This window comes from Neltuma alba, unplaced genomic scaffold (genome assembly GCF_004799145.2).
Source record: "Neltuma alba isolate B1F8T4 unplaced genomic scaffold, ASM479914v2 tig00002494_pilon, whole genome shotgun sequence".
In the NCBI taxonomy this organism is placed as follows: domain Eukaryota; kingdom Viridiplantae; phylum Streptophyta; class Magnoliopsida; order Fabales; family Fabaceae; genus Neltuma; species Neltuma alba.
Window position 1 is genome coordinate 1 of NW_021632880.1, and position 67,329 is coordinate 67,329.

The 67,329-nt window shown below is 36.5% G+C and overlaps 8 protein-coding genes and 2 long non-coding RNA genes across 12 annotated transcripts; 6 read left to right on the forward strand and 4 right to left on the reverse strand.

The window, feature by feature from the left end:
* Positions 1-4,754: 4,754 nt before the first annotated feature.
* On the reverse strand, positions 4,755-14,493 carry LOC114729941 (chromatin-remodeling ATPase INO80-like). Its single transcript, XM_028916969.1, has 20 exons — positions 14,138-14,493; positions 13,580-14,012; positions 13,291-13,491; positions 13,037-13,147; positions 12,199-12,623; positions 11,832-12,021; positions 11,593-11,765; positions 10,584-10,709; positions 9,908-10,069; positions 9,770-9,827; positions 9,320-9,550; positions 9,024-9,170; positions 7,650-8,210; positions 7,296-7,556; positions 7,073-7,180; positions 6,658-6,752; positions 6,244-6,400; positions 5,526-5,720; positions 5,227-5,382; positions 4,755-4,967 (listed from the first exon to the last, which is right to left on the reverse strand). The coding sequence occupies exons 1-20, from the start codon at positions 14,491-14,493 to the stop codon at positions 4,755-4,757; spliced, it is 4,359 nt and encodes a 1,452-aa protein (XP_028772802.1).
* Positions 14,494-17,622: 3,129 nt separating this feature from the next.
* Positions 17,623-20,127, forward strand: LOC114729889 (uncharacterized). Of its 3 annotated transcripts, none has more exons than XM_028916916.1 (3): positions 17,623-18,059; positions 18,399-18,523; positions 19,865-20,127. In XM_028916916.1, exons 1-3 carry the CDS (start codon positions 17,681-17,683, stop codon positions 20,069-20,071), a joined length of 711 nt encoding a protein of 236 aa, XP_028772749.1. In that variant the 5' UTR covers positions 17,623-17,680; the 3' UTR covers positions 20,072-20,127. The 3 variants fall into 3 exon arrangements, with proteins under 3 accessions (XP_028772749.1, XP_028772756.1, XP_028772762.1); XM_028916923.1 differs by lacking the exon at positions 19,865-20,127 and adding an exon at positions 18,975-19,328; XM_028916929.1 differs by lacking the exon at positions 19,865-20,127 and adding an exon at positions 18,961-19,110.
* Positions 20,128-21,509: 1,382 nt separating this feature from the next.
* On the forward strand, positions 21,510-22,695 carry LOC114729879 (metacaspase-9-like). The gene is made up of 2 exons (XM_028916909.1): positions 21,510-21,876; positions 21,957-22,695. Exons 1-2 carry the CDS (start codon positions 21,510-21,512, stop codon positions 22,556-22,558), a joined length of 969 nt encoding a protein of 322 aa, XP_028772742.1. The 3' UTR covers positions 22,559-22,695.
* Positions 22,696-26,441: 3,746 nt separating this feature from the next.
* On the forward strand, positions 26,442-29,654 carry LOC114729951 (uncharacterized). The gene is made up of 3 exons (XM_028916974.1): positions 26,442-26,641; positions 26,767-27,327; positions 29,314-29,654. Exons 1-3 carry the CDS (start codon positions 26,500-26,502, stop codon positions 29,652-29,654), a joined length of 1,044 nt encoding a protein of 347 aa, XP_028772807.1. The 5' UTR covers positions 26,442-26,499.
* Positions 29,655-30,995: 1,341 nt separating this feature from the next.
* Positions 30,996-33,315, forward strand: LOC114729913 (pentatricopeptide repeat-containing protein At3g02650, mitochondrial-like). The gene has a single exon (XM_028916939.1). It carries the CDS (start codon positions 31,319-31,321, stop codon positions 33,074-33,076), a length of 1,758 nt encoding a protein of 585 aa, XP_028772772.1. The 5' UTR covers positions 30,996-31,318; the 3' UTR covers positions 33,077-33,315.
* Positions 33,316-35,955: 2,640 nt separating this feature from the next.
* Positions 35,956-38,065, forward strand: LOC130494223 (calmodulin). The gene is made up of 2 exons (NM_001422328.1): positions 35,956-36,200; positions 37,452-38,065. The coding sequence occupies exons 1-2, from the start codon at positions 36,125-36,127 to the stop codon at positions 37,823-37,825; spliced, it is 450 nt and encodes a 149-aa protein (NP_001409257.1). The 5' UTR covers positions 35,956-36,124; the 3' UTR covers positions 37,826-38,065.
* Positions 38,066-38,661: 596 nt separating this feature from the next.
* LOC114729920 (ubiquitin-conjugating enzyme E2 22-like) lies at positions 38,662-41,032 on the reverse strand. The gene is made up of 6 exons (XM_028916949.1): positions 40,895-41,032; positions 40,334-40,478; positions 40,175-40,252; positions 39,709-39,821; positions 39,450-39,553; positions 38,662-39,202 (listed from the first exon to the last, which is right to left on the reverse strand). Exons 1-6 carry the CDS (start codon positions 40,895-40,897, stop codon positions 38,836-38,838), a joined length of 810 nt encoding a protein of 269 aa, XP_028772782.1. The 5' UTR covers positions 40,898-41,032; the 3' UTR covers positions 38,662-38,835.
* Positions 41,033-44,920: 3,888 nt separating this feature from the next.
* Positions 44,921-46,684, forward strand: LOC114729962 (dihydrofolate reductase). Its single transcript, NM_001422329.1, has 6 exons — positions 44,921-45,053; positions 45,168-45,260; positions 45,346-45,444; positions 45,817-45,858; positions 45,940-46,171; positions 46,263-46,684. Exons 1-6 carry the CDS (start codon positions 44,931-44,933, stop codon positions 46,418-46,420), a joined length of 747 nt encoding a protein of 248 aa, NP_001409258.1. The 5' UTR covers positions 44,921-44,930; the 3' UTR covers positions 46,421-46,684.
* Positions 46,685-47,457: 773 nt separating this feature from the next.
* Positions 47,458-49,174, reverse strand: LOC114729928 (uncharacterized). The gene is made up of 5 exons (XR_003738794.1): positions 48,897-49,174; positions 48,145-48,279; positions 47,761-47,829; positions 47,586-47,676; positions 47,458-47,493 (listed from the first exon to the last, which is right to left on the reverse strand). It is a non-coding gene; the product is annotated as an uncharacterized LOC114729928 (long non-coding RNA).
* A 1,760-nt stretch (positions 49,175-50,934) lies between these two features.
* LOC114729935 (uncharacterized) lies at positions 50,935-53,833 on the reverse strand. Its single transcript, XR_003738795.1, has 3 exons — positions 53,716-53,833; positions 53,163-53,268; positions 50,935-50,959 (listed from the first exon to the last, which is right to left on the reverse strand). It is a non-coding gene; the product is annotated as an uncharacterized LOC114729935 (long non-coding RNA).
* Between the last annotated feature and the right edge of the window lie 13,496 nt (positions 53,834-67,329).

Here is a 67,329-nt window from a genome sequence, read left to right on the forward strand (position 1 = left end):
TAATGTCTAACAGAATTTTAAATAAGATTGTTTTTTAATAAAAAAACACTTGTGGCTAGAAAAAGAAAATACTAGCAATGAGTGGGTTTTCAACAACCTATTGTGATATTGATCTCATGTGGCAGCTACGTCAGCGAAGCATGTGTGGAGTTATACATGTATGCGGTTTATGGAGTAAAAGCCTAGTTTTAATGTAATGCAGAAAATAAACTTGACTGTCGGCCAAAAAAAACCTTGAAAAAGTTTTAGCTGTTATAGTAATTACTTACAAAAGTGAAGAGGGTATTTTGTCAATAAAATAATTTAGGTTTTAATAACGAAAAAATTATTATTTTCTATTTTTATTTTTTGTAATGAGTAGTTTTTTATGAATTGTAATAAATGTATTAAGTTAAATCACTCGTGCTTTATGTGTTAATATTCATATTGTGAACATAATTGTTAGCATCCAATGATGATACCCAAGTCCTGTGATGCAAAGTAATTTTTCTTAGAAAAATAAGTAAAATACAGATTAAATATCGCTTATACTCAATAAGTATAAACAACATATATGTTACTAGCTTTAACACTAAGGTTGCTATTTTGTCAAAAAGGATGTTTTTCCTAAAGTATTGCTTTCAAATAACAACCAAATCAATGGGCAAAAATTCTGCATGAGCACGCAAAAGAAAGGGCTTTAAGGGAATATCATATGTATTTCCGACCAATATTTTTGTTGCAATAGAGAATAAGAGAAAGAATGATCAACTTTTTCAATTACACAGACATTTACAACACCCAATCAATCAGAAAGAAAATATTCTACAAGTCAAAGAAAAATGGCTTGAAAATAAAAGATCAAATTGTCCTCCCCGCACTAAGAAGGATCGTTAGGTGCGAATCAGCACTCCTCTTGGATTCATCAACCACAAGCAAATAACAAAAAAAGCGAATGATAGAAAATTAGATCAGTCTTCATATAAAGCCAGATGAACTATTTGATTGATTGGTTAAAAAAAAAAAAAAAAAAAACAACAACAGCAAGTATTATCTCATTAGGCGGGATCGTTATATGAATCACACGACACCATTATATTCTGTCAACAACTTAAACTTTAGATATATTGTTTACTAGGAGGTCTCATTCAATGACCTTATTAAACAATCTTCTCAATAATTAGAAAATAATATTTATTAAAAAATTAAATAATTAAATAATTGTTTAATATTTGATTATTGGTTAAATGAGAGAGTAATTTATTTTATTGATGAATGTGCAGAGTATAGATACTCTTCAACTTTTCCAAGTTTTTTTTAACTTTTTGGTTTGGAGTAAATCATTCAGGAGACATATATTCTTGAGTTCAGAACTTTTCTGCGTCCACGTGGTTCGGTATTGAACATAACCATACCTTGCACATAATCATCAACGTAGGATTGGATCTCTTGCCCGAGAACTTGGCCTACCTGTCCACATCAAGTCTCATTAGGATCCATATGAGAGCAATGGGCAATTCAGAGAAAGATATACATTCATATAATTGACGAATGACTCTGTTCATAGAGCACTGGTGTAGAAATTGGTTCATAACTAACATAACCCCCGCTAACTACTGACTGCCTTAACATGCTCCCTCAATCTGAATCTCTTTGCTACACATGTTCATCATTTTCTATTACACCCCTACTCAATCAGAGACTTCTCTTCAGAATCCTTAGCTTTTATCTGAAAGATAAGAACGTTGCATTAGTAATTGGCTTTGTGAACACATCTGCAACTAACTCGAGAAATGTGCCAAACCTCAATATGTTTACCGGTCACCTTTTTCTCATATAGATCAATATCAATATGTTCAGTGCGTGATTGAAGCATCAGATTCACAAACAATGCTATTGGACTGGAACTGTTAGGATATGACAGCCAAAAAAAGTGAGAAAAAGATATCCGTACTGTTGAATGATTATGTATGTAGAGTACAAGGGCATATGTATGTAGGATACATTGACTTCATAACTAACATAACTAACGCTAACTACTGACTACCTTAATTGTCAAATCATGCACGCTTCTGTTGAATCTGCAGTTTCAAAATGGAAAATGATACGACAGAAAAGAAAGGTTCAATACTCAGCTACACACCACAAAAACAATAGGCTCCTCAGGAGAAGGAGGTGCATTTTTAAGGTAGTCCTTGATTGGAGTTGCACCTACGGATTCATTTCCATCCAAGCAGCCTGAAATTCATATGGTCAACTATAGCAGTTAGTTAGTTAAGAACTAAATCTGGTGAAAATGTCAAGATCATCATACTTACCCACTATCCTTGAGGTTGCATGAAGTTGAGCCAATAAACTTGACGGGTCAGTAGTGATTTTATGACGGAGGACTATGTTGGTCTTACGACACATTATCAATTCATTTTGGAATAACTCATCTACAAGGATTCAACAGTGTATAATTAACATTTACGCAACATAATAAATAAAGTATCATCATGAACTCACAGTAGTGTCAAATAGCGGGCTATCATCATTGCCTCCAAACGTTAAGTATATTAAATATAGTGACGATTGAGAAAACAAAAATTAATCACCTAACATAGCCGTAAATTCTTCCTGGTCACCTACAAGCGTAAGCAACGTCTTGGGGTTGAACTTATAATAACCCTTGGGCCCAAAATTGATATAGATCGCCCGTATATATGCAACAGAGTTGAGTAGGGTTGTTAACAATATTTGCAGTGGCTGAAAAAGTAACACGCATGAATAAATTGGAAGAACACAAGCTTAATAAGGAAATAAAGCTTCATTAAGCCTTGCAATATAAATAAGAAAAAATTTTAATGATTAAAGATCGTCAAATTTTGAGTAGAGATAAAATATGGGTTTGAAATCACTAACCAACTTGTAAGTCGCAGCAAGATTTCCAACATCATTCGGGTCGGGCTGATACTGCATGAACACAATACAAAGATAAATATTGACTTCATTATGATAAGGAGGTTATAACGATATCAATACAAGATAATGTTCATCCATTATTCTTTCGATTTTCGTTTCCATTTTATTGCATTGGAACAGAGTGCATGCGCAAAACTGCATAATCTCTTCTTTGGACGTAGCGAATAGCGATGCTATTTAGCAATTATTGATTACCTGACAAGAAATTTAGCGAATACCATTCTTAAATGTATGACACTAAAAATCACAATTTTTACCTCGTCGTCAATTTTAGGTACGCTAAGTGGAAGATCGTTGATAAAGAAAGTGATGATCCCTGATTCTTGAAACGACGGCGGCAACTGTTGCTCGTCGTTGTTCGGAGGGGAACCCACTTCTTCCATTAGCTTGCCTTCGTTACAACTTTGCTACTCTTCTTGGGGGAGAAACGTTATATTTGAATTCCCTCGGCTCTTTCGATAAAAAAATAATGAATTCCCTCGCTGCGCACTTCTTTTGTAGCGCGGGAATTCTTCTTCTTGTTTTTTATTTTTTGGCCAAATATAGCGTGGGAGGGAATTCAAGAAAGTAGAATAGTAATTATTTCGGTGGCAAATTTAATTTTCGATTAATTTTTTAATGATAATCGTCATCACACACACACATGTATATATTATGAAAACAGGTCGCATTAAAACAATAGAACTCATTTCTTTAGTTTTTCTTCAAACGACATTTCTTTTCTTTTTTTAATCTCCATGCAATGTCGAAAAAGCAACACTCATTGTCATCATCATTCGCCCCCCATTTTAAGATGTCTAAACTTTGAAAAAGAGATGAAAAATTGAAAATAAAAGAAAAATAGGGAATTAAAAAGTGTTAATATTAATATTTAATAGATAAATATCAGTATATAGTATTGCGAAATTTATTTTAAAAAAAACTATTGCTTACATTGGACTGTACGTCTAATTAATATTAATATTAACATGAAAAATAAAATTTATAGCAAACGACGACACATCTTACAAATGCTAAATCTGAGGTTTTTTTTTCCTTTCATATTATAATGTATGAAGATGCCTTGAATGAGAAACATTGCGCTCAGGTTTTAAAAAATTCGATAACAAAGGCAGATGCTGATGAAATTGAAGAACTTGAAAAGGATCTCTCCTATCGCTGCAGAAATATGTTGTAATGCTTTGACTGAGAAAATCTGACGTCTCAATGAGGAGTTTGAAGAATGATCATATCCTGATAATGATAGAATTCGGCCACTATTTTGTTACGAGATATTAAAGGCTACACTAGGATAATACACAGGGAGTATTATAATATCTGCATATATCATTTAATAATCCTAAGATGTATTACGAAATCATTTTCTATCAGATAGCTTATCATTTTTAACCTTTACATTTTGGACCATCGGAGGAAGAATTTATTCTTTCTAAACATGTAACCAGGACAGTTGTGGGACTCAAATATCTTCGCAGCTTTTAAGATTCCTCTCTATAGTTTTTACCCTCAAATATAATATGATTGCAAATAAGAATATATTGAGGCGAGTGATAATCATCTAGAGCCGGCAGATAATCCCAAGTGAATGTAATTACTTAGGCAAAAAAATAATATAACTAACAAGGAGATATTCTAATCTGTACAAAGCCCCAACAATGTTTAAGCGGGGCAGATCTATAATCTTTCTCATAGGTCTAAGACTAAGACTGTCACTATTTACTATGCACAAAGTAAAGGATATGGAGCTTCTTAGCCTGCCTTGCCTCAATACAAAATGGAAGCGGGAAAAAGGGAACCTTCTGTTATTAAAATCACGTGAAAATGGTGCCTATTCGGTCTGCTCCAGCAGAAGGGTCGTCACACTTGTCATTCCCAACTTTCTTTGCCTTCTTTGGTCTCTTGGGTTTCTGGACCGCTAGATCATCATACAACTCATACTCCGTTGGCATTGTCCTATTAAGCTCATTAATCTTCTGAAAATTCCTTGCCCTTGATGCGGTTTGCTTGACAGAGGCAGCTTTTCTCTGCAAGCGGTCAATTGCACAAAATAAAAGTTTATGTACTCAGTTACTCAGTTTGCATCAGGCTAGATAATTCACTTGAAATGTGATGCGCGGGGAATAAATTACAATTTTAACCATTAATTCCTAATACCTCACGCATCAAATCCTTCTCCGGCGAATGAGAAACAACAAAACTTCCTATATAAATTTCTCATCACGCACCCACTTGAAATAAGATTTGAGCATCAGCAGCATCAATGCTCATTAATTATCGGGTTACCTTTTTATTACTGGGCTTTGGTCCCTCTGGATCAAGAAAAATATCATTATGTGGGCGCTGTGCTCCCGAGTCTGTTAGATCTTCCAGGGTCGCATCTCCTTCTTCATTCACCCGTATAACCTTCACCGTTTGTTTCTTCTTTTGCTTATCATTTACCTGGGAGTATAAAACGAGGTGAAATGTAGTCAGGATCTCTCAAAAATTGGTCTGAGTATTCTTCTTTTGCCTTCCCATATCGGTGGTCAACAATAACTAACATTTTGTGTCCGTGTTTTCTGGGGACGAGATTCACAACCAACCTGAAGAGGAACTCCGTTGAATTTCTGCTCCAACTGCGCATCATCCAGAAGCAAAGACACAATATCCTCAGCAACAAAAACATCACCAGCAGAACCACTAGTCATGACGAGGTTCTGTACAGTGCTTTTTTGACTTGCTCTAAGAAGAATATTCTCTTCAACTGTCTCTTTGCATATGAGTCTGTACACAGTGACCTTCAAGATTGAAAATGAAATAAAATTAGTTGAAACCAAAATAAACCGAGTATTATCGCACTCTAGAGAAACCAAATCTTTTGCGTTTGCAGAAATAGAGACAAGATCACAGGAAGTGAAGCAAGGTGAAAGAGCAACTGTGGCACGTATGCAAGCAAAAAATGTACAAATGGAGAGCATTTGATTGGTGTATTTATTTATTTATTTTGTAAAGGAGCGTGCATGTTTTTCTTTTTAATAATGGGTTGGATCTAACAAACTGCACCTTTTACTTTCTAAGTAATTAGGAAAGGTGCATGATCCGGCCAAGTAGTTCAATAATCCAGAACCACTGACATCGTTGAAACTAAGAAGTTAGCATAGTACTCTTTCTATATTAGCAATAAAGAAGGGGAAAAGGTTGAATTTTCCTTCTTCGACAGGGAGCACCCATATCGATTGATTTCAAAAGCTAGTACAACACCCATTTAATCATATTATCAAACGCATAAGCATGGTGGCGAATGAGGAAGAGAAAGCTAACATCTTTTGTTTGACCGATTCGATGAGCTCTGTCCATTGCCTGCTGATCCATCGTGGGATTCCAATCATTCTCATAAAAGATTACTGTGTCAGCAGCCGTCAAGTTGATACCCAATCCACCAGCTCTTGTACTAAGTAAGAACACAAAAACATCATTCCTGCAACCATGAAATTACAAATATCATGAGTGTTAAGAGTGGACATGATTTGATTTCATTCAGAAGTCGTCATGTTAGAATATGTAATCTCAGTCAACTTTCTGAAATATGTATTTTTATTTTGGAGCTGATTCTTCTTGAACCATCTGCCCTAGATTCGGCCTTCACGGCTGTCATGCTTCAATAAGCAACTGCGTAAAAGTGACCTTTAATAACCTCACTAGGACAGGGTATCCCCGCAAAGTGGCAGCCGTTACCTCTGCTGGAAGTCTCTAACCATGTCTCTGCGGTCCTGAATAGATGTCGATCCATCAAGCCTAAAATATCTATATTTTCTGTAGTTCATGTAGTCCTGCAAGTTGCATTGAATAGTAGCCAGCATGAAAACTCCAACAGAGTTAAACGGTAAGCACCAAGACAAGTACCATGCAACCATATAAGTCGTCCACAAACCTTGTGGGAAGATTTCCACTTTCAAAAACATTATATTCAACTCTTTTTGTTGCTTTTGTTGAAAAAAATTGCAACTCATATATATCATCCTATGTTGATTTTACCGTTACAATAAAGAACTCATACATCGAGCAGCCCATGTGACAAGAACATCAGACTAAAGACTTCTAGACATGATTAGAGTAAGAAGGTTTGACATAGTAACAAATGTAGCAATACCTCAAGAATATTCAGCATCCTAGTCATCTGAGCAAACAAGAGAACACGGTGATTTTCAGCCCGCAAGCGTTTTAATAATATGTCCAGCGTTTGAAGCTTCCCAGAGTCCTATGTGAAAACCATGCCTTAGAAAATCATTTCAACAAGAAAGCTGAAGGACAGGGAGGATGAAGGGGGGAAGGGGAAGGGGGTGGCTCAATGAAAAATAAAGTACAGCACTTACAGTGATCAGTTTCGCTGGGTCAAAATTTTGCATGGGGGGAGACGAACCTAGAATTTTGTAGGTTAACTGAAGAGCAGGCTGTGCAACTGTTAGTTCACAATCAATCTCTTGAATTAAATGATGGGGAGGACCATCTGGCTTTCTAGGTCCATTAAACTCAGATGTACGTGCAAATCCCACAAGCAACCTCATGACCCAAGGGTCATGCAACTCTTCCAGTGTTTTATAGGAGAAGCTTCGGTCTGAGCAGTGGGCAACAATCTAAAAAGAAGAAAAGAAGAAATGCAGACATCAAGTAATGATCATTTTGCAAAATCAAGCTTAAGAATTAGATAGTGAGGAAATATGACATACTGGTGGAGCTCTAGTCCGAGGGATATATGTGTATGCTGAGTGAATAAGCCTTGCATTGGATATAATTCTATCTTCATATGTGACAACCAATGCCTCAAAAGGGGCATGGCTGGGGCCAGTAGCAAATCTTCTTTGAAAAATCTTAGTCTCAGATTTTGTTGGCACCAATAACATTCGGGAAACAGCCCTCACTTTTCCTGCTTCAAGGTAACCGTATTCAGGATCATTATCTACAGTCTCCGTTACGAAGTCCACAACTTCATTGATAAATTTCTGTTCCCATCTTACGATAGAAAACAGTACTTGCTCCATAAAAGAACCAGTAGCTGAAAACATCACCTCCTGTGGGGACAAATCCATCAAATGGGTAAAACCAAAAGTTCCACTTTTCATAAATGACGCATTTGATTTATTCCCTTCAGAGAAGATGGATTGAAAAACATTCTCCGGCCTGTAAATATTAAAATGTCTTTGAAAAAATTCTCTGCTAACACCACGAGCAATTGTTGAATTAAGCAATTTAGAACCTTGCATGATTTCTTGATGGACAAGTTTTGGCATCTGAAAATCATAAGGAAAAAACTAGCATTAAAAATGATACATAAACGTGGCATCTTATTCACGTTTTACCAGTAACTTGAATATAGAATTAGAATCAACATAATGAGAGAAAGGCCCACCTATTTGGCCCGCAATTTAAAATTAGCTTACAGATCAAACTTATAAGTTAGATCAGACTCAAAATCTACTTAATCATTCAAAGAAAAGCATAGATCAAGAATAAATTCCAAAAAAGAGATTTCTATTAGAAATTAAAACTTAGTAACATAACATTTATCTACTCTCTATTACTTTTCTTCCTCCTACTTCAATTCCTCTTAACCTCAAGCCAACTGCAGTCAACTTTAAAAATAAAACGTTCTTAAGAAACTAAACTACATGTACTAGTATCCAAAAGGAAAAAATCGAGTAACACCACAAGAAGGACCTGAGTGAATTTGATTTTCTTTCCATGAAAAGTTTCCTAATTCACAGAATCAACTTGCTCCGCAGTAGACATGCAGTGCAAATTTCAGTTGTACACATAATGCTAAGTTATCTAAGGCATCGCATATTTTTTATTGGAACAATAATATTTCAATAAAAATGGAATTGATGTCACCGATTCTGAAGTAAAAAAGGCACGAAACTCATTAGGAACAGTTTACACAAGATAAGCTTGATGGCACCAAACATGCTATAATAGTATCTTGCCTGTGTTCTAAAATTTGAGAGAGCAGGGTCAGGCAGAAAAGGCAAAATGAAAGGGGGGAGGGGGATGAAAAAGAAAGAATGATGAGATTAAATTTCTCAGAACAATAGAAAGGTTTTTACCTTGTATGATATTGGATTGTGACCCCCAGCATAGTATACATCCTCCAACTCCCCAAATGGAGGAGGCGGAAAGGAACTTGGAATCTCTGCAAAATTATAGAATGTGGTTCCCTCGCTCCTCTCAAACGACTCCGGATGGTTGCAAACCTGTTTAAAGAACATTATTTATTATAGGAAATAGAGAACTTAAAAAGGAGGAACCTCTGATGCTAAAAACAAAGTATCTTGTCTTTATTTATATTCTGATCAATGCAAAATTTATGAGAGAGAGAACCTCCAATGAATGAATTGCCTACCTTTCGTAGTTGAATAACAATATTCATTAAATTATCAATTCTCTTATCGTTGAGCTGCCCACGATTACTATCAAACAAATCAGCAAGAGATATTTTATTCTTGATTGCTTGATAGAAAGCTTGCTGCCGAGAACTCAGCTTGCAGTGCACTGTAACCTCTATTTTTCTAGTCAGTTCGGATACTACATCTTTTTTAACTCGTCGCAGCATGAAAGGCTTTAGAATAGAATGCTGTCAGGATAAGCCAAAAGGTTCAGGGGAAAAAGAGTCAATGGGAGTCTAAACAAAAAACAGCTCAAACACGAAGAACAAGGCAGTAATTACGAATGAGACCAAATAATATAGGAAAAATCGAAGCTCAATTCCTACTTTTCCGCAACAGTGCAAGATACAATAATAAATTTCAAGCATCAGCTTCCTACAGATATTAAACAAGAAATACAAACTTACCAGTCTGTTAAGTTGATGTTCATTCAAAGTACCTCCATGTTCTGCATGGTTCTCAATTCTAGCATGTGATCATAAAGACTGTTAGACCACTGTCACACTGTCAAAAAAGTCCAACAAGCTAAAAGGAACGGAAAATACCCTTTTGAAAACCATTCATTAAATTGTTCGTGGTTATCAAATAAAGTTGGCATAATGAAGTGCAGAAGAGCCCATAATTCTGCCATATTATTTTGAATGGGTGTACCGGTCAGCAGCAGGCGATTCCGACAATTAAAACTGAGGAGTGTCTTCCATCTTATACTGCCAGATCACAGATATTAAATTATTTACACTTGAGAATATCATTAAAATTAATTTTAAAGGCAGTAATCACCACACACATGACAATACAACGTCAAATATCTTATTCATCACAAGCAAATTAATATAAAACAAAGTATACACGTTCAGCAATGCAATCGAAATAAACAACTAATCAGAGTGTTCTTTCAAGGAAACATGTTATATAATCATAATAATGACAGTTGCAGTTGAGATTAGTTTGTGAAAGTTAGTTAATGAATTAATGGAGTTGGTTAATCCCTAGGCTTAACTATAAGGGTTTGGTAGATTTTAATAGGGCTATGATTATGAGAACCATAATGGGTCGAAAGGAATAAAACTTCTCTCCTAATTCTCTCGTCTCCCTCTCATTCTCCCTCCTCCTCTGATCCTCTCCCATTCCCACACTTATTCTGTAATAAAATATTCAGCAGAAACAATGATGATATATGTCATTCACTCAAGCACCTAGGATTCATAATATAATTAGAACCTGTTTGAACTTTTAATTGCCTGAGCTTCATCTAATACCATGTACTGCCATTTCACACGCCGAAAATACTTCTCATCAGATACTATTAGCTGGTAGCTTGTAATGAGAATGTGGAATTTCGCTTCCCTGGTAAACAAGAAACGAATATTAACTATAGTCATCTGAGAGATAAAAAGACCAGAAGGATGAGCTTCGCAGAGAATAAGATATGTGACAGGGTTCAGAATATTGTGTTAACCAGTTAACCGTCACGTGACAAATCCCAAATGTATGTAAAAGCCAAGAAGATGCCTATCTATGCGGATGAGCAATGTATTGCTACCCAACTAACAACACACAAATAACACAGTCGTCCTCTCTTCCTTCTGGATGTCACACCCTACCATGTAATAGGGGATATCAGCTACTTATCTTCCTCATCTTCAACAAAATAAGAACCAGCATTTCGAGACATTTAATATAAAAAATTTCACTTCCTACAGCTTGGACAAGGAATTACTGAATGCCAAATTTCAGCATTCTCCAAGTTACTCAATTAAAAAATCCAGACAAATTAAAATCCTCTTGTCTGATATTTACTCGTGGTCATTTCGAAAATTTACTCTCATATGATATATTAATTTAGTGAAACTGAATGCCGAAATGAGGCCAAACAACTCTACCGAAAAAATTCAGACCAATTAAAATCTTGCTGAAGTTTTCTCAAAATATGTCATCTGTGCCATTTTGGAAAATTTTACTTGCATATACGATAATAAACTAGAGAGACATTGTGAAGCTGAATGCAAATATAATTCTTCTAAGGAGAAAAAACCTTTGCTTAGTTTATATTTTCTTCCTTTATGAATCAAATCAACTGAGTCTCTAAGGAGCGGAGCTTATCACCACAATCTATCTTTCAGTCGCTGAACTACAGAAACATCCCACCCTAGACCAGGCAGTGTGGAAAGGAAATCAAGTAACCAGTTTAAATAACTTGTGAATGTACAAAGCATGAAATGAAGATTACCTGCGATAAAGATCCTTTGGGTTAATACTTTTCCTAAGTACTGTTCGCTCATGAAGCCCACCCCAGTAAGGAAGAGCTTTCATTTCAGGGCAGAAGCGCTCAAGTTCTTCTTTCCAATTGTTCAATACTGATGAAGGTGCAACAACCAAAAATGGTCCCCATATATTTTTCTCCTGCATGGGAAAAATTGTTAAATTAAAGTCATCAAAATGTTCAAAAACACAAGGTTGACTGGTTACCTCAGCTAAATGGGCTAAAAAAGCCATGGCTTGAATGGTCTTTCCAAGTCCCATCTCATCAGCAAGTATACCATTCAGACCCTGCTCATAACAATTAACTAACCACTGAAGACCTTTTAGCTGATATTCTTTAAGACGGCCTCTAAACATTTCTGGTGTCCGAACTGTTGATGCCACAGGCATGGTTGAACTGCAACAGAACATCAGACAATTCAATTAAAACTCAACATTATCGCTTAATATCATAATCACCGATGCCGTTTGGATAAAAATTAACACAGAAACATGCAAATACATATGTACTTGTCCATATATGTGGAGATGTATTTGTCTGTGTGCCAAACGGTGGGGAGGACAAAGAACTCACGGGGTTTGCAAATCAATGTTACTTGCTCCTGCAACTTCCTGTGAAAGTGCATCAGTTTCATCAGCCTGACGCAGCCTCAAGCATTCACTATCAAAAGCGCTCGTCAACTTTCTCTGCTTAGAGACAGCTTCTTGAGCTGCCTTCAAAGCTTCCTTCTTCAGTTCAGCCTCTTCAGGATCTTCCTCCTCGCTAGGCCCAGCACCTGAAGAGCCAGTTTCTGCATCTTGATCATCTGCTTTTTCATCTACTGTAGGTAAAACATCAGAGGACAGTAAGTTCGACTTGTTCTGCATAAAATGACTGTATAGCTCAGTTTGCTGTATAAGGAAATTCAGCCTTTGCTGCTGCCTCTTTGCTTCCCGAAGCTCCTGTTCACGCCTCAAAGCTTCTGCAGCTTCTTTCTCCTCTTTTTTCCTCAATTCTGCCTATAATGAATGAAAATAGAAATTAAAAGAGCATACAAGTCCAGTCCAATGTACAGCAAAGTTTACACAAATTATAATTCCAATACCAGATCAGTGCCAACCAAGTAAACCATTTTTCCATACCTAACACAGTGCAATAAACAAAGTCCAATTCTTCTTATCTGAGTCTCAAGATCCACCTCACTAAAGCACCACATTAAATTCACAACTGTGAAGGGTGCGCAACATTACCGATTAAAATAAACAATATTTAGTATTCTTCAGGAAGGAGGATCCTAAGAATTGCAGGTATGATTATTTTCCACTGAACATGCACCATTATCACACATAAAGAAGCTTGTTAAACCAATATTTTTTTTAGTTTTTGATAACAAGAGCCATTATAATATATTCAGAAAGGAAATGAATAGTACCATCTCCTTATCTGATCGTTTCCAGAACAGCAAGACATCTCTAGCTAGTTTTCGAGTGCGAATGGGTGCACTCTTCATGAATTTAAGTGATCTACTCGCTTTCATTCTGACCTGAAAGAGAAGAATATCCATACAAGTAAAATATCAGATCACGGGGCTTAGAGTTAAAACTTGATTGATTGATGATGCATGTCAGAAACCAAGCCATAACAAAACAGATGAAATATGTGCAAATGGTAGGAGACAGAGCATGCCTCTCTTTGGCAGTTCTCTGAGAACCTCTTGGCATCAGCAAGTTGCTTTCGATGGAAACCAGTAAAAAATCTATAGTGCTTTGGTATCTCTCTTCTTACAATATTTACCCAGACTTTTCCAATTCTTTCCATTTCCTCCTTCTCAATCAAAGAAGGGTCTTTCTTTACCTTTTGCTTCTTAGGTAGGCTTCTTTCAATGATCTGCAGCAATGAAGAAATAAGGATCAAAAGAGGGGGAGCAGGAATCGAAGAGCAAGGTCTCCGATAATATTATAATGCCCATGCATACCTCATACGCGTCACCTTTCTCTAAAACCTTCACATAATAAACCTGCAATACACCACCCTCGGATAAAATAGATCGCTTAATATTTCCAGCAGCTCCCTCTGGGATGGAAGAATTCAAACCAATGTCAGATACTTTCAGACTAAATTGATGAGGTGAATTAGAAGCTGACATGGCCTTCAATCGTGCCTGAAGTGAATCATATTGAGGTAAGGTTTCCCCCATGCCTGCTCGGTTTCTAGTTCCACCCCTCTTATCAGAAGCCATCATTGCCGCCAAGGACCCCAAATCCAAGGTACCCTTTAAGTGAAATTCCTCAACTAGGATATCCGAGAAACTTGGAAGGTTCATCATTGCTGCTAACTGATCATAAGTAGGAGGAATTTTGTAAGTAACGCCATCTCCAATATCTAACGAAGCTGGTTCATAGATAGTTCTGCGATTAAAAGAAAATGATGGTGGTGATGATGTTATGCAACATTAAGTCATAAATAACATTGCATATTCCAAATGCTCCAACACTAGTACACTACTCAGTCAACAGGGAAGGAAAAAACAAACCTATCAGATCCATATTGCGGTCTGAATTCTGCATCACGGTAGTTTACAGGTTTCTGAGGATTAATATCATTAGGCCACTCAGATGTTGTCTCCAGAGCATGTATTCCTCTTCGGTGCTCATTCAACAACTTTCGCGCTTTCAAACCTGTGTTACTTTTAAGAAGGTGAGCACTAACACGATTTTGGGCAGGACTGGATGAGGTATCTTTATACCTCCTCTTGTATTTTTGCATATGTTCCCCAAGCATTGATCGGTATCGCTCCTCAGTCATGTGCGTGCCGCAAAAATTACCCCTGTCTTCGTCGTCACTGTTTTGAGACAACTTCCTTTTCTTCAGCAAATTTACCTCACTCATACTCCCATTACTGTGATTTCGATCGATTGCCCCACCTATTCATGTGGAAGTATTCCAAAAATACAGGGTACAAATATACATGAGTTAAAGCTCTGGTTCTCCAAAATTCATCCGCCAGCTATCCAGGGGAGAAAACTTACAGAATAGAACTATCATTTGCGTGCATAAAATCCAAATACGTAAAGAATCTTTGAAGACCAACAAAAAGAAAAAAAGCAACACCCCTACCTTGGCTATCTCCGCTCTCATCCTGACTACTAGTCCCATAATAATCAAAATCATCGTCTTGTTGTGGAAGTTGAAAATTCATTAAAGACTACAAAACAATGCAACAAGAGAAGACAAAAATAAAGAGCCGTTATAATATTTGGCGGGAAAATAAGTTTTAGGAAGTATAAAAAGCTAACAACAATTTGAATTGAGTATGCAAAACTCTAGCATCCCACACCAAAAGCGGTAAAAATAAAATAAGATAAACAAGTTTGGAGACAAGATGCAGGAATATAAAACCTCTAGTTTGAAGAAAGCAGTTCAGCAAACAGAAGCATAGAACATAATAATTAACTTGGTGTAAAGTACGAAAGCTACGAGAGAATGGGGAAGGCAAGAGTGGCAAACCTCGAGGTTAAAAAGACTAGAGTACGAGAGCGAGTCCTTGGATTTCCTTCTGTGATCCATGGGGTATGACGCGATTACAATGTGATGATAACCTTGACCGGAGAAACCCTAATTCTGTGGAAAGTCATGAAGGAAGAGAGGTCCGCAGAAGGAGGAAGGGAAGCTCCCCAGTAGCCCTAAAAGGAGTGCTGTTGCGATCGGTACCTGAAAAGAGAGAAAGGAGGAATAGAAAAGTCGAGAAAGAAGGAAGGAAACAGAGACAAGGTCAAGTTCGGAGAGAGGAAATCAGATTCTACTCGTTGCATAAGGCTGAGGCCGCAGCCCAACATTACAAGGGACGTGCATGCGTAACATTCATGCAATAACGGAAAATCCATGGAAAAGACGAGAAGGGTATTAAAGTTCCTGTACAAAGACTCAAATGCCCTTAGTTACAATTTATTGTCTCATCAAGAGGGAGAGAAGAGTCGACGAGGACGCAGGCGGTCCCCCCGTATCAAAGTGTGCTAACGTCCACCCGATGGGTGACATTTTCTTAAAGCGCGCTGCGACTGGTGGGTTTGAAATTTCACGAGAAATACTAGCACACTCCAATCGAGACGAATTAAAATGGAACGGCTCAGACTATTTAATCCTACCTGTTGAATAAATTTGAACACTTCTCTGGGAAGTCGACGGGCGTGTTTAAGGAGGAGAGATGAAGGCGGCTTGGTGATTGGTAGACGAGATAAAAGTTCACAGTAAGACTTCAACATGTTTTATCTTTCATACTTATTTTTTTTAATAGTCTTTTTAATAGTTGTACATATTAAAATTTTTATCAAATAGTAACTCTAATTAATACACATGATTAGTAAGGATATTCTACAAAGATAATACCTATTTATTATAAATAACCAACTTTATTAATCTACTTAAATTATTCCACTAACTCTTACATTAAAGATAATATTTTAAAAGAGACATTTTAGAAGTGGATATTTTCTAATTAGATTAGAACTTTTAAATTTTCCTTTTAATTAAATGACTGCCTAACAAGATTTTTTTTTTTGTTGCCCACCCAATTTGCCGGAGTTTTGCTCCGACTACATCTGAATCTGACCCGCGTCGTGCACCTGGCTGTGGTGGATGAGTCTTCCAACGGGGATTTCTGCATACACTGAGGCTCAAACTCGAGACCTCGCTTAAACGGTACTAAGCCGCTTACCACTTGGACCAACCCCCGTTGGTGACTGCCTAACAAGATTGATATAAAGGCCAAGCTCATAATGGGTTTGGGCTTAACTGAATGGTGGCCCAATTCCATTGTTTCAGCCCGATTGCATTGGATGGGAGAATGGATTGAGTTTGCTTGATCATTGTGAGTGAAAAACTTATGTACTTCCCCAGGTCCACACTTGTCAATATCCTGCCCTTTCTGACATCCTAGCTCTAATGGTCCCTTGTTTAGCTCCTGCAGAAAATACCACTTGAGCCGTTGGCAATCCAAGCCCAATATTCTTCATGGATCATGCCCCTGCCCCTGCTTCTTGATGGATTGATGTTTGTTGGGCCACCTCATCTCCTTTAGAGCTTTCCTAGTGCCATCTCTCTCTTTTTTTTTCCGAAAGAAAAAACCAGATGAACAAAATACCAAAGCAGATGAAACTTTGAGTTATGCCCTAAAAGGGGAAAAAAAATACATCGAAGGAAATAAGCTTAAAAGAAAGAAACTGGGAATTATAAAGAAGAGCCAGACGTGTGATTGATGTTGATGAGCAGCTATATTACATCCTGTTACTATCCCAAACAAGCCGTTATATATTCCTAGAAACAAATCGTGCATTGCATTGACAACGAATGCTTTGCTGCTCACAAGTCTCAATGATTTTCAATCAGACTGGCACGGTCGTTATTTAAAAGCTATAAAAGGTCAGATGGGATCATGGAAAAGGACATTATGGCAATCGCTTTTGCAAGAAGACAACTAGGAAGTTATTTTGAACTTGGCATTAGATCACTTACTAGTTAATAATTAATAATGATTACAAATTACTTGTCAGTTTATAAGTCACTTTCAGTTATTAAGAAAAATTTTAAATTTTATTAACTGTCATTTAAGATTTAATAATTTTTTAACTTTATCTCTATTTAATATATATTATACTTTATATAAATTAAATTAATACATTTATAAATGAAGTATAAAATAATATATCCATCTAAAAAAAATTTCTCGCTGCCTTATAAATATAAATAGTACTAGAAGAGTAAATGCAATGTGTTTTCTCCAAGAAATCTCATTTTAATTTGATTTCATGATCTTATTCTGACATGCACGGACATCAGGTTGTTATTAGAACGATTCTCAAGGTCTCATATAACGTATGAAACCATCGGTTAATATCAGACACTGTTTTTTTTTTTTTAAATATAAATAAAAGAGCTTGGTTAGTTTACATGGACAGATCCTCAGTGAGGCATCTGGCAAACAAAATAGAACGAGAAGATAAGTGCTCTCCAAAAGCAGAAACACGGCGATACAATCCAAGGACGCAGAAATATCAGACATTGAACAGGAGTAAGAAAGATGAGAGCTCAAACAGAGAGGGGCAGCCCGATGATGGCGAACCCTCGAAGAATCGTTTATTTAAACAGTCAATCTTCCGATAACCCCTTCCAGATCCGACCCTCTTTTCTCGCATCTCTCCTTCAGTTCCTTCAGAAGCCTCACTCTCTTCCATTCCTTCTCAGCATTTTTCTCTTCCTCACTTGGATCTCTATCCGCTTTCAGCGCGTTTCCCAATTCTCAACTCCACCCGCCGGAACCGCCGCAGATTGGAGCGTCGATGATGATATGAAGGCCAATTTGGTTAGGTTCAGCTCTGGGATTCCTTCCCAAATTGCTAAAGACAAGCGGGGCTGGTTGCTCGATCCCGTTTCTCTCGCCCTTGCTTCTGGCATTTCTGGTATATTACGCACTGCTTTCTTCCGTGTGTTGTCTTTTTTTCGGTTCTTAGTTTTTCGATATGGACGTTTGTGTTGCAATGATCACCCCACTTCTTCACTGTGCACTCTAGCTTCATTTGGAGATTGGCTCCCTTTTGTTCCAAAAGCTGATATGCACTGAAGTTACGTACTCCAGATAGAACGAAATTTAATTTCAACGACCTGTATATTTGCTTCGCTCTTAACTGATTAGGCGGGAAAAAGAAAAGGCACATAGTGCGCGGGGTTTCATATGCAAAAAGAAAATATGTGTTTGTGTTCTTTTCTGGCATTTGAAAAAGAAAAATTCTTCTTTGCAGGTGGAGCTGTCTCTTGCGCTTCAGTTCATGTTGGAGAAATACGTCCTGGCAAAATAAGAGGAAATCACAGACATCACAATTGCAACGAGACATTTGTCATTTGGGGTGCTGCAACAAAATTTAGGGTAAGCTCCCGTGTCGTAGTTGCCAGTTGGTGGCATATAATTGGTTTGGTTATGTGTTTCCCTGCATGTAAGATTTTATTGAGAAATAGCTTTCAGTCCAAAATGCCTGCAAAGTGATATGTATGATAGTATGATACAGTAGTACAGATAATAAACATGCTCCGCTTTTCAAATTACTGTTCTTTCCCTATCTAAGTGTTAGTATCAGGTCTACTCAACTTTCTATTTAGTTGCTAAACATATTCATGTTTTTTTCTTTGTTTAAACGACTCGTCCTGATTCTGAAAATCATAAATTGGTTGAAAATCTCAAATTTCTTTCTGGTTTTATGTAAAATCAAGTGGTGAAACGAAAAGAATAAATGCCGACTTGTTTGCACCACATTTTGTTCATTCTCTTTTTGGCTGAATGCACAAGCCCCTAATGTGAAAAACAAGGTTTGTGAATGCAGATTCTCTGCACCCTGGAATGGAACTGCTTGCCACCTCAGAAGATCCTTGTCGTTTGCCTGATCCTACGACAACATTTACGTCACACGTTTGAGAGACTGAAATTCAACACCATCATGAATAAAATGTGTTTTCACCTTTATTCTTTGATAGAAATGATCCCAGCCGTTCATTCTAAATCCTAAAATGCACAAACCTTCTACATTTTGTTTCCCTCCAGCAAATGCTCAGTTGTGTCCGAGTCTGAGACCCAAAAATGCAGCTCTGTTCCACTAAGGCACAAAATTTTCAGTTGTCCGTTGGTTGAATATTCATGTCTGAGGTTCAACCCTTTGCTGATTCAAGCCATTCGATTGTACACAGGAAGGGGCATTCACCATTCCTCAAAGGGAATTGCACCGAGACATAATTGAAATCAAGGCTTGAGTGTTTTAATGGATTTAAATTAAACAATCCGGATAATCACATGAATTGATAGTTGCAATTGGCCCATTTAAATCTGAGAATAGTTGAGGCATAATGCATCACTTTACTCCTGCTGAAACAGTGCAATTCAGCTTCTCAGGCATGTGGTGTCAGCACTGTCACAGGCAAAATAGATGGGATCACTATGAGGTGCGCAGCAAATAGTCTCGTTCTGAGGTGCAGAGAATTTGCATTCTAAGATTTGGAGATGTTAAAGGAAATGCTTATTTGTGCTCCTTTCCCTGCGCCCGGCCGTCAGTACTTTGAACTAACCTGATCAGCTCACACTGAAATGATTAGTTCATATGCATCAACTTGGCACTATTAATTGATCAGAATTGAGAAAAACTGATTTCACGTTTCTCTTCTGTTGTGACCCTCGATTTGTATATCAATTTAATCTATAAGACTTGAGAATTATTTGTAGTTGGAGAACAACAAGGTAGCTGACAAGGGCTTTGCCGAAGTGATTATTGGCGCCGATGAGGTTGCTGTTGCTGCCAGCCCCCGTAGGACAGCCCATGCATTAGTGAACATGGATCCGATTAAGAGTACATTCTTTTTAGGATGCCAAGACAGTGTAATCAACTACAATGGCACAAATAATGACTACAACGTTTGGCAAGATCTTTAAAAATGCTGCTGTACAGATTTTCCCATCCCTTCGCTGCTGAAGGAATCTGAAATACATCTGAGCCAGGGTATGACAATTTTTAAGCATCTATGTACATATTTGTTTCATTGCATACTCACTTGATATATGTAGTTCTTCCGTTTTTTTGTTTTTTTTGGATACACTGTAGTTCTTCGTTAATGAGAAAGAATAAATGAAAAGGAAGAAAACAAGAAATTAAAGTGATAGACGTGTTTCTGTTCTGCCTAGCACATCGCAGGAAATTTTCTTCTCTCTGCCACAAGTTGCCAAAGACGTGGTTAGAAGATTTTCATTCTACGGGTGATGACCCCCAGCTACATAACTTGTTATTCATGTGGCCGTTATCCGCGACCATGTAAATTGTAGACATCATGTTGGTTCCTTTCTATGATTTTGCACGGGAATAGGTTCTCTAGATTTAATTCTGAATTCATAGCCATTGTTGTTCTTTGCCCCAGTTGATTTTTTAATGAATTTGGAGCCCGCCTGCCTTAATCACCCTTTTGATTGATTTTTAAATGGAGATTTTCAAGTCAGCACATTCATTGATCACCAAGCGTCGTGCCAAGCGTGGTGATCAGTGAAAACAGAACACATTCTATATTTGCCCCTTTTGAAACATTTTGACGTGCTCGATACATTTGAAATGCACACATCCTAATTCGTCACGTATCTTCTCTATTTGCTAATTCATTCTTATTTTTAAATTTACTAAATGGAACACGAATAATGGATGGTTGGATGACACGTGGGATCATCAATGCACAATACTGTATGAGAATTGTATTTGCTTGCACGTCATTGGAAAATTATATATGTCAATACCATCTTTTAAAGAAAAGATCGTTGATATAAGTTTGTGTCTAAGCTTCAATGTTCTAAATCATCCACTTATTATTTGACAGGAGAAAACAAAATATATTATAATACGATTGATGGGCAAGAGACCCGTACAACGTTTGAAGCTGTTGACGAATGGATAAGAGTCACAATTTCAAACTCCCATAGAAAGCAACAATTAAGAACATGCTTGTACGGGATTCTGAAGGCTTTCATTCTGCTTTTGACTTGCAAGTTCTGCAATCAATAAAGACGAACACACCAAAATCGACTATCATAAATGCAAATTAAAAATGTCGAGCCAGATGCGTAAGCTGTGACATAAAACCCTACTCTTTAACTATTGGTCGCTGAAACCTTCATGGATTTCTAATGACAACGAAAATGCTTAAATGTTCAATCATATAACTTCCCTCACTTGAAAGCCAATAAAAAATGCACACAAGGGTTACTTGTATGAAATCCAAAGCAAAACAAGGCCGCCTCCACATATAAAAGCTGTGGCCAATGAAGAGTCCACCATCATTCACCTGCATATTATCCAAATCCGATCTGCAAAACAAGACAACATTAAAGAATGGAAGGAATTAGAAGGAAGAGGTTGGCTGTATTGGTCGGGTGCAACTACCCCAACACTACAAATGAACTGCGTGGCTGCATAAACGATGTGTTAGCCATGCGAGACACTCTGATCAAGAGATTTGGGTTCGATCCCTCCAATATTGAGTTACTCACTGATGACGTTGATGCTCCTTCAGGTTCAACCATGCCCACTGGAGCTAACATCAAGCAGGCTCTTTCTCGCATGGTTGATCAAGCTCAACCAGGGGATGTCCTCTACTTTCACTATAGTGGACACGGAACCAGAATCCCCTCCATGAAACCTGCCTTCCCCTTTCGCCACGAAGAAGCCATCATCCCCTGTGATTTCAATCTCATCACTGGTTCGTTTTCTTCACTTTTAGCCACCTTATTAATGTGGAAATAGAATAGAATTGAAGTTGACACAATTCTTAATGTGCAGATTTGGACTTGAGGCAATTCGTGAACCGGGTGCCCAAAGGAGCGAGTCTGACGATTCTGTCGGACTCGTGCCATAGTGGAGGGCTGATTGACAAAGAGAAGGAACAAATAGGGCCATCTTCAGCTGTCCAAAACGAGACCACAATGAACCTTAACTCCAAACCTAAGACCATCCCCTTCTCCGACGTATTACAACAACTCGCGTCCTTAACAAACATAAGCAGCTCCGACGTGGGAACCCACTTGTTGGAGTTCTTCGGATCCGAAGCCAGTTTGAGGTTCAGGGCGCCATTTCTGGAGCGTGATTTGTTCCCGCCTTTGAAGCCCGACGAGGGGATTCTGCTCAGTGGGTGCCAGGCAGACGAAACCTCTGCCGACATGGACCCCGCCGTCACCGGCGGAAAGGCCTACGGAGCATTCAGCAACGCCGTTCAGATGGTGCTCAAGGATGATCCAGCTCCGTTGAGTAATAGGGAGGTTGTTGTAAGGGCGAGGAAGATCCTTCGGTCCAGAGGCTTCGTGCAACATCCTTGTCTCTATTGCAGCGACGAGAATGCTGATGCTAGTTTCCTGAGCCAACAGCCTCAGGCTTCTGCGTTGTGACTTTATGACGCATGAAACACGTCCACGTTGTTCTCGATGCAAAAGTTAACCATGGCTGTGTATTATATTCTGTGCAATGGGTTGGATGTTATGAAATAAACGTAAAAATGACATTCGTTGATTCTAATGTTATTCCAGGACCAGATCCAACTCATAAAAGTATTTTTGCTTTCCTCACGACCCATCATGGTAAAAACAATTCTTTGCTGTGCCTCCTTTAGTCTTTTAATTTTAAATAACATCAACCAGGTTTATTTTTAAATTTTTATATACACACATATTAATCCATATGCTATCTCTTGTCCTTAATATAAAAATTAGTTGACAAATTTAAGTAGGTTAAGAAAGTTTGTTATTATTTGTAATAATTAGGTGTTGTCTTTCTTAAAATACCGTTGCAAATCATGTATTAGCTAAAACTACTATTTGATTGAATTTTTAACCTGTGTAACTACAAGAAAAACTATTTTGAAAAAAACAGAAAAATATGAGAGACAAAATAAATTGGGTTCTTATATTTAAAATCAAATTAAAAATTAAAATAGTTCTTATATTAAATACGAGAGATAGTATAACATAGAATGTGTGCTTACGAATACACTCGTGTATCGTAAAGTATGGACTAGCAATTTAATTAGATCAGCATAAGAAGCAATTCTTCATGTCACAAGAGAATACATTTGGCTTGGACCCTTTTCTGTATATACTACCTCCGGTCCTTAATATAAGACCCTGTTTGACTTTTAGTTTGGTCCTAATTATAAGACCCCAATCCATTTTGTCTCTCATATTTATGCATTTTTTTCCAAGATAGTCCTTCTAATAATGATAGTTCTAGCCAACACACTTAATTAGCAAGGATATTTTAGGAATGACAACACTTATTTGTTACAAATAACTAACTTAACTTACTTCCTTAATCTCCTCAAATTAGTCAACTGGGTCTTATAATTAGGACCGGAGGTAGTATTTTTTAATCACAACGCATACATGTATCCTACTCTTTATAGAAAATTCAAATTCACAACATCCTGCTTAAAAAAATTTTAATAGAGATACTTAGTATCATTAAGCCTTATTAAGGCCCAAACAAGGAGCATTTTGCTTATTACAAAGAAAATGCATTTGTATTTGTGTAGGGTGGATAATCAAATAATCCACGACTCACGTCGTGAGTATATTTGGGCCAATGAGATTAAAATTTATGATATCTTTCTCACACAAAGACAAAATTGAAGTATTTATATATTATTTTTTTGTGCCAGCAGGAATATTTATTTATCATTATTAATTATAATCATGTAAGGACCCCAGCGCATTGACAGAAAATAATAGATAAAGGCCGGAATCAATGTTTCTTTTTTCCCCCAAACAGAAGGATCCCCAGCGACCTTATTAGCTTTTCCTTTTTTGAACTTCGTATCAGGGGTCGATGCCTTGAAATCTAAGTAACGCTTTAACGGAGATCATGGAACAAGATAGGGAGATCACACACTATAATATAGATTGATATATTATTAATATTATTAATTATTAATGGGTGCACTGAAAAGGACAAAACCCCACTTTAATCTACTCGTCAATCTTAGGATCCAATTATCTGTACATAATCACGCACGGATTAGCTCTTGATCGCACCCATGTCCTTAATTAAGCAAAACAGTAGATTAATCAATAAATTGGAATTTACCACTATTTGAAGTAAAACAAAACTACAGTGGGGAAAAAAAAAAAGAGTATAATAAAGAATGCATCATAATGAGCATCATGCATTGCACGGCATGTTCCTCTCTTTTTTTCTTTTTTTGAACTTTTCCTGGTGGAAACAGGCTAGGCGGCCTGTCAGGGCCTATGGCCTGGCCTGTTTTCCAAAAAAAAAGGCTCTGGCCTGTTTGAAGGCCTCTTTAGTTAAACAGACTAGGTTTAGGCTTTTTAAAAAGCCTGTTAAGCCTGTTAAACCTGCCTGGGCCTGTCAGGAAATTATAATCATAATATATGAAAAAATTAATTAATGCTATTATTGTTAATGTGCTCTTTTAATTTATTTTTTAATTTTAATATATAATTAATAGCTTAATCTTTTCTTAGATTTTGAAGTTTAGATGACAAGTGAAGATAAAATATAATTTAAAATAATAATATCAATAAATAATGTGATTTTTAAATCTTAAAAATATAAAGAAAATAGGAAAGAAAAATTTTGTTCCAAGAATGATAAATTAACTTACTTACGTATTATGTTAATTTAAGTATGATACCCTCTTTATTCATTATAAAATTAGTATTGTTTTCCTCTTTATTTATTTGTCTTAATTTTAATTTTTTGTGTGTACTTAAACGTAGTCTTATTCCAAATTTTAACATATAATTACAATTAGTTTTCAATAATATTCTTATAAATTATAATTAAGATTTAAAATAGTACTTATGATACTAAAATTTAAATAAAAGACAAGACTAAAAATTAAATTATTATATACGTTTTTTTTATCTTAGCTTTTTTTAAAAATTAATTATTATAATTTGAATTTTTTAAAATACAGGCCTTTTAACAGGCTTCAGGCCAGGCTCAGACTGAAAAGTAAGCCTGTAACAGGCCACAAGCCAGGCTCAGGCCAATAGACTCCAAAACAGGCCTGGCCTGTTAAGAGCAAAGCCTGACCTGTTTCCACCTTTAGTGTTGTGTACGGCACATTCACAACTCGTTCCGTATTGATCCCAACTTAATTACTCCCTCTTACTGTTAAATTAGTGCTTGCCCCTAACTATTAGATTTAACCCAATTACTAATCACAGATGGCTAAAAAGGATTCCCAGGGTTTATTTCCCTGTGTCTTTTACGGAGTCCAAGTAAAAGAGATTTACTTATATTATCGCATACATACTAAACTTACGAATAATACACATCATTCCACGTGCAATTTGCTTTTCTATAATTGATTAACATTCTTCTCCCTCTTCTTCTCTCTCTCTCTCTCTCCCCCCCCCCCCCACTTTTTCCTGTCCATCCACCTCTAACCGTTACCTTTACTCCACTGTAGTAGTTAATATTATTGTTATTTATGAGTAAATTATATTACGTTCCTCTAGTTCTTAAATGTGAGATTTAATTAGAAAATTGATGTTGATCTTACATGTGAGTTTTACTTCACAAATTTATCAATTTTTTTCAAATTAATCATATTAATATTTCTCCAATAATAATCAAGCAGGGGGAAGGGAATTAAAAAAATTACTTGAGATATTTTAGAAAAAATATATTATGTTAACTAATTTAACTAATATCTTTAATCTACTATAATTAATTAATTTAATGTTACATTAATCACGGAAAGAGTAGTCAAATTACATAAATATAAATTTGTTCTAAATATTTTTTCGGAATTTGAATTTTACTAAAAGTGCACACCCTTTTTATTTTCAAAATTGAACTTTTAAACAACATATAATACATACACTACAGATAAATTCAAATTTATTTGCAAACTATTTTCATGAAAATACCTTCCACCTTATTTACATGGAAAATTGACAAGTTCTTTACTAAGAAACGAAAATTAAAATTTCCGTTAATAAAAAAAATATATACATAAGTACAAAAAATTTTAAAAATATGATTCAGTCTATGAAACCAAGAAGATAAAATGACGGTCAGTATCAAATGTAAAATTTTGAATAATTAGCCTTATCTACAATTCATAAAATAATGCACTTCCTTAACTAAACCAAAAAAAAAAAAATCATGAGTGAGATTCATACAAAATTTCAGATTAAATAATAAAAATTTTCTATAATTTAAACAAAACAAAAGCCAAATTCGGGGAAGGGCCATTTAACCTTAAAAAAATGAAAATGAAAACAGAATAACTAGGCGTTTTTCTCCAGCTTTTCTCGCTGCCTTCGTCATCAGCGTACACAGAAGCGCACTACCGGAGAGAGCAATGAAGAGACAGCATAGCATGGTCTCATCGTCGTCACGCCGAGAAAATGCGCCGGAGAAGATTCAATCCAAAACGATTGGCTGCATGTCCGGCATCATTCACCTTGTCTGCAAGTCTCACTCCCGCAGATTCCTCACCTTCGGTAATAGATTTATCAGTCATGCTGTTAAAATTCTGCTTGGTTACTGAGGAAACATATACTAGCTTGAATTTTGGACTTTGGATTTATTAACATTATAGCATGCAATTCTCCTTCTGCATTTGCAGGAAAGAAGCAGATTAAGAATGACAGTTCTTTTCCCGCAAAAGCAGAGCTTCCAAAACAAACTCCCGTGAAAGAAGGAGAAAACTTCAAAGAGGATAAACCCAATGTTTGTTACAATCCTAGTTTGTCACGTGAAGCACCAAGGAGCCCCACCCTTCCGGCGGATATTCGCCGTTCAAATCCGGCGAAAACACCTGAGAACTTCCGAACTCCGCCGGCACTGGTGGCGAGGCTGATGGGATTGGACGAGGGCCCGACGGCGGCCGAGAAGCCAGAATCCGTGGCGGAGAAAAGAGAAAGGCTTTTGAATGCACTGCAGAAATGCGACGAGGATCTGAAGGCACTAAAGAAGATCATTGAGGCCGTACGATCAGCAGATCAGCAACGGACACCCTCGACGGAGGTGATATCAAAAAACGTGAGTTGCTTTGGGGATAAAATTAGAACAGTAACGGAGGTTACTTGTTCGGAGCAGCAACCAAGTCCAGTGTCTGTGCTCGACGAGTTGACTCGGTCCCCTGTGAGTTTCAGGAATTACTCGCAACAACAGTCACATTCAAGTGGTACGTTCGCTTTTTTATTAATCTAATTTCATTAACTTTCGTCTCCTTCCGCATCCTGGTTCATTTGCATTATAATTGAAGATAAATTCTACAAATTGCAAAATCAGAAGACAGTGCAGAAGTTTTTATGCGCCAATGAAGCTAGACTAATATGTTGTAACCAGAATTAATTTGGTTTTGAGAATGCGGCGAATCAGATGAAATTGTTCATTAAAGCTTTTCCTTCAAGCCTTCAAACTTGCTAGATTTTAGGAGTTCTGAGAATTCATAAAATGCTTGCGACGATTCTCTCTGATCATTGATCTAATATAAACTCTTTGTTGAGTGATCTTTTTCAATTCTTCATGGCTATATACACATCTCTCTCTCTCTCTCTCTCTCTGTTTTTTTTTTAAATAAATGCATAAAATTTTCTTTAGTAGTCAAAGATTCCAGGTTTTTTTCCCAACAAATTGTCTATCATATTGCCTCTTTTTTTCCTCTTTTGTTAACCGATCCGTTGAAACTGAGTTATCAACTTGCTGATTGTCCATTTCCCCTTAGTGGTTAGGATTTGACTAGAAAGAAGGATAAGGACTAAAAATTATCCAGCTGCAAGGCTTGAAAATATAAATCATCATTATTTTCTCACTTTGAATTTGGATTGACACAGACAGGTCAATGTTTTGATACTTCGTGATATTATTAATTCTTGTTGTTTTTGAATCTTTTCATTTCAGCCGTATCCGGTTTGAAGAACAAACATCCTTCTAAATTTTTATATAGTTCCAACATGTTTTATGATAATACCTATTTATTTAAAATCTGTCTGGTTGTCATGTACTGATGGAAAAGTCAGACGTTTTTTTTTGGGGTTGGTTCGAAGAATGTAATTGTCATCATCCTAAAAGAATATTTACTAATCTCCAAGCTGCAAAGATACAAAGTTGCAATTTATGCTGACCCTTTGGAAGGGTTTATGCAGATAATTAACTTACTCATGGAGAGGGAACACAATGGTCCTTCGTGAAAAAGCACATGCTTCCTTATCCATGATGTTTAGGATTCCAAATTTACAATCATAACTTCTTGTGTTCCACACCATCTTCACCATCATGACTGGGGACAAATTAATTCCTTTTTGCCGCTGCAATTATATTGCGGCCAATATAAGTGACTCACAGCTAGCAAGCTGCTATAATGAAAACAGTCTCAGAATATCACTAGTAACGTTAGTAATCCTTTACTTTTATCGAGTGATTGATCTATAGTTGGCCATCACTTTACATAGAAAAAAATAATAATTTAACAGTGAACCCAAAATTACTAGGAAGAAGACAAAATACATATAGGATTAACCCCTTTTATATATATATATATATATATATATATGTTGCTTGCTAGAAACCAAAAGAGAAGCCCAAATGAACGTTTTTCATAAAAAAGAAAACTTGTCGACTTTAGTGGGTGGGATGATGGACCACCGTCTGTACGCACAGGGGGCTAATATATTATTAGGAGGAGACAGTCAAAAGATGTTCAAAAAGAAAAAGAAGAGAGGCCACACAGTGACACTCTCACGCACCCCTCTGGCCGCTTTACCTGGCAACCTTCTTCACTTTTTACAGTGCCTTGCTCATTTCGACCCCCCACCACTTAGCTTTATACCTGCTTCTCTTGCCTTCCCTGCAAATCCACCCATGGATCTTCTGGCTTCAACAACACCTTGTCTGTGCTTAGTCTTGTTGGGAAAATAGCTGTCATTATGTCCAACTAATGTCCTCTAGCACGCTGTACATTACTATAATCTGTCCACTTCAACTTCAAAACACACACACACACACGTCAAAGAAAATAAAAGAATTTTTTATTTTACATGTTCTTGTCAAGGGAAAGATACCATGTGATTGGTTTAAGTAGGCATGCATTTGATGATTGGCCTGTTAATAAGATAATTACTGAAAATTTTATATATCATTGGATAAAGATGAAGTGTGATGTGCACAGGGCGAGTGCAACAGCAGAAGATACAGGTGCAAAAGAAGCCAGGAGAGGAAAACACGTGTTTCTATGAGAGAATTGCGACAAGTGAGTTGGTACATAAGAAGGTGAAGGATGATGAGGAAGAAGAGGAGTCGGTGATGTGGAGCAGGAGAGCAATGAAAGAGAGCGTAGAGGAAGTGTGTAGGGACATCGTATGGGGAGAGAAGCGAGAGATTGGGAGAATAGGTTTGGCTTTGCATGATCATATTTGCAGGGATTTGATTGATGAAATTGTTCGAGATTTGGGATTTTGTTGCTTTAATGCTCTTCCCTTCGAGGCCTGTAAGAGAAGACTCGCTTTCTGATCATTGATAACCTTTTGTGTTCCTTTCCATTATACCATCAATTAGAATCACACTAGGTGTAATTTTGTGTCTATATGGGCGTGTACACTTGAAATTTTATCCACATAATTTATGCTCTTCTTTGAAGTGTGAGACCTAATTGGAGACCGGCCGCATGAAATTTGGCTGTGGCTGATAATTGTGGACCGTATAAACTTAATTAATAGATATATATGATATGTTACAATAGGGTATTCTATCTAACTCATCACTTTCAGGATTGGAAAATATGGGTGCGATGACTTTTGCAGGAGTAAATGTTACAAAAAGTACAACCCGATTAAAATAATTTAACTAAATTTCCAATTTCTAGAGCGAGTCATGGAAAATGACTTTTTATGCTATCAAGGGTCTAAAAAGGTTAATATTTATGAGACAAAAAGTAAAGCCTTGTATCATTTTTCCATTTTAACGGGTAAATGCTAACTAGAGCGGGTTAAGCAAGTCAATCCTAATGATGAGCGATCATTTTTCCCACAAGCAATGATAGATTATTGGTACCAAGAACTTGCAGCAGAATTTCCATTAAAAAAAAGTACGGATGTGCAAACTGTCATAGCTTTGCAAGGTTGGATCGAAGATAAAAATAATTGTAATGTCAGTCTTGATTTGTGCTGTGTTGCTTAAAAAAAGGAGATGTTTGTGGAAATGTGACTCTGAATTCACCTTTTTTTTTTGTTTTTTAAATAGTTCTTACCCAAAGGTATCCCTTCCCAAATTTAATAGGAACTTATCCTTCACCTATTAATATTATAGGATAGCGGGAAATGGTTTAATAAATTTACTTTTCTATGGACAAAGACGAATACTGAAAGCCAAAATAGAAAAAAAAATTATGTAACATAAAATTTGAAAATTTCTTAATATATTTTCAAAATGATATAAAATGATCCACATCAAATTATCAAGTAACAAAATAAAAAGGATGCGTGAAAGAATAAACTTTACCAAGTTTTGCATGCTCGGCAACATACCTCAATAAATCTACGGAGCTTCTAAATCAATGATTGAATACTGAAGTGGAATAGCAAGCTTTTATTATCATAGATTCTGAAATTAACCAAGATATGACATTTCAAGACTAAATTTTAAAATATGATTTATTAAATCATAATGTTCGAGACAATATATCACTTTTATTTTAATGTTTGAAATTTGTTTTGATTTGAACTCTATTGCATTTCAATTAAATGTCTTTCGGGCTTGCATACAACACAACAAAACCCTCTGGAAGCAAGTTGGGTTTGGGCCCCATGTTCCAAAAAAAAAAATCCTCGATCCAGATCTCACCCTCCGTCCCTCGCCGCTCTGCAGACCCCAATTCATCGTTGACGACTGTGCGCCGTTGAGCGACAGACCTTGCAGAGCTCTCTCCCTCAGTCGCTGCTTCCTCTTTTGCGTGTTTCGAGTCTCTGCAGTTCCCTCTGCCCCGCTACTCTCTGCTTTCTCTTCTCAAGTCGCCGAGTGTTTCAAGCCACTCACTGATTCGGAATTATCTCATTCAGTCGAAATACTCTTCCTACTTGTCGGTTCTCAGCGCCATCCACTGCTTCCAGATTCTAGGCTAGACTGTCGCTACTAGGGGGCTGTATCAGTTTTAGTTTCTGTTTCAGGCGAAGTTCGAGATGTGGAGGTCGGCTTTTGCAAGACAAGCCTTTCAGAACCTCAATGCTTCCAGAACCCGAATCCCTAAGGTGATGGCGGCTCTCTCTAACTCAGTTGATATAGTTCAATCTTCTCATTTATCTGCACGGTACCTTCGATTCTTTTCCCAGCATTCAGCTGAACACTCTCAATTTGAAAAGCAAATCACTGATTCTGCCAAGGAGGGGTTCGTGCATGAGGTTCCATTTCATTTTTCTGAGGGTATTGATGAACATGATGGTGCTCAGATGGGCAATGATGCCCCTTTGGATAATGAGCCTCCCGAGGAATCTCTTGAAGAAACCGTGGGTTTGCATATGGACATTTCTACTTCTGGTTTTGACCAGCACGGGGAAGAGGAGGGGAAAGAAGAGGTTTACGAGATCGATCAGGAGAAGTTGGAGAATGTGTTGTCTCTTCTTCAGAGTAGTCCTAATACGTCCCTTGAGTCATGTCTTAGCGACATGGATTTAATTCTACATGAAGAATTCGTGATCAAAGTACTCCAAACACAGCTAATTGCTGGTGACAATCTCATCAGATTTTTCAGGTGGGCTTGGAAAGACAAATCGTTTAAGGTCACCACCACTGCTGTGGAATCTCTTGTTTTGGCTGTATGCTCTTCTCTTAGGAAGAAGGAGATATATTCCCTGTGGGATTTAATTAAGGATATCAGCGTGAAAGAGGATGGGGTGTTGAATGTGGAAATTCTCAATAAATTGATAGCTACCTTCTCAAAATTGGGCAAAGGGAAAGCTGCGTTTGACGTCTTCAATAGTTTTGGGGAACTCGGGTGTGTGCCAAATGCAGACACCTATTACTTTACTGTCGAAGCTCTTTGCAGGCGATCATTTTTTGGTTGGGCTTGGTCTGTGTGTCAAAAAATGCTTGATGCTAACAGCTTGCCTACTGGTGGTGAGAAAGTTGGTAAGATTATATCTTGGTTTTGCAAGGGGAGAAATGCTAAAGCTGCCCATGCAGTATATGTTGCAGCAAGAGAAGAAAAGATGCACATTCCGACTTCTTCTATTAATTTTTTGATTGGTCAACTTTGTCAAGAAAATGAAACTGTACAATTAGCTTTGGAGATGTCAGAGGACGGTATTGGAGAAGATAAGAAATATGCAGTAAAGCCATATTCAGCTGTTGTTCAGGCCCTATGCAGAATCAAAGATGTTGATGTGGCCAAGCAACTGGTCTTAAGAATGGTTGCAGAAGGTCCACCCCCTGGGAATGCCGTTTTCAATTATGTTATTACAGGATATTCCAAAATTGGCAAAATGGAACAGGCATTGGAGATGATGAAACTAATGCAAACTAGAGGCTTAAGACCAGATGTATATACTTATACTGTTCTTATAAGTGCCTATGTAAATGGTGGTGAGATCGAACAAGCTCAGAAAGTCTTCACAGAAGCCAAAAAGAAGTATTCAGAGTTGAGCCCTGTAACTTACCATACCCTAATACGGGGATATTGCAAACTAGAGAAGTTTGATAAGGCTTTGGAGTTATTGGCAGAGATGAAGAACTTTGGTGTCCGTCCAACTGTTGATGAATATGAAAAGTTGATTCAGTCTTTTTGCTTGAAGGCTTTGGATTGGCAAATGGCAGAGAAGCTCCTTGAGGAAATGAAAGAGAATGGCTTATATCTCAAGGGTATCACTAGGGCCCTAATTACGGCAGTGAAGGAAATGGAGAAAGAGGTTGTGGAGAACCAAAAAGATAGTTTAGTGGCTTAAAATTCCTGCTGGCTTCGGGAGGTGGCATGAACCTAATGTGAAAGGCCTGAGGCGTGTGTTTCTTTTCCATTTTTTGCTGCTTTCTAACACCTAGTTACTATTTTAATTCTCTTTCGATCTAAAGGCAAAATTACTGGTAGGATGTCAACTTAAGCTTTGATGGTTGTAATGTGAGGTTGGTGTCTTTAATATTTAATAATGCAGTTCTGCTTAGCTATGTTATAGGGTTTTCCCTTACAGTATTGTCATTGGCATTCTGTTTACAACGTTAATATTAATCTTGGGATGCCCTGCTAAACTTTCTTTTCTTCTCTTCGCTTGAAGTGGGGAAATATTGATCACCCAATTTTTTCGTGAGTCCCTGAACACACAAAGGAATGAAACAAGTAAAAGAGAAATGTGTGAATAGAAAACTGAATGACTGTTTTTTATTTAGATTCTATACTATATCTTTGTTTCATGTGTAGGCTTTCTGTTAAGTCATGATTGCTGCCTCACCAATATGTAAAAAAAAGTTATTGTTACATTTGGTTTTGATTGTAATTGGAGCTCAAGATGGATATGTTTTGGGGATTAATGGTTGTTACTAAAAAGGTTATCATGGCATCTCAGATATGCTGATCATCTTATGCTAGTTTCATTATTAGGTATATGAAACTGCAGTGTTCATTAGCTGCATTTATGCAGGCTAGTTGTGAAAATTCTGTAGAAGGAAGTAAAAGTTGTTGCTGCATTGCAATCCAAATTTCGTCAAGCTTTGGTTGCTGGGTGTCTATCTTAGGTGCTAAGTGAAATCCCGCTATGAGCTAATTATTTATTGTGCTTTTAGCAATTACATTGTTCAATTATGTGAACATTTTAATTCAGATATCAATGATTAAGCAACACTTGAAGATATATGCTGCTGTGGATATGCAGCTTTCTTGAAATAAAAGTGGCAAGTAAATGAACTTAGCGGCTAACCCGATTGTTCCTTGTGGACTCATAGGTTGGAGTCCCGTTCAATGACACAGTCGCATACAGAATAAAAGTGGAGGACAAGGATTTGGAGCCAAGTAAAAAGAAGCGGGCAGAGTGATCACTGGTCAGACCAGAAAGTTCGGTTCTGATGTCTTCCCAAAAAATTTTCAGACCGGAGGTTTGACTGGGGGTGCAAAACTCAACGGGAGCACCTGTAAATATATTTTCTCGTTAATAGTCTGTCTATTTTCATTTTTGTCATTTGGAGAGATTTTTTTTTTGGGCAAAGTGAAGAAAATAAATTATTCAGTCATTTGTAACCAAGAAAAAAGAAATGGACGGGACAGGACACTAAATTAACTGACTGAGGCCGTAATTTAAGAGTTAGTAGAAGTAAGGGAGGATTGCAAGAAGATCCCAAAAGAATAAAATAACTACTCAAAAGCTCCATTGACCAGTTAAGAATTGTTATTTCTTATTTTAGAGCTTATCACTGTAAGCAGTTTAGTTGTAATTTAGACTTTAGAACTTTATTGCAATTCTTTCAAATAATATAATTTGATTTAATAATAACTAATAACAAAATATAAGGAAATACAACAAAATTGAAGGAAACTTTAAATCTGGTTAACTTTACCTTAAAATTTAATGTTTTTATTTTGTTCTTATTTAATATATATATTCAGAAAAGATATAATAATTCCTTCGCAATAAAAAATCATATGGTGGGTACGGAGAAGTTGACGTGGCAGCAAAAATGGCCCCCACGAGCGAAGGCCTCCGCGTCCAAACCGCGTAACCGGGTCGCACTAGGCGTCGACGAAGACCCCCTGATTAATTAAAACGAACAAAAGCCACCAACCAATCAAGAAAGACGATCATCCAAATCCTTGAATTACTCTTCACCGGCTTGTCTCTATTTTTAGTAATCCCAAATCCTCTCGATTTTTAATGCGTGCTTGTCCTTAGGGTCCTTATCCCCTGCGTCCACTTCCCAGCTGTCATCTCATGTTTGGGTGGGTATCACCATCTATCAGCTATTGACGCAACTGCCCAGTGACACCATTCGGATTTCGGACAGGATCCTTATCCTCCATTCCTATGCAGCCTCCATCTGATCTCTTCACCATATCCGTCGTGCCTTGGGGAAACACCACTGCGCATACCTAAAATACCCCTCTCGCATCAACAAATAGTTATTAAAGTTTTAAATTATCTAAACTCCTTGCTAAATCATATGCCCCTCTGTCTTTGGGCAAAAAAAAAAAGTTATATACTTCTTTTATTTTATTTGTAAATCAATTTTAATGTAATTCTTTAAAGCTAAAAAAATTTGAAAGCATTAAACAATATTCTTTCTATTTGTTGATTTGTAAAAAATTAATTTAAAAGACATCCTATTACTCCTGTATTTAAAAAAGAAAATAAAATAATTATATAGAACTAAATGAAGACTTTGGTATTTTAATTTTATGTTATCTATTCAAGCGAGAATTACAATAAACTCCGAGGATACGACTAATACAAAATATTATTTGTTTATCCTAGGACTCTTACTCATATATATATATATATATATATATATAAATTACTCAGCGCAGAAAGAAAGGATAAAGATAAAAAAAAATTTTTTGGTAAACATATAGATAAATTATGAAACATTTAGGAGATATTTTGTTTCATCTCATGGTTGATTGGACAAGATTATCCAAGTTGGATGCATGACACCTGAGGGCTTCATGGTCATTTAAGCACCTAAAGTAATCAGTTAATGAAATCGCTAATTAAAATTAAGATTAAAACAATATAAGTTGAAAAATGAGAAAAATAGCAAATAAACGAGTAAAGGGCGTGCGGTAAAAATAGGATGACATTAAGGGCAAATCGATAATAACAAGGGGGCTAACCGGCCCAGGAGTTATTGAATGGCACATCCTTTGATTTTCCTATAAAAATGGCAGCTTTTACCTGAAGATTCAAAACCCTCTCGTGTTTCCTGACAATCTCTGATCGGCTTCTCCGAAACAGAATAATCATTTTGAAAGGAAGAAGAATTACGAGAAGGAAGGGAAGAAAAAAGGAACAGCAATGGCGGATCAGCTTACTGACGAACAGATCTCTGAGTTCAAGGAGGCCTTCAGCTTGTTCGACAAAGATGGAGACGGTTCGTCTCTCTTTTTCTCGCTCTCTATCGCTCTTTCGTTATTTCAATTGACCTATGAATAATTTTATGTTTTGAGTTATTTCTAGACCTACCTGTCTTCTGGAGGTGTTTAGCCAGCGGATGCTGGTTTGTGGTTTGGGAAATTAAATGGATTAATGAATTTGAAGAAGTTTTACCGGGCTTCTGGAGAATTGTTTGGTGGCGACGTCGAGATTTAGATCTTGCATGGTTTCGATTGTTGTTCTAAATTTCACGGACTAATTAGTCGATAATTCTGCCTGTATTACCGTTTTCTTTTCCATCCCCATTTGACGAGCATATTCAGAGTAGAAACAAATGAGAGAATTTTTTTTTCTTTTTTTATGCGCAGAGTTGTTATAGATGATCTTCGATTTTACAGGAATAGTCTTGCTCAATTTTAAAATGCTCGTCTTGCCTTTAGAAATGAATGAATTGCTGTGTTAAAAGTTTACGCATCTGCATGTTGGGTTCTGTTTTGATTCTAAACAGGAGGTCAAACAGTGGGAAGAAGAATAGGGGTCAATGAGGGGAAAAAGTTAGATTGCACTTTTTTCCATTGTTTGTGTCTCACATTCAGATCATGAACCCTGAAAGCAAGGGTAACTGACAGAATTAATTACTTGCTTTTGTATAAATCCTACTATTGACTTTTCCTTTTCCTTAGTAAAGAAGATAAGTAGCCATGTGATCCGATGATAGAATATAATGATAGCTTCCTTATGGTATGTGTTCCCCACCCCCACACCCCCCCCTTTTTTTAAATGTCATTGTCTTCACATCTGTTGAAAATAAATCGAGATGAAGTGTAAATTGCAATCTGCAATTCGAGAAGAGAACCTAGAGCCCATGTATGCTGTTTTTATAAAATGCAAAACCATTTGACAGAAAGGCCTTCCCTTGCCAAAGTGGGAATGCTGCAGTTACACATCTGCATAGCATTATTTGCCAGAAAGTCTAAGCTTGCACTCTACTGAGAACCCATTCCTTCGCTAAAAATTCTTTTCCTCTTATATACTGTTATGTGTGCCAGGGTGTGCCAGAGAGTGTGTGTGTGTGTGTAAATTTACGCAGAGACGTTTGAGCGATTTTGTATTGTGGTATTTGACAATATGACACTAATGTCAAATTGATTGATAGCTTTTGTATTGTATAGTTGCGAACATGCCTCTCTGTCTTAGCCTCATTGAATTTTTGAAGCGGATTTTGATTGTGTGTGATCTCACCTTTCAGGTTGCATCACAACCAAGGAGCTTGGAACTGTTATGAGATCACTGGGGCAGAACCCAACTGAAGCAGAACTCCAAGACATGATTAATGAAGTAGATGCCGACGGAAATGGTACTATTGACTTCCCGGAGTTTCTAAACCTTATGGCGAGGAAAATGAAGGATACAGATTCTGAGGAGGAGCTAAAAGAGGCGTTTCGGGTTTTTGACAAAGATCAGAATGGATTCATTTCTGCTGCTGAGCTCCGCCATGTGATGACCAATCTTGGGGAGAAGCTTACTGATGAAGAAGTTGATGAGATGATTCGAGAGGCTGATGTTGATGGTGATGGCCAAATAAATTACGAGGAATTTGTTAAGGTGATGATGGCAAAGTGAACCCTAAATCTCCGCCAAGATCCTGATGAAAAACTATAACTGCGAAGAAGAGATAGAAGAAGGGGGACAGGGTTGACTTATATAATGATACTCTTAGACTTTGTACTTTTTTATTGTTAAATCTTTGTTTGATGGTTCTGAATCAATCCTCTGTGACATGTAGTGCTAAGCTAATTGTTTTGGTGGAATGGTATCTCCAGTTTGTCTTGTGATTGTGTCACAAGTTGATGGTTATTTCACTCTTATTTTCGGTTTGCCATGCCGGATAATTGCAACGTAAGGAAGTCGATGAATACGCTGTGTATGCATGAGATTGCAACAGCCTGCTAGATGCCCGGAAACCTGCCTCTTTTCTCCAATTAAAATTAAAATTATTCCCAATCGCGTATAAAGAATTTTTTTTTTCCTGGGAAAAAGCGTAAAACTCTAAAACAGATCAATTATAAAAAAATAATTAATAATTAATAATCTAGTAAATAATAAGGTAAAAGGATTTTTTAAAAAAAAACTATCTTACTGTACATTGATTACTTGGCACAAGGGTTAACAAATTGAGCGAATGGATTGGCCATACCACACAAATAGTCTAATCTCTACACGGATCTATAAATTTAGCTAAAAGATGGCCTGAGAGAGAAAGTGGTTGAACAGATTACCCAATCCCTCCTTTTTCTTTTTCTTTTTTAGTTTGGGTATACAACCCATCGGCCCAGCCCCTTCGTTAGCTAATTGTAACTTCTCCGAACCAACACAACACAGAAGCAAAGCAAATATTCACTTGGTTTTTTTTTTTTTTTTTGGGGGGGGGGGGGGAGGGATGGTTTACCACGACGCAATAGACCAGGAACAGAACAGTACAATTTCATCCATTATCTCATGGGAAGTACTCGTCAAAGTACACGCAACTGTTACACCCGTCTTCCCTGGGCAGCCACATTCACGTTCCCCCCCTCCCCTTTCTTTCTATCAACTAGGCAACAAATAAAAAGTTCAAATATTGAACGACATCATCACAATCTTTTCAAACTTTTCTTTCTGGCATCTATCTTCTTCTTGTCTGCCTGAACTTTTGCTGCTCCAGTTTCCTTCCTTTGTAATATTGGTGCAGCAGGAACTACCGTTGCAGCAGTAGACCCGTTAACAAGAGCATCCGTTGTTACAGTAGCTGCCTGTTCTAGATTGTTTCCTCCTCTCACTGTGGCGGCTGACTGACCCAATGGTGGCTGCAATGGCATTGCAGCACCCGATGCCGCATTTTTCACTTCACTATTAATTACTGAGGTGTTGATTTGATCAACATTCAGTGCAGTCGTTGACTCAGATATAGCTCCAGTTTTGAATTTGGGCTTGGGTTTTGCATGGATTCCAGTGTAAAGCCTATATGCAATGCAACCCCATTAAGTTTATTCGATTGCTAGCATATGAAGAAAAACAACCATGTTTATGTCATAAAAAGTAATGTTAACAGCTAAAATTGATAGTGTCCTTTTCATGATTATGAGCAATATGTCATCCAAAATCATTGTTCAGATTTCAAAATGAAGAAGCTGCAAATCAAGACCAACGATAGCTCAAGAAGTATAGCTTTAAAAAAAGATATATTGTATTTAATATGTCTACTGACCTGGCATGTCTCGCATACTCCTCGTAATTTTCAAGCAGCATTTTGCCAGCTTGCTCATTTAGAGCTGACTCTGGAAATGGTTCAATCAAAAGACACCTGACAACCTGTTTAAAAGAAAAATCAGCATTAAAATGAGAAACAATCATGTACAACCATATTTAATAAATCGATAAGATCTAGAAATGGCAGTGCTCAACTAGACATGCAAACTTAAACCGTGAAATTTTCATGACAAGAACAACCAACACAATAGACTTACAATAAGAACATGTCGCAAACCGAGGGTAGGATTCCAATCCTTCTTCAACGTGTTGACACAAATCTCTCCGTTGGTTGCAATGTTAGGATGGAAAATTTTAGTCAAGAAATAACCTACAATATTTTTAAATAGCTGCATCAGTTAACAGTATTTAAAAACGACAAAGAATGGATGGAATTATTTTAGGCAGGAAAAGTGAAGCAGTGACTACTGAGCAGAAATATCTCCTTGCCTTATATAAGAAACAGACACTATGAAAAAATAAAGTTCAATAAGTAAAAGAGAAAATAAAAAAATAAAATATAAATTTATATCAAGTCACTATTTATAAGCGGTGAACAATGCACCTCATTCTTCTGACTGCGTACAATGTACAGAGGCCCACTTAGATTTTCAAAACAAAAGAACTTCATCAACAATGTCAAGAGCAAATCATAAAAAGGCTCATATAACCGTCTAAACTCACCTTTAGGTGGAGAGTGTGGAAAGTCACGAGATAGTAACAACTTCATACGAAAAACTCCATTTTCATAAGGAGTCCCAGCTGCAAGTATAATTAACTCAAGTTCAGCTTGATTTCTTCACTTAATGCTGAAAAATAAACTTACAAAACAAAATTCCATGCCTGGGCCATCAATGTCAGCATATATTATTGAAAAATCATCATCATTTACAACAACTTTAATGCCCTCGGGAGGGGAATCATCAAGATTTTTCAATTCCTTGGCTAGTTGCTTTATTACATTTGGTGGAAGATTTTCATTGGTTGCCTGAAACAAAAATGCCACAATAAAATTTAAGGATAAGGAATATTGAAACAAACATTCCAATTATTGTCTACGAACTAGCAAGCAACACAATGGCATCATAGCTCCAAGGGTCATCAAATACTGTGTTAAGTTTAGTTAGCCTTACTTTAAGAATACTTCAACATCATTTCCATTCCAATTGTACAAATGAGATTATGATAAGCTATCAGCCTATTAGTACTTGTTATTATAAACCATTGTCAACAAGCACAAGTATATGAACAGATGATTAGTTGTTGAAGGCCAAGAGATATCCTGATTCCATAACAGGAGGCTAAACTACTCCAGAATAAATTTACTTGGCAAAAACCATGCCTGCAAGGTCAATAATTGCAAGTCTAGAGACAATAGCCAGCAATAATAAGAGAAATACTTACCATCTCCGCAAAAATGAAATTGCACCGGATGTTTTATTCAGCTGCCAATTAAGGAGGGACAAGCCCTTTATCAAACAATGCACTGAATCTTCAAAATTTCTGCTCAAAGTGCGGGCAAAATTAGAACGGCGAAAGGGCCTGCAAAAATATTGCTGATTAATATGAGAAAATATACGGCTTGGCTTCAGCAAAAAGCTGCCGCAAATGAACTACCAAACGGTAAGAATTGTCAAATATTTAACATAATTGAAAAGAATATAACAAAGACAACAAGCATTGTATATATAACATGAAATCAAAGAGCAGAAAGAATATATTGACGCCCCAATTTAGCGTCACAATGCCCCTAAACAATAGTGCCAAAAAAAAAAATCACTTCATTTTATTTTGCCCAAGAGCACCAAGCGATATCTCCATATACATCAAACAAGACGAAACTGTCAATGACTTGACTAAATCGTTGCAGTCAGAAGAAGCTCATTCAATTCAATTATCTGCTTCTCCATACAAAATCCCACTAAGAGGACAGCTTAATCATCAACACAAACGCAAATACATGCACACATCACAGAATAAATAACTAGTAGCTTGAACATCAAATCTGCTTCAAATAGATTATAGAAGATAAACGTAACCACCGCCCCCATCTTCACACCCACACACAAATATTACCAATTTACTGCTTAACTCAAATGTAATTCGTAAAACCCAGATGACTCGAAAAGTCTGCAAGAGCTATAAAAGCATTTTTTGTGCAGGCACAAGCACAAAGATTTCCAGAACCTGATATCATCCACCGCATATCATGCCATCTAAATAATCAACTTTCCCGATAAAAGAAGAAAGAAGATCAAATAAGAATTTGAAAAAGATACTTGCAGATCACCAATCGCATGGTAAAACCCTAATGCGCCACCCTATACCCAAGAATCTCGACATTCCTAACTGAGCAAGAAAGAAATCGGGCGCATGAGCTTATAAATTAAAAAAAAAAAAAAATTGCCTCAGCGTATAGGAAAAGCATAAGCACACAGAGCACGATGTTTGGGAGGGGAAAAAAAAACTCTTAAGGAAGCATCAAAACCTCCACATGAACTCAGAAAGAGAACAATTTGCTCGAACAGTTCCACACAAGACGACGAGAATACATCACTGGAAAACCTAGATGGAAATTCACCTTATCAGAGGCTTTCGGGTGCGAAATTAAAGCCACAGAGAGAGGGAAGGGGGTGGGAAGGTGAGGGAAAGATTGTGAAACACAGAAGAAGAGTGTGTGAAAACAATGGCCTCGAATGATTGATGCGGTGACCTGAGGGGAGAAAATATATTTAATCTAACTAGATGAAACGGAAGCGCTAATAACAATTTAAAATAACATATTAATTAATTATTAATATCAATATCTTCATTAATTTTTAATCTATAAATGGAGTTTTGATTTGAAATGACGTGGGGCTAGCCCGATGCTGTGGATTTATAGACGTTGGATTCTCTATGTCTCGCAAGAAGACAGCTTCTCCACGCGCTCTAGGTGGCCGTGAAGCACACGTTGGATTCTGCCCGGCGCGAAGGAGAAACAAAGGCACACTTTAAACGTCGTAATGATTTGAAATTAAAGTTGTCTCTCCTTTTGCTCGTAATCCAATATCCATCCACCGTCTTTCTTTCAGGGCAAAACAAGGAAGGATGCTTGTAATTTACCAAAAAGCAATTATTTCTTAAATTTTGAATGAAAAACCACTGGAACGAGGTGGTTTCTGAGCCAGACTTGAAAGGCCCATTTCTCCTTGATACAAATACAAAGAGACATTCAATGCCCCATAAACGACGATGGGAGAGAATCAGAATTCCGTAATTGCAAAATGGTGGCAGAGTTGTAAATTCTTATTGGGAAGGGGTAGTTTAGTCCAAGGAGGAAAAGTTGCGAGGATAATAAATTAAGAAGCAGGGGAGCGTCCCTTGGCTCGGAATTTGAGATTTGAAATGGAAATAATCAACCAAATAAATACGAAAAGGATACGTTAGGTGCCTGGTGAGATGAGGTGAGCGTCAGGACGTGCGACGAACTCTACCCAGGACCCACCCTCTATGTTTTATACAGTATAGTACTATTATTTTATGAAAAAATAACAAATAAAAACCGTAAAACATGAAAAATTATAAATATGAATCCATTATAACATTATTATTGGGTTTTAATAATAATAGTATAAGTTTTGACAATAATTTTTATGAACAGGTTCTTCTTTGTAATTTTTTAAATTTTATGGTCTATATTTGTGATTTTCTTTTATTTTATTGTTGCTAAATTTAAAATTAAAATATAAATATAAAAAGAATCTTATAATAAGTTTTTGAAGTAGAAAAAGAAAATAACAAAATTCATATTGCTTATTCCATTTTTAAAGGTTATAATGAATTATGATTGTCATTTTTTTTTTTTGCTTGAATTTATTTATAAAATTAAAGCTGCAGCCAAGGCTACATGTGGGTGTTGCGCTGGCGCGACCGTTGGGAGGTCCGCTTCTTGAAGGGTTCATTGGCGCTGGCAGGCGGCTGCGAGGCAACAACTTTTATCGTTACCATAAAATGTAATTTATTATTTAGCCATGCTCTTTTAGAAGGAATATGTTCAGACCATATTTTAAATGATCTGCATCATTTATAATTTGTAAATAGTAACGTATAATAATATTGTCATGTAAGATACCTTATCTTACTATCATACTTTTTTTTTTTGGCTGAACACATTCTACTACCTCTCTTTCTTAATATAAGAGTCAGTTAACTAATTTGAACAAATTAAAAAAATTAATTAAGTTAGTTATTTATAATAAATGGGTATTGTCTTTCTTAAAATATTCTTACTAATCAAATATATTGGTTAGAACTACTATTATTATAAAGATATCTTAAAAAAAATGAATAAATATAGGAGACAAAATGAATTGACGTCTTATATTTAGGATCAAAATAAAAATCAAACAAACTTATATTAAGAACCAGAGGTAATATCATACTACCTCCGGTCCTTAATATAAGACCTTGTTTGACTTTTATTTTGGTCCTAATTATAAGACCCCAATCCACTTTGTCTCTCATATTTATGCATTTTTTCCCAAGATAGTCCCTCTAATAATTGTAGTCCTAGCCAATATAGTTGATTAGTAAAGATATTTTAGGAAAGACAACACCTATTTATTACAAATAACTAACTTAACTTTTTTCTTTAATCTCCTCAAATTAGTCAACTGGGTCTTATAATTAGAACCGGAGGTAGTACTAAATATCGCGTTATCTCATAATTTAACAAATATTTATATTATTATACTCTATTCTGTAATCGTAATGCGATCAATGTCAATATGTATGCATATAAATTTTATTAATCGCTAATTATAGATGTTTCCATTTTTTTGGGTGCAGCACATCTCACAATTTAGCGCTATAGTTTTCCAAGGTGGCCCAAGCCCAAATTGATCCAATTCAGTTTGTTCTGGAAAACGTAACCTGTTACTCCATCCTATCTTTTCCTCCTCCTTTTTTTCCGACTCCCTCCTATCTTTTATATATATATATATATATATATATATATATATTAGTTGTTGGTCCACTTTTATTTTTAGTCCAAATATAAAATTTTAATCCACCTTATCTTGGAAAAATAACTACCAACAAATCCCAATAACAAGTTAAAAGTGGTCATTTCTTACTTTAAATTCAATCAGGTCTATGCTATTCACTTATTTGTGACATTTTTTTATAATTACATTTATTTTGGAGTGAGATCAATTAATGAATGGAAGGGATTAGAGGAGAAAGCAATACAAGTGGCTGCTGGAGCAGCGCAGTAGTGGTAGAAGTTAGCACGTGCAACACCATCCCGCTAAGTCAAATAACTTCGACGGAGGTAGGTAGTTAAATTCTCAATAAATATATGGAGGTAGGTGCCAGCAAGAAGGGATAAATAAAGTCTGCCCAAGGGAGCTGTACTCCGGCCAACCGGGAAGAAATCTGAAACAAAAGAGAGGCAAAGATGGAAGGTCAGAATGCAAGGAAGATGAAAATACTATGCCTCCATGGATTCAGGACTAGTGGCAGTTTCTTGAAGAAGCAAATCAGCAAGTGGGACCCTTCTCTTTTTGATCAATTTGAGCTGGTAATATGTCTTCCTTTTTCAGTCAGATTTCAAATCCTCTTTCTCATACAAAGAAACAGCCACAAGTAAGGCAGAGATTTAGAAGAATATCAATCAAACTGTTGATCATGACAGGTTTTTCCGGACGGTAAATTTCCCGCTGGAGGAAAGTCTGACATTGAAGGCATATTCCCTCCACCTTACTTTGAGTGGTTTCAATTCAACAAGGTATGAAGTTTCCAGCTCATACTCCTATGAATAGATTTATTCTCATAAAAAGAAAGAAATAAGCTGCTCAACACACATTATTTAGGACTTTACGGAGTACACTAACTTGGAGGAGTGCATCTCATACCTTTGCGAATACATCACAACCAATGGCCCCTTTGATGGGCTTCTTGGCTTCTCCCAGGTACGCATCCATGCTTGCTCCTTAATTCAAAGCTTGTTCAGATTAAAGTTGAATTTATTTTGCTAGCGCTGACCGGCCGTATAGATGCTAAAACCTTTGGTACAAAGACAGAAGAGCGAATAGTCTCAAGGTTAATGATACATAGAAAACAGAATATCATGTTATACTGGTCCAAATATCATTGAGTTTCTGACGAATTAACACAACGTTTTCACAAGCCATCTCGAGTTTCAACTCCACATTTGCTTCTTTCTTTCTCATTTGGAGGGGGAGGGGCCCCACACGCCCCTTACCCACACACCCATATTTACTGATTTTACCTTAGCTAACGGAAAGACATGATTTCTCCTTGTGTGTTTATCTGTAACCCAGGGTGCAACACTTTCGGCACTTCTGATGGGTTACCAAGCACAGGCAAGTAGTTACTTATTGTAATTTTATCTTATAATGAATACTGAATTATACCATACTGAAGGAGAAACATGGGGTTTACAGGGGAAGTTGCTAAAGGAGCATCCGCCCATGAAATTATTCGTATCAATATCAGGATCAAAGTTCAGAGATCCGAGCATTTGTGATGTTGCCTACAAGGACACCATCAAGGTTAAATCTGTCCACTTCATTGGGGAAAAAGACTGGTTGAAACTGCCTTCAGAAGAACTAGCCACGGCTTTTGACAATTCCCTTATAATAAGGCACCCTCAAGGTCACACCGTGCCGAGATTAGGTCTTCTCTCTCCCCTCCTTTTCTCCATACGCAGAAAAAATCTGTTATCTAAACTAGTCAACAAATTTACCTTGCATTGTATTGCATGCAGATGAAGTGGCCACCACTCAGTTGCGAAATTGGATCAAAGAAGTGTTCCATTCCACCTGTGGTGTGTCAGATGGAAATCACGAAAAAATCAATGGAGAAAAGATATTGGAAGTGAAGGACAGCAAGCTTGAAGAAGCAATTAGTGCCAGTCAGTTTTGAAGCAAGGGAATGGATTAATAAGATGAAGTTGTAGAGGTAACCCAAGTCTGAACATCTGAATTACCAGGACCAGGGCTTCCCAGCTTTAGCACAAATGATCATTAAACATTGATCGTATTAATAGAGTGGAGGGGAATGCTTTATACCTCTGGTAGATATTCTCAGCTTCACATAACTAGGTGAATTCAAATTAATGAATGTTTCAAGAAAATTACCTTCACTGATGATATTAAATACGAGTTACAAGTTGAGTTTCGCAAGATAGAATTACCTAGGGAACGAGACGCCCATTTAATTAACCCTGGCTAATAGTTTGATAGAGGCATTTTTCCGTCAAAAAAAAAAAAGATAGAGGCATTTAAGTTGCGTGCTCAATTTGTTAACAGCGACTTTTTTTTCCATGCCTTTCGACCTGAAGTCCTGCATCACATGCTTTTAATGTAAATAAAAATGTCAGGATTTATTTAAAAAATGTATAAAGGATAATGTCATTACAATATAAATTATTGGAAGAAGGCTTATCTATCCGAGCGTTCTAAATTTCTAATAGCCGGTTCACTTGATCAATATATCCTTGAACTCTGACGTCCAAAATTAGAGAGACCAATAGTTGCTCAACATCATGCTCCGAGATCCTTGAGCTCCTGTGAATGAATGGGTTTAATAAAATATACAAATTGGACTAAACATAACTCAAGCGCCCAACTCGACATGTAAATCTACAAGTTAGGGAAGGGGGGAATGCATTGACTTTTTAAGTTGACCATGTGAAGAACACTACCAAAGTATTTAGTGACCTATCCCATGCAACCAGGTACGGCGAAAAAGCAGCCAGAGTCCAGAAGATAATGTTCAGCTTGTTTTCTCCGCAATGGGCAAATAGTTCCATAATGCCCCCTTATTTATTCAACCTCTTCAACTGACAGGAGGGCATTACTTACACCGTCCAGACAGACGCAATCATTATCCTCGCACAAAGTTTGCTGAGCTTCACTGAGACGTGATTTCTAAAATTCTTTAGCAGATCTCCAACGTAATTCTAACAAATGGATCATAGCGGCTCTTCTGTTACTCTGGAAAGTTATGTTCGGAAAATAAACATTTACATAATAATATGAGGACAAATTGGCGCATGAGAATCTTGTGCCACCCTCAGGTGCTTTACCTTTAGAATTTTCTCAAATTCCAATATCTCATTCCACTGATAGGCTGCTCTTTAATTTGTCCCTCCCAAAATTTCCGGGCCATTTTTGTATCTGAGCACACACAACTCAAGAAAGGCAAAATCAGAAGAAAAATGAAAAAGACGAATACCCTAAATTAGGGTGCAAACGACTTACGGTTTTGCTTCTTGTTCATCAAAGGGATTGACCTCATACTCCATCAGCATGTCGGCAAAAACTAGGCACCTGACACGTAAAATAAGAATAATGGGTATAAGATGTTAAAACAAACAAAGACTGCTACAATGTTTCATTTCAGTTGACGGAGAGATTTTTTTTTTTTGTTTGGCGGGGGGGGGTGCTAATTGATGGACGCTGAGGTAATAGGATGCCTAAATCTCAAATTTATTATAGTGTGCTCGATAAGATATTCAAGTGGTGGATTGGTTCTCATACATCAGTAGTTCCCTTTTGAAGGAGGACGTGCCATTCTGTTTGAGTGCCCATAAACATGTATAAAAAATCATGTTAATGTTAGTCGTTAATCTCTTCGATTCTTACCGGTCAGCCTTCTCTTCTTCCATGCGCACTACCTCAGAAGACCCAGCAAGTGCACCTTCTGGATCAGTTTCAACCAAACCTGCATATCATCTAAATGATTCTCAATATGAACATCCTGCCCCTATTGTTCTTCGTCTGAGTACTCAAATCCAAGGTCCTCCACATCAGCATATACATAATAAAACAAAGGAGTATGCGATTTCTCTATGCCAATTGAAGATGCTAAAAAAACAACGAATATGACAATATTTTTCAGAACAGAGTACTTGAAAAAAGACAAAGCAGTAGTCCGTCATAAAAATTCTAAAGGTACACATGTAGATGCTTAATCTATCAGGTCCTCCGTTTCATTATGCACCAGCAATGACGTTAATGTATTGGAAATGTGGAACGTCTTGCTGAAGGACCTGAAAGTTTCTCCAAGAAAATTTCACGAAAGAAAACTTTCGGAACAGAAGATTCCTAGAAACAAGCCCAGCATTGTCAATCGCTGATGCACAGGCAAATAATAGCACCACAGATGAGAAGATCAATTGTGTGACGTTATAAAGATCTTCAACATCAATTCGAATTCCCACCGTAACAATAATGCAAATGATCACAAGAAGACATAAATTACGTCAAATCCAACCAGAAAGGAAAAAGAAAAACAGGATAAAAGCTGAACAAGAAACCACAAAAAATCATCAAGACGGCACAAAATAAAGAGCACACGCTCCTCCAAAATCGGAAAACAAGAAGGGAGTGCATACCAGAAGCCATGTGGAATAGAATCCATTAATCATCCAAGTAAGGGTTGGTTCGATCGTTATTGAGAGTGAGAGTCCTCAGGCCCACAGGACTTGTTCTACAATCACTCACACGGAACTCAGCATTCAGTGAAGGTGTGAGTTAGGAGATGAAAGAAGAAGAGGGAACAAAAATGCTGGCCTTGCCTCGAACTCAAGCTCATGCCTTGGAATGCTTATCAATTAGCCCAAAACCCAATATCAACAACTTGTTGGGCTGGTTAAAATGCGTACCAAACTCAGGGTTGGTGATAGAATAGAAATAGAAAAAGAGAGATAGAAGAAATGATCTGAGAAGAACTATGAAATCAAATCTGTACTATGGGTACCCTGACTGAAACTAATGCCTACTAACTAACGCTCCTAACGGTTAGTAACCGTTTACAATCTTTGAAGTATTTGAATTTATTTACAATTACACATCAGTTGGTTCCAAGAAAGTTTCCTGCAACTGTAAGGCCACTCATAAGCAACTATCAGGATGATGAGTTTTGATCTCATAACCAGCTCTATCTTCTTCTTTTTTTCAAATCTCTTTTCATCCCTTCTGGTTTAGAAGCGGGGGATGGAGGAAATGGGATTACACCCCTAGAATTGAGACAAAACTATACCGTGATATAATCATGAAGTTATAACTACACATTATTTCACCTCATTCAAACATGCGAGGAAAATATTTCAGTAATACCTGAAGACAAATTGTCATTCTTTTCAGTTTATCAGCTATAGACGCTTCTCTAAATGACTTTGGCAAGTAATAGGAGACGAAAGCTTTTAAATATCAGTTCCACACTAAGATTGTAGTTAATTTTGCTATTGTTCCTTGGTGACAACCTTGTTTCCTTTTGCAAACAAGCCTACATATGAAATCTTAAGCCAAAATCCCATAATGCCAATCCAAAAAGGACTTCTAAAATCCAAAGTTGATTGTATCAAAGAAAGAAATCCAAAGTTGAGATTTGCATGCTATGAGGAGCCATACAAGTAAAAGGTTCTGCGCTTTCTTTGTACAAATGTGCATGCACCTCTAATGTGAAGTTAAATTAAATGATGAAAAACCCGTTGTACAGTGCTATTGCATTTTTGGGTTTGAAGATGAAAGAAAGATCATATGCATCAATCCTATAATGTTGAACAAGAAAATGAGATTAAGAAATCCCCACGGCTTAGTAGTAGATGGAGCTTACTATTTGACATCAAGCCCCCCTAGTCATGTTGGATAATTAGTTGAAATCCATCTTGTTTTAGTGGATGTGATTTCTTCCCTAGGGATGCATGAAATTCCAATTATCCCACGTGTCTAGACAACTTTAATATTAGCGTCCAATGGGATATCAACCCTGCAAACATTATCATATTCAAAAAAGCAACCTGGACTAAATATGAAATAACATGCATCCATGCAAGAAATATAAACAATATGTCTAGGCCAGGAGAAGGGCACTACCAAGTCACACATCATTGTGTTCTTATATTTTTCCCATCTTCATTTATTCATTTTCCAAGGCAACAAATTGGTTATAAGATAGCATAGGAATAGGATCCTAATTTCTATAATCACATTTTAGCCACTTAAAATTAACAGTAAAGACAGAGTTCCCAGACTAAATTTTAGATTTAAAAAATGCAGGAAGATTTTTTTAAAATATTTGTGTATAAGTGAAATACATGTTAAAGCAAAATGGAGGAAATCATACAAATCAGGACTTCAATCTCAAAGATCCCATAATCTGCTAGGTTTACAAATCAATTCTAAGTGTAATCATTTTATCATGAGCTAAATGTAAATGTTGTATTTTGACTTTAGTGTTTCCACCATTTGAGGAAGGGAATTGGAGGAAGGGGCAATTTCTTCAACTAGTTTTTGACTTTTTGCGAGAGAAAAATATAGTACATCAAAACAAAATGGAGGGAGCAATAAAAAACATAAAGATACCAATCTCATTCATACCCTACATTAGATGCATATCAGAGTGCTTACATTGGCCTTCCCTCCCAACCCGACTTCTATTAGAAGCAGCATCAACCTATAAATAGGATTCCTTTGAAGCATTTTCACAAAACATTAGCATGGGAGAATAAGGGGAAAAAAGGGAAGTTAAAGGTGCCTTTCCTAACATAAATTATATATGATAGCTGACAACAATTAAAGCGTCTTTATAAATGCAACTACCACTATAAAAAAGATAAGGCATATTAGAACATAACGTTTTGCATCTTCACACATATAACAAACCCTATTTTCAACAATGAACAATTGTTGCATTAAGTGGAAGAGACGTGACACTCCTTAATGAGGTTTAAAGTTCAAGCTAAGTAGAAGAAAAGAAGCATACCGAGAAAGCTACACCTTTTAGGAAACAATACTCAAATATGAAATGGTCAATAGTACTTGACACTAATAATTGTCACAATTCATGTTTAAAACCTCAAAGTAACGCCCAATTCTTACAATAAAATGATTGTACTTCAATGAGAAATCATAAAAGGCATACACTATTAAAAAATATATATAAAATAAGATGGAATCCCACATCAAATGTTCATGGACTTTATCTGCCTCCAACATTATAACTTTCCAAGTTAGGGGGGAGAAAACTCAAGCCCTGACATTGAGTGGTCCAAATCCTTCAGTGTAGTGAAAGAGAGGCAACAAGACATGAAAAGTCAAACAAAGGAAAAGACGATGTGCTTGAAAGGTGTGCTAACCCCGTCAATAACCATAGTGTCCGTATGCCCAATGAAGTACTCTATAAACAAGGGAGGTAGAGTCCTATGAGAAATTTGGGAAATGACAGCAAAGGAACTCACAGATCTCGAAACCCTGTTTGCAATTTAAGAATTGCCTCAGGATTACATGGTAATCTGTGAAAAACTGGAAGGATACTCCTTGGCCAGTCATTACGTCTCCTTTGTTCAAATAGAATTAATCAGTTCATCACCTACTTGAATGGTCATTATCCCAAATTAAACGCAGAACCCTTGACCTCCACCAGTCATAGACTAATCATTACCTCAACGAACAGTAGGTTCTTAGACAAAGATAGGATCACCTAACACGCTCACATCTTTCCATTTGCCTTGAATTTCACAATAAGATGCCGCTAGTTCGCTATCACCTCTTCAAAAACTTAATCCACTCAATGCCATGAAATGCATTAACCCCTCCCCAATACAAAAAGACTAAAGGTCCAAGTAACACCTAATACTTGCAATGAAGCCATTGGCACTTCAATGATGTTTGTTCCTTGCACCCCATAAGTGTTAAAGCTAGCATCATACAACATCTAATTTTCCATGAGTAGATTATCATAACAAGCTAATGTGGCTATATCATACCATCTTATACTCTTCAAAAGTATCTTCAAGTATTAACTAAGATATATATAAACTAGAAAAAGAATTTGACGGTTATTAGACATATAAACCTTTTTTGGGTGACAACATGAAGCATATGAAGAACATATAAAGCATTCAATTTTACTGTTAATAGCATCCAACTGGAGCCTTGTAGGAGCAGCTAAAATCCTTACACACAGCCAAAATACAACAGAGGCTGGCTTATGAACAAGAAGACACCACACACACACACACACACACAAAACCAACAACAACAGCAACAAGAAGCATACCACAGATCAGAAGAGACCAGAAATCATAAATGGGCAAATATGGATAAGCATCAAAAATAGAAAAAAGAAAGACTCTGTAGTCATCTCTCCTCAAAAGTTTAATTTTTTAATGTATCTTTGTTATTAGCTTCTATTGAGTTCTTTTTTTGTTTTTTTTTGCAGAATGATCCCGTATACCATTTTCTTTTTGGTAGAAAAAAATCCGAAATTCCCCATGACATGCTTAATCTGAAATTAAGGAAATCCGCAGCAACTAATACATGAATTCCCCATGTCAGTGAGAACAACTGATATACACAGTACGAGAAGTTCTGGTCAGTATTTAACAAGGAATATCAATGCAAAGAAGATTAATACCAGAAGCCCCTCTTTTGTGTACAAAGTAACGCACGTACAACCTCCCAACAACCAAATAAAGACTCCCGAAAAGTATGCCCATGGACCAGGATGAATTTAAAGAAAGCCAGATGAAAATGGAGAAAGCAAACGTTATTTAACCATACAAGTGAAGATAAGCACCTAAAACTAGCAACGATGAGCTGAAGCACGTACTATTGCAGTCTAAGTTGTGGGAAAACCAAAGGAATTTCAACTTTACCTCTTTATAGTTCCATAACCATGACTACCCACGACCAGCAGTGAAGCATGATGTCTTTCTACAGCATCGCAGAGAACATTCCTCACATCACCTTCCACTACTTCCACTGCAACATCATTCAACCGGGCGAAGATAGGTAATCAGATAATTATGGCACAATTTTTGCACACCTATCTAGAAAGCATTGAGACTTGAGAGTTCTCAACATCAGAATTTAGCACTGTAGCCTGACATTATAATCTAAACATATGAACAGAGAAAAGCACAAAAGGCCACACGCTAAAAAGAACGACCATGTGCAGCATAGCATGACTGCGAAATACGAATACAACGCCATAAACAGTCGATAAAATTTCACTTTCCCTGCTCCACAAGATTCGGCAGGCACACATCAAACAAAGAATTTAAATACCCATTCCCCTATTATCGGTCTGTGAATGAATTCGTTCATTCGATTTCATTTTTGTTTCCTACAACAGGTTACATTTGAACTAAGAGGCTGGGATCATTAGTTTTAAGCGTCAGTGGGTAATCAAAAGAGACCAAACCATACCGAACAATGAGCCAGACAATGTGCACCAAAAGAAGCGCCTGACCCGGAAGAGAGACCGAACTCCCGCTGCCCACTTCACAAAATCCCGATTGGGTTCTGTAAAGTGCTTCTGGACCGACACCATTTGCAGCGGCGACGGTATCACCAACTGTGGTGGCTGCGCCGAAGCTGTCTGCACGGGCATAGGACGGGTACAACACAGTTGTTTTCGAGACTTGCAGGGGAAGTAGACGAAAGACCAAATCCAAGACGAAGGAGAAGGCTCTGGTTTTGGAAGCACCGTGCTCTCACGGGAAAGAAGCGAGAAGTGGGGAAGAGAGGGAAAGAGGGGAAGGATAGGGCATGCGATCGCCCAAAAAAAGATTACAGAGAGGACTCACGTCAAAGAAAGGGCGGGAGCGGAGGCGAGGGCAGGAATTTGGTAGTGCGAAACTGTCGGCGCGCAAAAGTGATTGGCGCGCCATGCCGAGGCCAGGATTTCAATTAGCCATGCCTTCACAATTTTTTGCCCGTTGGAATCAACCGACTGAATTAAATGGGTTTTTTTTTAAATGACAAAATTGGTTACTCTTTTAATTCTAAAAATAAGATATATTTTATTATGTAATTATACTATAAAATGAGTCTCATAAAGATAAATTACACTACAAAATGGATCTTATATTTAGAATAAGAAGAATATTATTTACAATATTATCAATACCAAATAAAATATTATTAACAGACCTCATTTGATATTTAATAATTTTGGACTTCTTTCTTTTGTCATTTTTCCTTCTTTTTTTTTGGCCGCCTGAAAAGAAGAATATTTCTTGAATATCAAGAAATATGGAAGAAGTTTAAATTTCGTTGAATAAATATGTAATTAAAAAAATTTATTTATTTTCATCTATTTTTCCTTTTTATTAAAACCTTTTAATCCGAGTAAATTGAAAACTTTAGTGGTACCCTGATGTAATGTCGAATAATAAAAATTTATTTCATTATCATCATATATTTTTGGCACACGTGATGAAAAATATTTTTAAAATTGTGAAAAAAGCTTTTGTCACGAATTTTTGCGGTAGAGATGTTTGACAAATGAAGTAATAACAATGCGGAAAGGAGAATTCCATTTCGCCTTATAACTACGTATGGGAAAAAGCTTTTATTGCATTCATTATAAAGGAAATTTTTTTTAGAGTGAGCGGAGCATTATTTCTTTTTCGCCATCAAGACATGAATATTACATACATTTTTTAAAAAAATTGTTAAAAAAAATTAAAATTGGAAAATTGCATAGAGGGATCTGTTGACAAAGTTACTATCATTTTCTTATCAATTGTTATCAAAACTAATACTCATATTATAATGTGTTCTTATTTTTAATTTTTTATTTCTAATTTTGTTGCCATGTTTTCTTTTTTCTCTTAACCAACAATACACATACGTATATGCATCAAAGCTTTTTTGAAATGTTATACTCATCCAGTTTTAAATATAAGACTTGTTTTTTTAGTACAAATTAAATTACAAAATAATCCTTATATTAAAAAGCAGTAATTAATATTCTCTTTCCTGTTTACCGCTTTCTTAGTTTTTTTATCACATTTTTGTTCACCGCGAAAATACAGCTCCCCGTAAAATAGCCAAAGTCGTTCATTAATTTAGTTGATTGAGTGAGAAAAATTACAACGAAGTCTTTTGAGAAGATGATATAATAAACTATTTAAATTAAAAAAACATAATGTCTAATATATATAATTTTACGCATATACTATTCTGCATAAGTAATTAACATCTTAGTTGATTTTATTTTTCTACATTTCTAAATATTTTTTATTTTTAAAAATTTATCAAATTTTATTGACATGTCAATTTAATCAATAATTCATGCTTTTCCACCGCCATCATGGTTAACTCTCTTTTGCGACCACCACAAACGACCTCCGGATCCTTTCTTAGCCTCCGAAACTCCACACAAACCTATTTCCACATCTGAGGAGAGAGTCTGCAAGCGAGACTCAACGTCCTATCCTCTTGTCTTGATAAGAATGGGACTCAAAAAATCCAGTAGTTAAACTTTTCTTGTGTTCGGTTTTTGTTTTTCTGTTTTTGGTATGGTGTGCAGTGCGTGCTATGGAAACTATCTCATTAATACAAGCCCGGCTTGTCAATCGCTGATGCACGTGCAAATAATAGCACCACAAATGAGAAGATCAGTTATGCGACGTTATAAGGGTCTTTAATATCAATTCGAATTCCCAACCATAACAATGATGCAAATAATCACAACAAGACGTAAATTACCTCAGATCCAACAAGAAAGAAAAAGGAAAAACAGGATAGAAGCCAAACAAGGAACAACAGAAAATCATCAAGACATCACGAAACAAAGAGGACACGCTCCTCCCAAATTGGAAAACAAGAAGGGAGTGCATACGCCATGTGGAAAAGAATTGATTAATCATCCAAGTTAGGGTTGGTTCGATAGCATTCAGTGAAGGCATGAGTCACAGGAGACCGGGAAAAAAAAAAAAAAAAAGAGGAGGGACGAGGGTACTATTTGGAATTATGATTGAAGTACATTTTATGTAAATTGAGATAAAATTTCTCTTATATATTTATTTCATAAATAAAAAACTATTTCTAAACTACTTCAAACGGACCCCAAAAATGATGGTTTTGCCTCGAACTCAAGCTCGCACGCTGGAATGCTTATCAATTAGTCCAAACCCCAGCAGCAGCAACTTGTTGGGCTGGTCAAGATGCGTGCCAAACTTAACTTAGTGCTTAACGTGAGGCTTGAAGTGAACCTACTCTATTACTCCAGGTCCAGTTTAATTATTGCTGGAAAAAAAGGTCCAGTTTAATTATTACACGCAGACTAAAATAGTAACTAGACATTATTGAAAATGTAAACTAAATAAATTATGATAGATTAACTATTGATCATATTTGTTTGCGTAGATGGATAAAATAGAGAAACGGTAAACAGAATGAATATTATTAAATTAAATCTGTATTTTGGAGTAAAGTCAGGAAAAAATCACATACTATGAATTGGAGGAATACATAAACCGGACATGGGTGTTTGATAATTTTTTACCCTAGATGTTTGGTTAAAAAAATACTCCATAAAAATGGGGAATGGTCAATTAATTACAATTCAATAAGAGCGTAACTACGTGCACAAAGGATAGATGAAAGAGGTTAATTAGGGACTATAAGCCTAGGGCATGCTCCCGCCGTGCTATGTATTTGAAAATGAAGCTGATATGTTAGGTAAGCTATAAATAGGGCAGCCAGCAAGCGAAAGAGAGGCTATATAAATAGAGGGCTTTCCACCATCAAAACACAAACACACATACGTCCAATATAATATCACAACAACCAACGTGACATGGCTTCCCTTAACCTCACTACTCTTTTCCTGCTTTCTCTGGTGCTGATGCTTCCTGCGGCGTCACTGGGCCAAGTCCTTGGCATTAATTTCGGGCTCGATGCTGGTTTGTCTGTCCCGGGGATAGGCCTGAACGCCACCGTAAGGCCGAACGCAAACGCAAACGTGAGCGTGATGTGTGGCGACACGATCATCGCAAACGGAACCACGAACGCTCAGGGAAGATTCAGCTTGACTGTCGGAGTGGAGCCTAGTATCGCTGCAAGTTTACGCGGGGGTCAGTGTGCCGTGGCCACACAACTTCATGTCGCCTGAGCATCGTTCTTCGTCTCATATATGCCTGCCGCCTTCTATATATATATGAACCATATTTATGAATAAAATGAAATGCCCTTCAATACTACGCCATATCTAGTATTGTTGTGCCACTTCTATTATATTATCCTGTATCTCTAATTATAGTCAATAAGTGGGTTTCATGCATGCATGCGTCTGCATGCTCATGCCACCACCTTTTATGTATGTGTTACGATAATAAGATGTCGTTATATATACATGTTTAGCATTGTTGCTGCATACTCATCACCACTTTGAAATGGTATGCGAAAATGATAGTCCAGATTTCAAAATCCACTAAAAGTATATATAATTAATTACTCCCTCCGTTCTTTTTAAGCAATAACTACTATATTCTTTTTGTTCTTAAATGTAAACAACATTTGTTGTCTTAAATTTTTGTAAGAAATTTCTCATTTCGCCTCATTAATTACTTAAACTTCTCATGCCAATGCCGCCACCTTTTATACGTGTGTTACAATAATAAGATATCATCATATATAGATATACATGTTTAGTATTGTAGCTACGTACTCATCGCTGCTTTGAAATGGTATCCCAAAATAATAGTCCAGATTTCGAAATCCACTAAGGGTATATATAATTAATTACTCCCTCCATCCTTTTTAAACAATAATTACCATATCTTTTTTGTCTCTAAATATAAGTAACATTTACAAGTTGTCTTAATTTTTTATAAAAAATTTCTTATTTCCCCTCATTAATTACTTGTTTTAATACTCAATATATTTAATATCTTGTTTTTCAAACCATCATCTTTCTCTTTCATAATTCTTTTTATTATAACAAATTTCTTATTCTATTTCTTATATTCTCTCTTTTATAAATAAAGATATTTTGAAGAAAAAAATTTTAATTTCTACACATTTATTGACTTCAACTAATTTTAATTATTTTTTTAATATACGTAATCGGGGTCCAATGTTGCTTATTTAAACAAATGAGGGAGTAATGTATAGGGATAACTGGATAAGCAAGCACCCCTCAGCCTAATTAATATGCATACACAATGAACAGATTTTATTTCATGTGATTCACTGATTATTGGCTATAAAATGTGAATATCAAATTAATAACCAGCGAATCACACGAGTTACAGAGTGTTAATTTCCCTTACGGTAATTTGGGGTCTATCTCTGGATTATTCCATCGACGATTTCTTCACGTTGTGCTTCCCTCTGCCAGAGTGGCCTTCAAAGTCTGCTTGCTGACGTAGTTTTACCCTGTCCGTAGTTTCATGATTTACTTCTCCGAAACACTTCTCTCTCTTGTACACATAATATAATCCTGTACTTACAGTGTGTTTTTAACCCACCCGCCTGTGATCTCTGCCTTGGCCTTGGTGTTGGTGGTGTTGACCTTAATGCCGGCGGTTTTGATCTTTCGGCCACTACATAAATTAATTAATAATATTTCCTCTATATATATTACGTTGAAGTATCTATATTAAGAATAAATTAAGAATAATTACCCTTAATTACTCATATACTAAATGACTATAGAATAAGTGGCTTGCGAAATAAATATATGCATACTAGCTCCTTTCTTTCTGTCACTATATGCGTTGTTATTGGTTTTTTTTTTTTTTTCCAAGGACATCCATGATATTGGTACCAAGGAAATGAAAAGATTTTGAGACTTCAAAACTGACATTTTACAGCAATAATGGATTTTTTAATCCCAGCTTCGAGTCCTTAGTATAAAAGAGGTATGTTCTCGCCTCTGTTATCAAATGCCAAGAACAGAGGCAAACAGAGTATCTCAGTCTCTATTTTATTTGGAGGTAGCACCTATTTGGCGTAACCTTGATCTAGCACTATTATAACTACACCGAAACGGCTTCTTCAACCCCGACATCGTGTATGGAAATGTAATGGAGGGTTTCCAGTTAGAGGGCAAAAAGTTTATACAAGCATGTGATCAATGATGAGGTCACTGTTTCTTCTTTAAGACTGGTATAATAGGGGGGGGGGGGAGAGAGAGAGAGTGAGAAAGGGAGTGTATCCTAACTACTCCTAATACATGCATTTTTTATATTTTATCATTAGATTTTTTTTTAATTTAATGAAAATATAATAGGTGTAGAATTTTTTATGTTAATCAGTTAAGGTACATACTTGTGATCCAATTGTTTAGATGAATATTAGAAAAGAAAAGGAGACCGTTTATCTTCTCATTAGTATCCTTCGTCATCTTCTAAAAAATGACAAAACCATTGTCTTTCACAGTTAATTACCTCATAAAATCTTTTGGTAGCCCCTGTTATGCCTCACATGCATGTATGCAGCGGACAATATAATATTTGCATTCGAAGGCTTAAAGAATAAATACGTGCAGAAAATATTTAGTTTAAATTGGAAAAGACAAAACAAAACCTTGTGAAATACAAAACCGCTTCCTTCTGAAGCAATGTTTTAAAAGCCGAGCCGGATGTCCACCCGGAAAAAGCAGCGGGTCATGGTTTAACCGGTTGGATCGGTTCAACCGTTCGGTTGGACCGGTAGCATAATAATTAAAAAAAATTATATACCCATATGATAATATAGCCATACAGGTATAAGAAATAAAATATCATACTCCTCCGGTCCTTAATATAAGACCCATTTAAGTAATTTGATTAAATTAAGGAAGTTAGGTAAGTTAGTTAATTATAAGAAAAGTAACACATTTTCCCTAAAACACCATAATCATCTTTCTTAATACCCCCATCTCTCTTCTACTTGATTATGGTTGAGGGAGTATCCATATGAGTAATTCAGAGAAAATTAATAAATATGAGAAATGAGTCTTATATTTAGGACCAAAACCAACTCAAGAATTGAGTCCTATATTAAGGATCGGAGGAGTATTATTTAAAAAAAAAAATTAAAAAACACTTAAATATCTCAATTTTATAATGAGTTAACAAGCTCATATAATTATACCTCACAAAATTATTGAAAATAATAAAAGCAAAAATAAAATGAGAAATGAGAAATAACTCAATAAAACAAACATATATAGATAGAAATTTGAAATTAAAAAAAGAAAAAGTAAAACGATTCCTAGGTAAACGTGTGGATGGTTGCAGGCATTAAATGAAAGTTATTACTTCTACCGCACTCAAGAACAAACCATCGGCCTAATCTTGTTTTCGCATCTCAACCCTCTATTCTTTCAGGATATTGCAGCTTTTGTTTTCCGCGTTCATGGCCGTCGTAGCTAGCAACGTTGGTGGATTCGGATGCTTTGAGGTTGTGTTTTTTTCCCCTTTATGTCATCTTCTTCCATCTTCTCGTTTCTTTCTTGATCTCCTATTTTCCTTCTTCTTCTTCTTCTTTCTTCTTCCTTCTTCGGCTCACAACTGAGTAAAAGATTCAGGCCGTCTGGTTCTTGCAAAACCGTCCCGGTTTCCGGGCTAACACCGGCTTCCGGTCCAAATGCCGGCTTAAAGCGGCTCGAAACGGTTTAACTAGCAAGGCGGGTGAATTATGTTAACCGAGCCGGAGGGCATTCCGGTCACCGGCCGACCGGTCCGGTCCGGCTTTTAAAACGCTGTTCTGAAGAGGATGTGCAAGATAGATAAATTAGGAGCCGTTTGGTTTAACTCCATTCCAAGTGTGTAATGGTAATCTTTATTACATTACCATAAATAACTTGTTTGGTTGGTCATACTGATGGTAATCAAAATTGTATCAGTAAAGAAGATTATACATTTTTTGGTAATATCTATTTATAGGAGGATCTCTATGAATACTTATTGCATGTATATAACCCTTTATAAAATGACAATTTTACCCTTAATAACCTAGATGGAAAGACAACATTTACCCTCAACAAGCACTATCAACCATCATTATCGGCCACACGTCTTCCTTCCTCACCTCCTCCTTCATCTTCATCAGTGGTCTTCTTTGTTGAGTAGACGTACTATTTATTGTTTATCGAAACTCATATACTGGAGTTTTCTTCCCTGCTACTTCATTGTGGGTTTCCCATCGTCATGTTCATCTAACTTTAAATCAGGGTTTCATTTCATGGATTCACTCATTTGCTCAATGATCTAGGTTTGTGGTTTTAAATTTGACTCAGCATATTTTCTTAGGATTATTAATTGATTGGATCAAGCGTCCAATGGATTTAATCCCAGGTGAAAAATGCAACTGTCATGGGTCAAATGGCAAATTGGTTATAGATGATGCTAATGGCATAGGTAGAGTAACTCTTGAAGGTTTTTTTTTTGGTGATAAATAGGGGCCACCAAGCCCAAACAAAATGCATCAATTAGCCTATTCTCCCGAATACCATTTCCTTCTAAATCTTGACGCAATAGCCCAATCAGTTCAGGGGGTGGACTATTCCAGGCGCTTCTCTGTTCCTTCTGACTTAAGCTCATTCTTGCTAGTCTGTCAGCGCATCCATTTCCTTCACGGTAGACATGCTGCCAGCAAACATTCCAATCATCTTTCTGTAGTTCTTTGATTTTTCGAACAAGGATATAGCATCTCGAAATTCTTGCTCCTGGAATGAGTTTCTCTATGACCATGGTCACATCGCACTCCACTATCACCCTTTCAAAACCCAACTCCTTACATAGCTTCAATCCCTCATATATCCCCCATGTCTCTGCAGTCTTAACATCGCACCCTTGTAACTTCCTTGTGAATCCTGCTAACCATTTCCCACAGTCTCCTCTAATAATTCCTCCGCATCCTGCTTGTCCATTCCTCGTCACCCTTCCGTCTGTATTAACTTTGCACTGCCCATGCATTGATGAAGACCAATTAACTATCTGTGGCTCATTCTGCTCTCTTTATAGTTTTTCTCCATTCCACTCCCGAACTCTCGAAGGTTTACATGAATAGTTAAATGGTTGTTCTCTTTAAATCTGCAATCACGGTGATTGATGGAGATCGAGGCGTACTAAATGGAGAAGGGGAAAAGTTTCCTTTAGTGGCATTTTGGTCATTTCACATATATTGATATTTAAGTTAATTGAAAAATTAATTTTATTTCCCATCTCTTTAATACGATAACAAACAAAAACACGGTGATCAAGATTGCATGCCTTAATTATATATTGCATTACAACGCAATGCATTCCTGATGCATGTGTAATGGAACTAAACGGGCCCTTACTCTTTTGCTTTGTGTGGCCTGCTTCTGCATTGCACCCTATTGGCCCGCTGTATGAATTAGTATGAACGTGACGTTTGCGTTTGGGTTTGCAGCACGGCTATGTGCGGCATGGAAGTGATCCCAACAAGATGTAAATTACCTTAAATCTGACCAAAAAGACAAAAAAGAGAGGATAAAAGCCGAACAAAAAGCCACAAAAAATCATCAAAACATCACGAAACAAAAAGCACACGCTCCTCCAAAATTGGGGAACAAGAAGCGAGTGCATGCGCCATGCGGAAAAAAATCGATTAATCATCCAAGATAGGGATGGTTCGATCGTTATTGTGAGTGAGACTCCCAAGGCCCACAGAACATGTTCTACGATGACTTACGAAACTCAGCATTCAGTGAATGCGTGAGCTAGGAGACGAAAAAGGAGGAGGGTACTATTTGAAATCACAATTGAAATACGTTTTATGTAAGTTGAAACAATTTTTTTTTTTACATATTTATCTTACAAATAAAAAACTATTTATAAACTATTTCAAATAGACTCTGAAAATGATGGTTTTTCCTCGAACTCAAGCTCGCTGGAATGCTTAGCAATTAGCCCAAACCCCCATCTCAACAACTTGTTGGGCTGGTCAAAATGCCTGCCGAACTTAACTTAGTGCTTAACGTGAGGCTTGAAGTGAACCTACTCTACTGCTCCAGGTCCAGTTTAATTATTGCTGGGAAAAAAAGTCCGGTAAATAGAATGAATATTATTAAATTAAATTTGTATTTTGGAGTAAAGTCAGGAAAAAATCACATATACTATGAGTTGGAGGAATACATAAACTGGACATGGGTGTTTGATACTCCTCCAGTCCTTAATATAGGACCCAATTCTTGAGTTGGTTTTGGTCCTAAATATAAGACTCATTTCTCATATTTATCAATTTTCTCTAAATTACCCTTATGGATACCCCTCAACCATAGTCAAGTAGAAGAGGAAGAGGAGGTATTAAGAAAGATGATTATGGTGTTTTAGCAAAAATGTGTCACTTTTCTTATAATTAACTAACTTACCTAACTTCCTTAATTTAATCAAATTAGTTAAATGGGTCTTATATTAAGGACCGGAGGAGTAATATTTTACCCTAGATGTTTGGTTAAAAAAATACTCCATAAAAATGGGGAATGGTCAATTAATTACAATTCAATAAGAGCGTAACTACGTACACAAGGGATAGATGAAAGAGGTTAATTAAGGACTATAAGCCTAGGGCATGCTCCCGCCGTGCTATGTATTTGAAAATGAAGCTGATATGTTAGGTCAGTTATAAATAGGGCAGCCAGCAAGCGAAAGAGAGGCTATATAAATAGAGGCTGGCTTTCCAACGTCAAAACACAAACACACATACATCCTATATAATATTGCAACAACCAACGTGACATGGCTTCCCTTAACCTTACTACTCTTTTCCTGCTTTCTCTGGTGCTGATGCTTCCTGCGGCGTCACTGGGCCAAGTCCTTGGCATTAATTTCGGGCTCACTGCTGGTTTGTCTGTCCCGAGGATAGGCCTGAACGCCACCGTAAGGCCAAACGCAAACGCAAACGTGAGCGTGATGTGTGGGGACACGATCATCGCAAACGGAACCACGAACGCTCAGGGAAGATCTAGTTTGACAGTCCAAGTGCAGCCTGGTATCATTGCACGTTTACAAGGGGGCCAGTGTGCCGTGGCCGCACAACTTCATATCGCCTGAGCATCGTTCTTCGTCTCATATATGCCTGCCGCCTTCTATATATATATGAACCATATTTATGAATAAAATGAAATGCTCTTCAATGCTACGCCATATCTATTATTGTTGTGGCGCTTCTATTACCCTGTATCTCTAATTATAGGCAATAAGTGGGTTTCATGCATGCATGCGTCTGCATGCCAATGCCGCCACCTTTTATATGTGTGTTACAATAATAAGATATCATCTATATACCTGTTTAGTATTCTTGCTGCGTACTCATCGCTGCTTTGAAATGGTATCCGAAAATAATAGTCCAGACTACGAAATCCACAAAGAGTATATATAATTAATCACTCCCTCCATCCTTTTTAAACAATAACCACCATTTTTTTTTGTCTCTAAATATAAGTAATATTTGCAAGGTGTCTTAATTTTTTTTATAAAAAATTTCTTATTTCGTCTCGTTAATTACTTATTTTAATACCCATTATATTTAATATCTTATTTTTCAAACCATCATCTTTCTCTTTCATAATTCTTTTTATTATATAACAATTTTCTTATTTTATTTCTTATATTCTCTCTTCTATAAATAAGGATATTTTGAAGAAAGAACTTTCAATTTCCACATATTTATTGTCTTCAACTAGTTTTAATTAATTTTTTAATCTACATAATTGGGTCCAATGTTACTTATAAAAAGAAAGTGAGGGAGTAATATACAGGGATAACCGGATAAGTAAGCACCCCTCAGCCTAGTATGCATACACAATGAACAAATTTTATTTCATGTGATCCACTGATTATTGGCTATAAAATGTGAATATCAAATTAATAACCAGCGAATCACACGCGTCACAAGGTGTTAATTTCCCTTACGGTAATTGGGGGTCTATCTCTGGATTATTCCAGTGACGATTTCTTCACGTTGTGCTTCCTTCCGCCAAAGTGGCCTTCAAAGTTTGCTTGCTGACGTAGTTTTACCCTATCCTTAGTTTCATGATTTACTTCTCCGAAACACTTCCCTCTCTTATACACAGAATATAATCCTGTACTTACAGTTTGTTTTTTTCCTCTGTTTTCAATCGCAAAAAAAAAAAGAGTATCTTTTGCCTCTATTTCATTTAGAGGCAGCACCTATTTGGCGTCACTAAACTTAGTTAGAAGTATAGTTACTTGTAATTCCTGATTTACCCATATCGATATGCAATGCTTTGAAAATTGGTTCACTGTGGCTTTCCCCATGGCTAGTTTCAGTGCTTTGAATCATTAGATTTTTTTTTAATTTAATGAAAATATAACAGATTTAGAATTTTTTATGCTAACCAGTAAAATCACATACTTGTTATCCAATTGTTTAGTTGAATATTAGAAAAGAAAAGGAAACCGTTTATGTTCTCATTAGTATCCTTCGTCATCTTCTCAAAAATGACAAAATCATTGTCTTTCACATTTAATTACCTCATAAAATCTTTTGGTAGCCCCTATTGCCTCACATGCATGTATGTAGCGGATAATATAATATCTGCGTTCAAAGGCTTAAAAAATAAATACATACAGAAAATATTCAGTTTAAATTGGAAAAAAACAAAACCTTGTGAAATACAAAACCGCTTCCTTCTGAAGAGGATGTGCAAGATAGATAAATTAGTCTTGTGATCTGTGTGGCCTGCTTCTGCATTGTTCCCTATTGGCCCGCTGTATGAGAGCCTTTGGTTAAGCAGTAGGATCTCAAATAAGCCTGTTTGAATTTAGATAAGTACTTATGAAGCATGTTTAGAGTGTTTGGATAATTTTTATAAAATTTTGATAAATCGTGATTTTAACCTTCCATCGCATTTTTAGGATAAGCATCAAGAAGCAGCTTATGCGTTAGAAAAATCCCGATGAATCTTCAGTAACTAAATTTTTTACAATCTACTCCTCATTCTAATGATAATTATTTTAATTTTTTTTAAAAAACACACGATATGAAACTGTTTTCTTTTAATTTTATCTAAAAGACATTTTTAAAAATATCGGATAACAGATGACATATGATTGAAACAACGGAATCAAATATTCAGGTAATATTCTGATTCGAGGAGCATCGTTAAGTTTCTTAGTTATAATTTTGATTGAACATTCAATTTCCTTATTTATGTTACTAAAATTGCTAATCAAATTTTTTTTAAATATTTCCATTCATCTCTTATTTATATGTGGTCTTTTGTTTAATATTTGTACTACACATCAATTCTGTAAGTGATTTTAAATAATAATAATTTTAAAATAAAAATAATATTTAAATTTCATGTCATTTATTAAATTATAATTATTATAATATAATAATTATGAAAATGTAAACAACTTTATTAACTTCATGTCCTTTTTAGTAATTATACACCCATAAGTGATTTTAATAAATGAAAACCAAACATAATCACAATTTTTAAAATCACTTATGAAAAAAATATCCAAACAAAAATCATGATTAACCAGTGTCACTTATAAAATTCATGATTATCTAAAATCATAGTTATTCACCGTTAATCCAAAGGGACACTGAATTAGTAGGAACGTGACGTTTGCGTTTGGGTTTGCAGCGCGGCTATGTGCGGCATGGAAACGATCACAACAAGATGTAGATTACCTTAAATCTGACCAGAAAAAAACCAAAAAAAAGAGGATAAAAGCCGAACAAAAAACCACACAAAATCATCAAAACATCACGGAACAAAAAGCACACGCTCCTCCAAAATTGGAGAACAAGAAGGGAGTGCATGTGCCAGGTGGGAAAAAAATCGATTAATCATCCAAGATAGGGATGGTTCAATCGTTATTGTGAGTGAGACTCCCAAGGCCCACAGAACTTGTTCTACGATGACTTACGAAACTCAGCATTCAGTGAAGGCGTGAGTTAGGAGACAGAAAAAAAAAAAGGGAAGGGGAGGAAGGTACTACTTGGAATCACAATTAAAATACGTTTTATGTAAGTCTATTCGAAACAAAATTTTTTTTACATATTTATATCACAAAACAAAAAACTATTTATAAATTA

Bases quoted from the DNA above. Each gene is read 5' to 3' on its own strand.
- LOC114729913 (XM_028916939.1), top strand. From the start codon at position 31,319: ATGTGGAGGTCGGCTTTTGCAAGACAAGCCTTTCAGAACCTCAATGCT.
- LOC114729889 (XM_028916916.1), top strand. From the start codon at position 17,681: ATGAGAGCTCAAACAGAGAGGGGCAGCCCGATGATGGCGAACCCTCGA. The intron at 18,060-18,398 runs GTATATTACGCA...TCTTCTTTGCAG, and splicing joins CCTTGCTTCTGGCATTTCTG to GTGGAGCTGTCTCTTGCGCT. The intron at 18,524-19,864 runs GTAAGCTCCCGT...AATTATTTGTAG, and splicing joins GTGCTGCAACAAAATTTAGG to TTGGAGAACAACAAGGTAGC.
- LOC114729941 (XM_028916969.1), bottom strand. From the start codon at position 14,493: ATGAGTGAGGTAAATTTGCTGAAGAAAAGGAAGTTGTCTCAAAACAGT. The intron at 11,766-11,831 runs GTAACCAGTCAA...TTTCCCATGCAG, and splicing joins TTTTAGCCCATTTAGCTGAG to GAGAAAAATATATGGGGACC. The intron at 8,211-9,023 runs GTAAAAACCTTT...TATGATTTTCAG, and splicing joins ACAATCCAATATCATACAAG to ATGCCAAAACTTGTCCATCA.
- LOC130494223 (NM_001422328.1), top strand. From the start codon at position 36,125: ATGGCGGATCAGCTTACTGACGAACAGATCTCTGAGTTCAAGGAGGCC. The intron at 36,201-37,451 runs GTTCGTCTCTCT...CTCACCTTTCAG, and splicing joins GTTCGACAAAGATGGAGACG to GTTGCATCACAACCAAGGAG.
- LOC114729962 (NM_001422329.1), top strand. From the start codon at position 44,931: ATGGAAGGTCAGAATGCAAGGAAGATGAAAATACTATGCCTCCATGGA. The intron at 45,261-45,345 runs GTATGAAGTTTC...CACATTATTTAG, and splicing joins AGTGGTTTCAATTCAACAAG to GACTTTACGGAGTACACTAA. The intron at 45,445-45,816 runs GTACGCATCCAT...TCTGTAACCCAG, and splicing joins GGCTTCTTGGCTTCTCCCAG to GGTGCAACACTTTCGGCACT.
- LOC114729951 (XM_028916974.1), top strand. From the start codon at position 26,500: ATGAAGAGACAGCATAGCATGGTCTCATCGTCGTCACGCCGAGAAAAT. The intron at 26,642-26,766 runs GTAATAGATTTA...CTGCATTTGCAG, and splicing joins CCGCAGATTCCTCACCTTCG to GAAAGAAGCAGATTAAGAAT. The intron at 27,328-29,313 runs GTACGTTCGCTT...TGATGTGCACAG, and splicing joins ACAACAGTCACATTCAAGTG to GGCGAGTGCAACAGCAGAAG.
- LOC114729879 (XM_028916909.1), top strand. From the start codon at position 21,510: ATGGAAGGAATTAGAAGGAAGAGGTTGGCTGTATTGGTCGGGTGCAAC. The intron at 21,877-21,956 runs GTTCGTTTTCTT...CTTAATGTGCAG, and splicing joins TGATTTCAATCTCATCACTG to ATTTGGACTTGAGGCAATTC.
- LOC114729920 (XM_028916949.1), bottom strand. The intron at 40,253-40,333 runs GCATGGAATTTT...TTATACTTGCAG, and splicing joins TGCTGACATTGATGGCCCAG to CTGGGACTCCTTATGAAAAT. The intron at 39,822-40,174 runs GTGAGTTTAGAC...AAAATATTGTAG, and splicing joins TCCACACTCTCCACCTAAAG to GTTATTTCTTGACTAAAATT.